Source organism: Armigeres subalbatus, unplaced genomic scaffold, assembly GCF_024139115.2.
Source record: "Armigeres subalbatus isolate Guangzhou_Male unplaced genomic scaffold, GZ_Asu_2 Contig1268, whole genome shotgun sequence".
NCBI lineage: Eukaryota > Metazoa > Arthropoda > Insecta > Diptera > Culicidae > Armigeres > Armigeres subalbatus.
In genome coordinates this window covers 33,050-105,138 of record NW_026942032.1, presented here as the reverse complement: position 1 = coordinate 105,138, position 72,089 = coordinate 33,050, and the positions used below count along the sequence as shown (strand labels likewise).

The following is a 72,089-nucleotide window of genomic DNA, read 5'->3' as shown; positions in this document are numbered from 1 at the left end:
TCGATCGTGTGACTTCAATTTATCACAAACTCTTCGAAACATGTTTTAAAAATTCAGAATAAATCAAAGAAAAATCACATGATATTTTATGTGCGTTAAACATTCAGGATGAGTGGCAAATTGAGAAAATGTAAATCGTGTAAAACAGAATCCAGTGTACATTAATCGTTGTTTCGCTGGCCAAACTACCGATAATAAGTAAATTTTTATGAATTAATTTGAATACGTCAATCAATAGCTATCATGTTGTTTTGTGATTGTATTCAATAATTCATGAAAAAATTTACTAGGTCCTGAAAGTTAAGCAGAGACTTATCGTTGATTTATACCCATCAAATGCATGTTTTCTATGAAAGGGTTTTCTGATGCTGTTCTAATTATCCCAAATACTCTTTCATGTCAAATGACCTTAGGCCAAATAGTGTTATGCTAATGGCCTGCTTCATTCAGGGTATGTCATTTTCAGGAAATGTCATATTCTGGGAAAATGTGTGGAAAGTATCATTTCGGAAATATAATTGTTGTTTCCGGAAAATGTTATTCTCGAGAATTTGCTATTTTTGAGGAGTTCGGACAATCGGTTTTCGGAGCAATGTACAATGTCAAAGAACCTCGGATGAACTAAATAATAGGGAATTTAAATTGTGTCTAAAGGATTCAAAGTCGTTTTAAATAATACCCAGCCCCAATAACGTCCGCATTCCAAAAGTCCTCCAGCCTCTATATAATAGTTTCCTTTGGATAGAATCGTCCCAACAAACAATTTAAGCTGAATGTAGTTTTTTGGCTGAAGAAGGCTATTTTCCTAAATAACGCTTTATCCACCCAATGTTGTTGGGTGTTTACAATTTGTTTGAATTGACCCATGCGATAAAAGGTATACTAAACTGTGTTACAGTTGTGACATAAAATCCTATATTGCATACCGAATAAACATTAAGCATGGGTAAATAATAAATATCGTAAAAATAATCTATGCTAAAATAAAAGATACATATACAAGTTAAAAATAATAAAAAAAAGACATGCACGTTAGATAAAATTAGAATATTTGAATGGAATCCAATAAATAATATACCGTCAAAAGAATTAAAACAAAGTTTGTATAACATGAACACTACACAAACATAGAAAAACTGCTGAGAGGACAGAAACGTCTTGTCGCGAGTTGGAATAGGACTATGAGCAAAAGGAATTTCGTAAAGAAAGGGTAAGCTGTAAGGGTATACGACGATAGCGCTCTTTCCACATAGAACGCCGATCAAGCAATACGTAGTAGAGTTAAAGTTGTATATATAAGTTTGTGCTTGAGCTATAATAGGCGTATTTGAGAGTGGAAAAATTGACCTGCGAGAAAATCCATATCAAATCAGGACCCTAACTAACCCGAAACGGACGCTGAGTCAAGGTCCAAGGAATCGAGCACTTCAACTAAGCCTTCCTAGTTGTTTACGGAACTGAAGTCCGTACAGAGGACGAATCCGGGTTACAGACAACCGTGACCCACATCGGAAGGCTTTTCGAACCCCGTGACGTCGAACCTTGAAGTCAGCTTCGCGAGTGTCTCTCGGCCAGCTGAACATACGTCCAAAGCCTCCGGACGCTAGTTACCCCGCACGTTAGACCCAGCCGCAACCCATGAGGTCTATCCCAGCTTCGCCCAAGTCGATTCGTTGTAAACGACGCAGTTTTAGCCGCCGGCTATACACATACACAAACTATTCTGTAAGTTACACCTACACTTGAATAAAACCAAATGTTTATTGTAAGTAGTGTACTTCGCCATTAATACCTTGATTAGCCCCTCGAAAGTAGCCGACTCTGGGAATTGAGAGGTCAAGCTCATATTAGCTCGTCCTAGACAGTTCATAAATGTTGTTAAGGTGGATCTCGTCAAAATGCAATTTCAAATCTACCTCAAGCGATGGTGTCTCTAAGTCGGTAGTGACAACATTGTCTTGGTTAATTAATAAGTTGGTTGATTAGTTTGAAACTGTCATTGATTAGTCATATATTGTTAAACTGATCTTTGAATGCGTTAAGCCAAGCCTCATTCAGTCGGTACCTAAATTTGTAGGTGACTCGCAAAATGGGTTGTTGTGGTCTATGCTTCTGTGGGGCGGATACATGCCAAATCGTCTCCATTCTTAAAGCATCTGGATTGGTGTAGGTAAATTATTGCATTAGAAATTTCAAGTTAAGTTGCACATTAGTTATTTTGACATTTTGCCTTTCTCGTACAACAAAGTTGTACGAGACATATTTCACTCGAAACGAACTTTTATAGAAGCCTCGTAGACCCATAGTGTTATATACAATCAGCTCAGCTCGTCGAGCTGAACAAATGTCTGTCTGTCCGTGTATGTGTGTGTGTGTACACGAAACCGAAAACATTAGCCAACTTTTCGTATAGTATTTTAACCGATTTCCTCGCAACAAGTTGCATTCGACGGGCGACAAACTCTAGTTGATCACTATTGATTTCAACGGTCGACCGTTGCGCTAACCCGTTTCGGTCTGACCTAGAAATCAAAATTGAAATAACCCGTGTGGCTCATTTTTCGTCCAATTGCCATGAAAATTTCAGGAAGAAGCGTCATCATGTCTATTTTTGGTACATGACTTTGACCATGATGCAATCCGGCCGGATTTATTAAGGGGGTCCTGGGTCAGATGCAGTCAAAACGGGTCATTTTCCATAAAACCGTTGATAATGAACGAAAGTGACAGAATGTGTGCAAACGTTCAATCATCATTGACCAGCATCAGAAGGTTTGATACATTTGAATACCAGGACATGGTTCCGGATGTTCCAACCTGGTTCCTGGGCCTGGGTGGTGGACACTTTTCAAGTGAACAAAGTTGCGACATATCAAACTTCATGATTTTGGAAGAGAATCCTAATAGATGGGTTTTGGGAGGTTTGGACACATTGGCCACATCCGGAAGTGTTCGGATCCTGGTTCCCTCAGGAAGCGGATTTCGATTAGCACCGTAACCCATTTTGGCATGTCAACTCCATGATTTTGAAAGACAAGCATAAACATGAATGAGAGATTTTTCACACTGGCCACGTTCAGGAGTGTTCCGGAGCCTGGTTCTCTCAGCGAAGCGATCAAATTTCGATTGGTTCCAAAACACATCTTACGATATATCATTACGCCACAAGATGAGTTTCGGCACTAATCTAAATTTGTTTACTCCTTGAGGAACCAGGTTACCAAGAACACTTTCGGTCGGCTAATGTGTCAAAATAAACTAAAAAAATCATGTATTCAATTTGTCTTTCAAAATCATGGAGTTTTATATGTCGGATGGGTTTCGTGTAATCGTATCAAAACCTCTCAAAAATCTGTTGTGCGTGTCTTTCAAAATCATGGAGTTAGATATGTCGCAAGATGGTTTCGTGCTAATCAAAATTTGTCCACATCTCTGGGGAACCAGGTTCCGGGACACTTCTGGACATGGCAAGTGTGTCCAAAACCTATCAAAACTCATTTATTGAGCTTGTCTTCAAGTCATGGAGTTTGACTACCGCAAGATGGGTTCCGGCGCTAATCGAAATTCGTTCGCTTCCCTGAGAACCAGGCTCCCGGAACACTTCGGACGTGGCCAATGTCCAAAATCTCAAAACCCATCTATTGAGCTTGTCTTTCAAAACCATGGAGTTTGATGTGTCGCAAGATTGGTTTCGGTGCTTATCGAAATTTGTTAGCTTCCCTGAGGGAACCAGGCTCGGGACACTTTCGAACGAGGCCAATGTGTCCAAAATCTCTCAAAAATTCATATTTTGTTGCTTTCTTTCAGAACCATGGAGTTTGACATGCCGCTAAATTTCGGTGCTAATCGAACTTTGTCCGTCCCTTAAGAAATCAGGCACCCAAGAACACTTCGGACGTGGCCAATGCTCAAAACTCTCAAAATTTTATCTATTGAGCTTGTTTTCCAAATCATGGAGTTTGATGGGTCGCAAGATGGGTTTCAGTGCTAATCAAAATTTGTCCACTTCCTGAGGAACCAGGCTCCGAGAACACTTCCGAACGTGGCCAATGTGTCCAAAGCCTCTCAAAACTCATCATTGAGCTTGATTTCAAAATCATGGAGTTTGATATGTCGCAAGATGGGTTTCGGTGCTAATCGAAATTTGTCCACTTCCTTGAGGGACCAGGATCCGGAACACTTCCGGATGTAGCAATGTGTCCAAAACCTTTCAAAACTAATTTATTGAGCTTGTCTTTCAAAATCATGGAGTTTGATGTCGCAAGATGGGTTTCGGTGCTAATAAAATTTGTCCACTTCCTGAGGGAACCAGGCTCCGGAACACTTCCGAACGTTCACTGTGTCCAAAACCTCTCAAAACTCATCTATTGAGCTTGTATTTCAAAATCATGGAGTTTGATATCGCAAGATGGGTTTCGGTGCTAATCGAGATTTGTCCACTTCCTTGAGGAACCAGGATCCCGGAGCACTTCCGGATGTGGCCAATGTCCAAAACCTCCAAAACCCATCTATTAGATTCTTCCAAAACATGAAGTTTGATATGTCGCAAGACGTGTTCACTGAAAAGTGTCCACCACCCCAGGATACCCAGGGAACCAGGTTCCCGGAACATCCGGAACCATGTCCTGGTGATTCAAATTATCAAAACTAACTTCTGATGCTGGTCAATGATGAGACCACGTTTGCATCAACATTCTGGTCACTTTCGTTCATTTATCAATGGTTTTAAAAAAGATGACCCGTTTTTGACTGCACCTGACCCAGGACCCCCTTAATAAATCCGGCCGGATTGGCACCATGGTCAAATCAAGTCATGTACCAAAAATAGACATGATGAGCTTCTTCCCTGAAATTTTATGGCAATCGGACGAAAAATGAGCCTACACGGTTATTTCAATTTTGATTTTGTCAGACCGAAACGGGTTAAAAGTTATAAAGAAAATGGTACATCGACCCATATTAGCACCATATAAGGTTGGTGTCTTGGCTAAATGCGAGAAAGGCAGTATCACTACTCGGTGAATTAAGTTGTTTTTTTATTTATTTAAATCAATTTATTTAATCAGTTTTCATTGTTTTAGATTTGTGCTACTAGCACAGTTGACTTATAAGACAAATTGATTTAGCAAAATATTAAATCTCAACTGTGAATGCTTTACCGATTTTTTGTTCCGACTCCGTAAGTAATTTATATTTTAAAATCAAAATTTTGAATATAATTGACAAAACCACTTGCTGAGCATCAGCAAATCAAATATTGCTGAGCAAATATTACGAGCCTCAGTTGAAAACGCTTCTTATTTTCTTATTCACAGCCATTGTAACCAGAACAGGCGTTGTCGCCTCGCTGCATAGTATTTAGTCAAATTATTTAGTTAAAACGTCAGGTTTTCAAACATTCAAGTTCCTGGAATTTCTAGAATATTCAGAGTATCGTTTAAACATTCATTTATGAATTCCTTCGAAAAATACTCCAGAAATTAGTTTGGAAATAAATCAAGAAATTTGTTTGATAATTCCTCGAAAGTTTTTTTAAACCTTAGAAGATTATTTAGGAATTAGGAATTTGGGTATTCCTTCGAAGATTTCTGACAATATTTTATGGTCGAAAATTCCTTAAGAATTTTCATACGATTCTTCAGAAAATCCTTTACGATTTTTCGGAAATTGCTTAAGGAATGCTTTCGATTTTGTTCCACGAATTCTTACATTCTCCTTCGGAGAATCCTTGAGAAACTCTTTGGAAGTTTCTTTAGTAATTCCTGCGAAATTTCTTGTGAATTCCTTAAAAATCCATTCATTGAGGATGTCATCGGAATTTTTTTGAGAATTTTTCGGAAATGTTTCCTTTGAAATTGTTTCGGCAATTTTTCATGAATCGCTGGAAAGAATTCTTCTAGATCAGCGGTTCTCAACCTTTTCATGTACCCCTTCCGACCATTGCATTGTGAGGTACCCTTATTTTTATATGTCCTGCTGGTATCCGAAAGGTTAAGAGGATAATAAAAATAAATAATTATATGAAAAAAAATTATCTTAAGACTCCTCGGATTTCGTAAAGAATGTGTTGAAATTTCTCAAAAATTACCAAAAAGACAGCAAGACTGCAAGACCACGGTGAAGTCGGCTGGGTTAAATTCCCGATCTGGGTAAGGGAGTTTTTAACTTTCCTATACATAAGAAATTCATTTCAACGTGTTGGCCTCAAGATATATACATTGAAACATCGCAGTAAATATCCATAAAAGTGCCTAAAAACACTGAGGTGCTATTCGAAATGACTCAATGTGAATATAATGCCATTGAAAAATAAAATTAAACGTTTTTGAGATTTCGAAATTCGATTTTATTAGTATCAGCAATATTTTGAGAATATGGGACTCTGAGTAAATCTTCTGTACAAAATTCCAAGAAATAAAAGGATATTACTAGGTGTCCATTTTTTGTACTCCAAAATGTGATAGAAGTGTTGATTTTGATGGATCTTTTAAAATTAAGTTACTTGGGCTTTAATTGAGAAACTAAGATTATAATTGCGTCGCATCTTGAACCTCCATAGGCCATAACTCAGCGGATATATGATTTGCTACAAAGCTGCTGATCATGTTGGATTCAGAGGAAACCCGGATTGGGCTATTCATTGTTCATGCCTTGAGAAGGCAAGTATGTAGGTTAGGATGGCTCAAACACTTTTCATTTTTCGATGGGCGCCCTTATTCTCTTCTATTTGATGCCTGGACTAGATTCTAAATACGTTTGGGGTGCTAAGCTCGTTGTAAGTTTATATGGAAAATGTTGCAGAAACATCGAAAACAGTGATTCGCAGTTAGACGACACAAAGTACGATGAATGATACTCATTTAGTTCGCGTAGAATTAAATACAGAATGTTATGCTGAAAATCGCGAGAAGATTAGAGTTTATAAAAGATATTAGCATTTTACTGAGTGTTGTAGGGTGAATTTATTTCTTTTCAAAGGTAAAAGAAACGAAATTTGCTCGAACCCCACTTCAGAGAAATGCTAATAACTTCGCCGGCAAACACTAATCTTTTCGCGGTTTTCCATAACATCTGTATAAATTCTCAAGATCTGAATAGTATCATAGTCTCATCGTAAATGAATCATCATCTTCATCATCTAACTGCAAATCACTGTTTTCTGATGTTCATTTTGCATACATTTTGCTATATAAACTTCCACGAATTAGCATGCAAACTGTGACCATTGAAATTGTCACATATCAGGCATCAATGGAATAGAATAAGAGGGCGGCCCATCAAATGAAAAAAGTTTTCTATTCCAATTTGAGCCACCCTAATGTAGGTATTTCATTTGTTCATATATATTTTTATTCACAAACCGATGTAGCAGAAATCTGATACTGAAGCATGAAATATTAGTTTCAAATGGTTTTAAAATGTCGGCGTTCTGGTGGTTGAGTGGTAAGTATGCCATGCTTCTCAATCTCAGTCTCTGCTGTTGATGATTTAAGAGACGAAAAACGTTAGATCATGGCTTTAGGATAAAAATGGATCACAATCATAGACTTTTACCCGGGCATCTATTGTGCGGTACACTAATTTCGTAAAGAAATTTTCGTTTTTGAAACCTCATCTGCGCTCTACTAGTTTTAGTATTAAGTGCGTAGTCACTGCATGGACATGAATCTCACTTTGTTTATGCGAAGAAGGATGCTAATGTATTTCTAACGTCGCGCATTCATTAATATGCTCAAGAAAGTATGTATGTCTGTTTTAGCAACTTAACGTCAAGTTAATGGAATAGGATGAAAAATACAGTCGTGTGTATTCGAAAAAGTTCTAACTTTAGTATTCTATGTAAAATAGCAAAGAATACTAAAGTTAGGAACTTGAACAATGTCCGCCATTACGCATGTTTGTCCAGGTACCCCAGATACCAACAAAGGTACCCCAGGGTACATGTACCTCCGGTTGAGAACCGCTGTTCTAGATATCCATAAGAATTCATTCAAAATTTGCCTAAGGATTTTTTCAAAACTTCTTCAGCAATTTCTTTAAAACATTCTCCGAATTCTTCGGAACTTCCTGCAAGAAATTCCTTTGAAAATGCCTTCATCTTTCCGTGTTTGTTGTTTATTTTGGATTTTTTTTTCGAAAATTCATAAGTAACTCATCGCAAACAACTTCATTTCAATAAATTCCAAAGGACTTCCTGGAAGATCTTTCGAACAAAAGGTGGGAAATCTAGGAGGTTTTTCGAATAATCTTTTAAAGAAGTCCCTGGAATAATATCCGATGGAATACGGGCGGTATTTTTAATTATTTAAAAATGAAATTCTGGAGGAGTTCCAAATAAATTTAGGCGATTTGAAGAAATTTGTGTTGGGTTTAGTGCAGGAATTCCAAATATATTTTGAAGGCATTCTCAAAAGAGAACCTGAATGGATTTTCGAAATAATTCCTAAAGGAACTTTAAAGAATTTTCGAAAATATTGCCTAAAGAATTCCTAAAGAAATTTCCAGAGAATCCATAAAGTATTTTATGATAGAATTCGAAGGAATTCTCCAAGGAAATTAGAAGAAATTCCAATAGAATTTCAGAGAAAATTCCTACTGGTATTTCTGATGAATCCTAGGTTCTTCAAGATTTCTTTGGAGTTTTCCAGTAATTTATTCGCAATTTCCTCCAGAGATTCCTTTGAAGATTCGTTAGAGAATTCCCTAGAAATCGCCTCAAAAAGTTCTAAAAACGAATTCAGAAAGTTCTTCGGATATTCCTTAAAATTTACCTTAGAAATTACGTCAGAATTTCCTCCACGTACATATTCCTTTGTTTAAAAAAACCTTAGAAAATTTGTTAAGGTTCGTTCTTTTGGAAATTTCATGAAATTGCTTTAGGAATTGCTTCAAAATCCTTTAGGAATTCTATCGTAATTCTCTTAGAATTTTTCCGGATATACCTTCCGAAAATCATTCGCAAATTCCTTTGAAATATCGAAGGAAAATATTTTAGAATTCCTCAAAATTTCTTCAGAAATTCATTTGCAGATTCCTTCGAAATATGTTTAGTCTTTGAAAGTTTGCTTAGGAATTTCTTCGGAAATTAATATGCAGGATTATTTTAGGATTCCTTCGGATTTTTTAGAAAAAAAGTTGGATTTTATTTAGAAATTCCTCTAGGGGTTCCTTAGAAGTTCTTTGCAACTTTTCCTTAAATTCCCATAGGAATTCTTTCAGAAGTACCTTAAGTAATTCCTTGAGAATTTATACGGGTAATCCTTTGAAAACTCTTTGGTAACTTTAAGAAGAAGTTCTTGGACATTTCTTTTAGTAATTCCGTCACAATATACTCCATTTCTTTTGATTTTTTCGGGAATCTCTTCAGAAATTCATTCAAAGAAATTTCTTCGGAAATTGCTTTTGGGAACCATTCGGAAATTCTTCTAGAATTCCTAGAACATTATTTCGAAATTTACTGAAAAGATTCTTTCTGATTTTCTGCGAATTCCTTCGGTTCCCTAATGTAAACTATTTTAAAGTCGAGTTACAGGCAAAATTATAAAATATCTATACACATAATAAGCACTCCTGTGCCCAAACCTTTGTTCCTTATGACGAATAAACTAGTCTACATTTAGCAAGCTAGTTCGTTTTGTATTTCTGTGATTTGTGGGAAGTCAGTCGGGATCAATAGTGAATTGGTCAAGTTCGGACGAAGTATTTTTACACTAAGTTCTTTCGAAAATTCCTTCAAAAATTTTGATAGGAATGTCTTTATAAACTCTTTCGCTATTCCTCCTTTCTGAACCCCTTTCAGCAGTTTTTTCCGTAATTGTTTTAAGAATTCTTTCGAAACTATTTCATTCTTAATAAATTTCAGTGAAATCCAAAAAGAATATTCTATGGTTTTACCTGTGGTTTTACTAAAGGAATTGCCCAACGAGAACCTAATGATTTAAAAAAAATGCCTATATGAGTTTCCGGCTTCTAGGGTTTTACAAAGGGATTTCTAATGAAACGTCAAAAAAATCGTAGTTTCCTCAGAAATTCCTTCAGGAACTCACAAAAATTTTTTTCTCATATTTTACCAACTTTTGAGGAAAATATTCAATTTGGTTGTCATCGTGCCCCAGACTTACTCAGAGCTCATTTTAGTTATGTTGATTATCCATTGAGATTTGTGCATACAAGAATGCAAGGTTGGGAGTAAATTGTCCATTGTGGTTGTCATTAGTGGATTCCATGAATGTCCTTACAGGATCCGAGGGTCACAGCAGGCGAACGAACTGCCAATTCTCTAAATATACTGAATAGCCGCTTAAACATTGCCCAATTGTATATGTAACTCAAAGAATAGTAGTTAGATTTTTCTGAAATTTAGATATATTGAGAATTAAATCAACTGAGTTTATCAAAATCCTGAATTTGGAAAACTTTTGAAAAAAATATTAACAAATTAGTCCTTTGACACGAAGTATAATTCTCAATACTGCTCAAGGGTTACGAAAGTGAAGCAGAATTTTTTTAAATTTTGATTCATCAAAATCAGAGAATAATTAAATAGTTTTAATTCACAAAACATTTTGAGATCAGGTACTTATTAGTTTCTGCTGTAATTTACTATGGAATAATGTGCTGTTTGATGATCGACAAACATAGAATATTACAAATTTAATCCACTGAAGTAGACTTTTATACGGGCCTTTCGTACGTGTGAATCAAATTTTCATTCACGCGGTTCGCCGCCGCCGATAAAAGCCAACGGTGCGCCGCCGCCGGGCAAAAGTGACCACTACGCCGGCGCGCGATTATATGACCGGCGCACAGGTCACTACCACATCCTCCCCTTTCCAAAAGCATCCCTACCCTCTATCGTCGTCTCCTTAAGATAAAGAATTGTGTTCGAAATTTGGTTAAAATCGGCCAAGGGGTTCAGAAGGTAAACTGGTGATCGAAACTAAACAATATCCTCCCCTTTTCAGAAAACATCCTCATCCCCTATCGTTGTCTCCTTAAGATAAAGAATGTGTTCCAAATTTGGTTGAAATGGTCAATGAGTTCAGAAGTTATGCTGGAACATGCATACAAACATACAAACATTGAGTTTATATATATAGATTATCCCTCCTCCCCACCCTGACCATTTGGAAACCAGTAGGACATAATTTTAATTAAATTTTGTAGGCGTTACCGTGTACCGCAAAACAGAAGCCCCAGGTTAAAAGTATATAATTGTGATCCACTTTTTAAACTTTAATCTCTTTTATTTCAAATTTTTCTTTTATACAGTGTTGTACAGCTCAAGTGGTTGTCCACCTTAGCCCTTCAGCTTTAGTAAATCCTAATACTATATACATTTATTATTTAAATTTATCATTTACATAATACGAACAATCGAAATGCTAACTGACTTTTCTTGGCATGAAAATAACTAGCTCAATCTCTCGAATTAAGTCACATTCAGCATGATCTGCTTTGTAGCAATTCATATACATCGCAGTAATATAATCTTAGTATCTTAATTACTAGGGCTACGAAATGGTGAGTTGACATCCGGGAAGGGACGCCTAACATAGCCTCTGGTCCTCCTAGTTCCAATACTCACGCTTCAACGGGTCTTCTGATGACATGACTGCCAGCTAAGGGTTGCGTACTTAGCTGGTAGTGTACCTGGCACTGTTGTACTTCTGACATCAGCTAGAGTGAGAGGGTGCATCCTGTGGGTCTGCCTAGGATGTGGTGGGGTTCGACAGGGCTCTGTTGAACTTCTATAAAAAGCTGCTTGTGTCCAAGCAGGCCATATCAAAGCGACCGTGTGCCGCTCAAAGCGCCTAGCCTAGATCCTGGTGTTGTGGGACTTTAAACAAATTTGACCCGACTGATCGAGCGTCTGTTTACCAAGGAGGTGCGGCTAACAGCGTCTGTTCAGCGGCTGAGTTGAATTGCTATTCCCGGAAGCTATACCTAAGATGGCAGCCCCATCCCGGTGGATAGGAACCATGGCCTACAACCAACGAAACATCAATTTGTTCGAGAATCCGATAATGGAAGAATACGGACTCATTTTACGGCGACGACTCTTAGCGCGAAACAACGGACGAATAGGAACATGGAACGTTTTAACCCCAGCAGGGTAAACGGCACAACTTGCCAGAGGACGCGGCATGAAGCTTGAGATCCTGGGACTGAGTGAAGTCCGCCAAATTTGGAGAACACAGAACGCGTCAGGACAAGTTCTGCTATACTCTGGTTTACGAGGTGAACACGCTCCCGCATCGCGGAGTTTTCCAAGCGCTAGGCACACTCTGCGCTTATGAAGGGAACTATAGGAAAGGATAACCGTTGCCAGATTGTAAACCGGGTCGAAACCACTATAATCCAATGTTATGCGCCAACCGATGCTGCCGATCTGAAGACAAAGAGAACTTCTACAGCCAACTCAATGCCGTCGTAGATAGAATTCCGAAGGTGATATCAAGATCGTTTGGGCGACTTCAATGCGAAAATCGGATCCGACAACTCGAACCAGAGGTATTATGGGACGCCATGGTCTCGGAGAAATGAGCGAAATGGAGAGCTGTTCGCAGAATTTTGTGTAATAACGACATGGTGATCGGGGATCGCTCTTCCCTCATCGACGGTTCACAAGGTCACGTGGGTCTCCGTGACGGCTTTACAAAAATCAAATCGACCACATCTGCATCAGCCGAAAATGGAAACGGAGCCTTCTTGATGTACGGAATAAACGTAGAGCCGATATCGCATCTGATCATCACCTCCTCATCGGCGAAATACGCCTGCGCATTGCGCGGATTCGTCGGCAGGAGGAAAGAGTTGACGACGATTCAACACACGCCGACCTGGAAGATGCACGGTGAAACGGTCCTTCGTTGAAGAACTGGAGACGCGTGCTGCAGATATTCCGGAAGGTGGCAGCTGGAAGACCAATGGACCGCCATCAAGAATGCCTTCATCGCCTCCAGCGAGAACAATCTGGAACGCACCCAGAGAAAACAATGGATACCGATGAGACCTGGAGGAAGATAGGGAGGAAGAGAAGCCAAAGCCGCGATAGAGCGATTCGAAAACCAGAGGAGCCAATGTCTTAGCCCGTCACGATACGCGGCTCTTGAGAAGGAAGTAAAGCTCATGTCGAGAGGAAAGCGAGCGTGGGCAGACTCTCTGGCCGACGAAGGAGAGAGAGCCGCCGCAACGGGACATTCGCCTCCTCTACGATATCTCACGACGCTTAAGCGGGGCGAAGATGAATGCAACGATGCCGTGAAAGACGCGAATGATCAGATATTGACCGACCCAACTGACCAGCTGAAACGCTGGTTCGAGCACTCGAACAACTTTTCAATGCCAGTCAGGCCATCACCACTTCGGCATGATCTGCCTAGGATCCGACGTATAACACGCGTCAATACCGAAGCTCCATCACTGCTAGAGATTCAAATAGCCATCAAAGCATGAAATCGAAGCCCCAGGGTCGATTGCATATCAGCCGAGATGCTCAAGGTGACCCCATGACATCCGCCAACTACTGCATCATTTATTTCGTAATATCTGGGACACCGCAACTTTCCGGTCGACTGGATGCAAGGTATCTTAGTGAATGTGCCCAAAAAATGTGACCTGACTGTATGCGATAACAACGAGGCATTATGTTGCTGGTACGTTCTCAAAGCTTATGCAAAATTATCCTAGCCGGATTCAGGAGAAATCGATGCGACCCTTCGGCGGCAGCAGCGGATTCCGTGCTGGAAGATCCTGTGTGGACATATTGTCGCTCCGCATCATTCTGGAGCAGGTCAACGAATTCCAAGAACTTTACTTGGTATTCATTGACACGAAAAAGTTTCGACCGTCTCAATCACGAGAATATGGGGCGCCCTTAGACGCAAGGGGTTCCTGAAAATCATCGCGCATCATCGAAGCACAGTACGAGGCCTTTTCGTGTAGAGTGCGCCAATGGTCCTGTCCGACCCTATCCGGGTCGTAGCTGTGTGAGGCAGGATGTATTCTAGCACCGTGACTGTTCCTCATCGTAATCGACGAGATTCTGGTAGATGCGATTGACCGTGAACAAACCGCGGGCTGTTATGGCAGCCTATAACCATTGAGTACCTAAACGACTTCAAATTGGCTGAAGATGCGTGCACTCGCGCAACGGCGCTCTGATATGCAAAGTAAGCTCAACGACTTGCCGAGCGCTCTACTTCGGCACGTTTAGTCATCAACGTCAACAAAACCAAATTGTTGGATGTAAACACGGTTACCTTCCAGTTTCACAGTAGCCGGGCAACCAGTGGAGAATGTTGAAAGTTCCAATATCTTGGTAGCCAAATGGCGTCAGACGGCGGTACCAAGATCGACATACGCACGGATCAAGAAAGCAAGGGCTGCCTTTGCGTATTTAAGAAATATCTGGAAAAACAGGCAGATAAGTGAACTCACTAAATCATGAATTTTCAACTCTAACGTGAAATCTGTGCTGTTATACGCTAGCGAAACATGGTGTGTATCAGTGGAGAACACTCAACGGCAGCAGGTGTTCATCAACAGATGCCTGCGGTATATAATTCAGGCCTGGTGGCCTCATAACTGGATCTCAAACAACGAGCTCCATCGCCGTTGTCCCAGAGGCCGATAGCAACAGAAATTCGTGATCGGAAGTGGGGCTGGTCACACTCTACGTAGGGAAACGAAATCTGTAAACAAGCATTAGACTGGAACCCAGCTGGACATCGCAGCAGAAGCAGACCCAGAGGCTCTGGCGGCGAAGCCTCAATAAAGAAATAAAAGAAGTCGACCGAAATCTAACCTGGCAACAGGTTAAAGCGAAGCCGAGCAACGCTCAGGATGGAGATCTTTCAAGTCCCCTTTGCACACCGGAGGTGTACAGGATCCATAAAAAGAAGTAACTAGTAAGTAGTTAGCGAGAACCAGCGATTAAAAACGATTTTACTTTAAATGTAGTGGCGACATCTCTTATAAATAGCACCTTTGACGACGTCCTATGCTATTGATATGCTACATCGATAAGTGAAAATAATATAAGCGGCTGTCCATAAACCACGTAGACTCTTGAGAGGGGGAGGGGTTTCGAAAAAGTCTACGTTAGTCAACGAAGGGGACGGGGGTATACCAAAAGTCCACTAGATTTTATTTTTTAAATTGCTTTGGATGGCAATTTGCAGCACTTTGTGGAAGTTAACTTGTTTGCTTTTTAAGGTTTTTTGCTGAACTACGGCAAAACTATCATGGATTTCAACGAAATTCTTCTATGTTGAGCAGGAAAATTCTCCGAAGTGTTCTATAAAACCAGATTAATCCACCTACGGTGATGGTGCTTTCCTAAAATAACACCAATATGTGGATTGGTCTTATTTTTCATATTTGTTTATAGGCATAAAAATTCTCGCCAAACGCAATTTGTTGCAAACAAATCGGATGAGCATAAAAGCAAAAATGGCATTTTATTTTGTAGTTTTAAAATTAGTATTTTCGCCATAACTTTTGACCCAATTGTACGATCGGACAAGTTTCTAGGAAACAATGGGACAAGCTGTGTTGAATGCAATCTGATGCAGAGACCTGAGAAGCACACATATTGCACATCAATCACACAACTTATATATGACTGAATTCAGTCACAATATGGTTAATAACCAGATTTGTTGAACTGTTGCTTGGGAAATAGATGAAGTCTAAGTGCTAAAAAATGAGCTAGAATTTTTTAACTCTTTTTCACAATAAATAGTAATTTACCATAACTTCTAAGCTCATAGTCGATCGGCCAATTTTCAATAAGAAAATATGAGATATTCTGCGTCGAATGCAATTAATGCGACAAATCGGTTGAGGAAAAGTGCCTGAAAAATGAGTGAGTTTTTTAGCGATTTTCCAAAAAACCCAGATTAATCCACCTCAGTGATAGTGCCTTTCTCGTTTCTTGGTGAGTAATTTCTTCGCACTTTTAGTATGAAAAAATATTTTGGCCATAACTTGAGCCCATAGTCCGATCCGGCCAATTTTAATAGAAAAAATGGGACATGATTCTGCGTCGAATGGTGCGAGTAAATCGCCGAGAAGTGCCTAAATATAATTTTTCTTGTAAAACTGGCCAGAACTCAGAAGCCCATAGTCCGACTGGGCGGTTTTCAATAGAAACAATGGGACAAGATTCCGCGTCAAATGCACTGTTGCTACCAAATCGTTGAGGATTAATGCCTAAGAAATTGAATGGTTAGGATAAGTGCCTGAAAAATCATGAGATTATTTTGCGCACACCTATCACACACAGACATCACTTTAATTCGTCGAGCTGAGTCGATCGGTATATAACACTATGAGTCTACGGGCCTTAAAAAGTTCGTTTTGAGCAACATATAGCCTTTAAGATACTTTGTATACAAGAAAGGCAAAAGAATGTTGCCATAACTCTAAGCCCATAGTCCAATCAGGTCAGTTTTCAATAGGAAACAATGGACAGGATCCTACATCGAATGCATCTTGTTGCGAGCAAATCAGTTGAGAATAAGTGCCCAAAAAGTGAGCTAGACTTTTCAATGTGCTTTTTATGAAAAAGTATTTTGGCCATAACTTCTAAGCCCAAATCCGATCAGTCAGTTTTCAATAGGAAACAATGGGACAGTATTCTGCGTCGAATGCAATTTGTTTGAGCAAATCAGTGTGAATAACTTCCCAAAGGTGAGCTAGACTTTTTAATGTGCTTTTTATGAAAAAAGTATTTTGGCCATAACTTCTAAGCCCATAGTCCGATCAGGTCAGTTTTCAATAGGAAACAATGGGACAGGATCCTGCATCGAATGCAACTTGTTGAGCAAATCAGTTGAGAATAAGTGCCCAAAAAGTGAGATAGACTTTTTAATGTGCTTTTATGAAAAAAGTATTTTACTGGATAACTTTGCCATAGTCCGATCGCGTCAATTTTCAATAGGAAACAATGGGACAGGATTCTCATTGAATGCAACTTGCGGTTCAGAATATTCCAAAAAGTGAAGACTTTTAATGTGCTTTTATGAAAAAAAGTATTTTGACCATAATTCTAAGCCCATAGTTCGATCAGGTCAGTTTTCAGGAAACAATGGGACAGGATTCTGCATCGAATCAACTTGTTGCGAGACATCGTTGAGAATAAGTGCCCAAAAAGTGAGCTAGACTTTTTAATGTGCTATATGAAAAAAAGTATTTTGGCCATAACTGCTCCATAGTCCGATCGGCTCAATTTTCAATAGGAAACAATGGGACAGGATTCTGCATTGAATGCAACTTGTTTGGTTCAGAATATGCCCAAAAAGTGAGCTAGACTTTTTAATGTGCTTCTATATGAAAAAATATTTTAAATCTCTAAGCCCATAGTCCGATCAGGTCAATTTTCAATAGGAAACAATGGGACAGGATTATGCGTCGAATGCAACTTGTTGCGAGCAAATCAGTTAGGATAAGTGCCCAAAAATGAGCTAGACTTTTGCGCACACACATACACATCACACACACACACACACACACACACATACACACACAGACATCACTCCCATTCGTCGAGCTGAGTCGATCGATATACACACTATGGGTCTCGGGCCTCCTATAAAAGTTCGTTTTGGAGCGAACATATAGCTTTACGTATATTTGTATACGAGAAAGGCAAAACCAGATTAATCCACCTAGCGGTGATGGTGCCTTTCTCGTTCGTTCAAAAGGTTTGCAAAAATCTCAAATAACACCAATAGTGGATTAGTCTTATTTTACATATTTGTTTATATGCATAAAAAATTGCCTAAACGCAATTTGTTGCAAACAAATCGGATGAGCATAAGAGCAAAAATGGCATTTTATTTTTATTTAGTTTTAAAATTAATATTTTCGCCATAACTTTTGACCCAATTTGATCCGGCCAAGTTTCTATAGGAAACAATGGGACAAGATTCTGCGTCAATGCAATCTGTTGCGAGCGACCTGAGAACACACATATGTACATCAATCACAGTAACTTATATATGACCGGATTCAGTCTCAATATGGTTACGCAACAGATTTGTTGAACTTGTGTTGATTGGGGAATAGATGATGTCCAAGTGTTAGAAAAGTGAGCTAGACTTTTTGAACTCTTTTCTCAAAAATAGTCATTTGACCATAAATCGCCCATAGTCCGATCTAGCTAATTTCAAATAGGAAACCATAAAAACTATGTTGTACAAGACAGGCAAAAAAATGGTATAATTTTCTATCCCATAGTCCAATATTGCCAATTTACAATAGGAACAACGGGACAGGATTCTACGTCGAATCAACTTTGTGAGCAAATCAGTTGAGGATAAGTGCCCGAAAAATGAGTGACATTTTTCGCGATTTTTCGTATGATGTATTTTGGCCATTTCGTGGGTTCCGTGGCCGTGCGGTTAGCGACGTCAATCGTCTAAACGCATGTGCTGTGGAGTGTGGGTTCGATTCCCACTCGGTAAGGAGGAAACTTTTCGTAAAGCGAAAGTTCTCCACTGTCCACTGGGTGTTGTGTAAATGTCCTTGTCCGTTGTCTAATGCTAGATGTTAAGTGTTCAGTCGTGCGACCTCTGGTCGAAGACGGTGATTCTGTCTTTTAACTCTCGATCCCATAGTCCGATCTGGCCAATTTCAAATAGGAAACAATGAGACAGGATTCTGCGTCGAATGCAATTTGTTGCAGTAAATCGGTTGAGGATAAGTGCCGAAAAATGAGTGACATTTTTACGCGATTTTTCGTATGAATGTATTTTGGCCATAACTCTCGATCCCATAGTCCGATCTGGCCAATTTCAAAGAAACAATGGGACAGGATTATGCGTCGAATGCAACTTGTTGCGAGCAAATCAGTTGAGGATAAGTGCCCGAAAAATGAGTGACATTTTTGAGTAGTTTTACACACACACACACACACACACACACACACACACACACACACACACACACAGAATCACCTCAGTGCCCGAAAAATGATTGACATTTTTACGCGATTTTTTCGTATGAATTTGTATTTTGGCCTAACTTCTGATCCCATAGTCCGATCTAGCTAATTTCAAATAGGAAACAATGGGACAGGACGTCGAATGCGATTTGTTGCGAGCAAATCGGTTGAGGATAAGTGCCGAAAAATGAGTGACATTTTTACGCAATTTTTCGTATGAATTTGAATTTTGGCCATAACTCTCGATCCCATAGTCCGATCTGGCCAATTTCAATAAGGAAACAATGAGACAGGATTCTGCGTCGAATGCAATTTTTGCGAGTAAATCGGTTGAGGATAAGTGCCGAAAATGAGTGACATTTTTGATTTTTCGTATGAATGTGTATTTTGGCCATAACTCTCGATCCCATAGTCCGATCTGGCCATTTCAAATAGGAAACAATGGGACAGGATTATGCGTCGAATGCAACTTGGAGCAAATGGTTGAGGATAAGTGCCGAAAATGAGTGACATTTTTGAGTAGTTTTGCACACACACTATACACACACACACACAGACATCACCTCAATTCGTCGAACTGAGTCGATTGGATATAACACTATGGGTCTCCGGGCCTTCTATAAAAGTTTGTTTTGAGCGATCTATAGCCTTTACCGTATACTTAGTATACGAGAAGGCAAAATGTATAATTTTCGATCCCATAGTCCGATATGGCCAATTTTCAATAGGAAACAACGACAGGGATTCTACGTCAAATGCAATTTGTTGTGAGCAAATCGTTAAGAATAGCCGAAAATGAGTGACATTTTTGCGCGATTTTTCAGTGAATTTGTATTTTGGCCATAACTTTCGAGGCCATAGTTCGATGTGGCCAATTTCAAACAGGAAACAATGGGACAGGATTCTGCGTCGAATGCAACTTTTTGAGCAAATCAGTTGAGGATAAGTGCCCGAAAATGAGTGACATTTTTACGCGATTTTTTCGTATGAATTTGTATGTTGGTCATAACTTTCGATCCCACAGTTCGATCTGGCCAATTTAAATAGGAAACAATGGGACAGGATTCTGCGTCGAATGCAACTTGTTGGAGCAAATCAGTTGAGGATAAGTGCCCGAAAAATGAGTGACATTTTTACGCGATTTTTTCGTATGCATTTATTTTGGCCATAGCTTCCGATCCATAGTTCGATCTGGCAATTTCAAATAGGAAACAATGGGGCAGGATTCTGCGTCAGATGCAACTTGTTACGACAACGGTTGAGGTTGAGTGTCCGAAAAATGAGTGACATTTTTGAGTAGTTTTGGCACACACACACATACACATACACACACACACACACACACACACACACACACACACACACACACACACACACAAAAAACCCAGTTGGCGTTTCCTTCGAAGACGACCGGCCCTAGTACCAGTTCACTGGTTTCCAGCCAGCCAAGCGGATTCTGCCTAGGGGACGTGGGAGGTTTGACAGTGGGCCTGTTGAATCTCTATAAAAAACCACAAGTCTATAAGCAGCTCTGTACGCGACCCGTGCGCGCTTCCAAAGCACTTGCCATCAACAGGAGTGCCAACACATTAGGATCGATACCAGTAAGGTCCTAATTACGATATACTGGTTACGGCTTACGACAACGGACAGAATTTGGATAGTGGATTGAAACGACGACTTGGGCTGACGGTCGCTGTTCTACCCTGAGTAAGGAAGGTGACACCGGCTGAAATGGCGATGGGCTAGCAATACGTAACTGAAACGAAGTAATATCGATGGTGGTATTATATGGAATAATACTAAACTCGTCTTAAGACAGGTCCACGTTGTTTAATTCATAACAACTGATAGGAAGACACTCCCAGTGATATGGATATATTGGCAGAAGCTGTTCTTTTCTACTTTTCAGGAATAATACGGTTACGCTTTTATCTTTACGAGTGCAAATAAATCGAGTAGCACACACTATTTGTTGCAGTGACGAAAAATGGGCAATAATTCTATAAATCTGGACCAAAATGATCCAGTCCGATTTACTCCAAATGCTCAATGCATTGCTCATTCTTGTCAAAAATCAGTTTGGAGCAAAAACAATTAGATTCCATGTTATCGAGCCGCACTGCATAGGAGTGCGACAAACCATGAAGCGAAAGATGAGCCTGTCTGGGAGAATTTAGAAGTCATTTCCATCAAACTATTTCAACCGTCTAAGACGAATTAAGTACTCTCCATTTAATTTCACTATTTAATTTTCGATATCTTTTCAGATACGTATTTCGACCTCAACTGTGTGGTCGGCTTCAGTGTCTCGTACTTGACTCGACGATTTAAATGGAGAGTACTTAATTCGTCTTAGACGGTTGAATACATTCCACTAAAAAAGCTGTATATATTTTTCTGAACTATTTCACTCACCCTGGCTAATTGAGCAATGTGTAGTCTGGTAGCTACTGTTTCATGGTTGGATAATAAATACCAAATTCAAAGAATATTTTTGGATTTGTTTCAAAATTATCAATAAGCTATGTTCTGGGTAATATAACGAAAATCGATTTTGCACCAACAAATACCCGCTAATTGATGACTAACATTACCGATTGAATCATTGTAGATTATTTGTTTGTTCGAGGGTATTTACTAACTACGACGTTGTTTGTTGGTTGAACAAGTGTCGTAGTTCGAAACGCTGCGTGATGCGCCATTCTGTCTTCTCATACTGTTCTACCGAATGCCCCGTTTGTACTAGGTCTGGTTACATTTTATATCTGATACTATTGCTGGCAGTAATTCGAACTGAACTACAGTGCATTATGAAGTGATAAACGCATTTTCATTAGCACATTTATTAGTAGGAATTGGCAAATATATTTTTCCTTGTTGTGCTTTTTCATCATGGATGAATAAATCAATGAATCTTCCCTAAGTTGATGTTCTGTAAATGCTGTATGTTTTCTGCACGATGTAAGTCTTGATAGTAAAAATTTTCTGTAGCATAATATGATTAGCGCAAAGACTTCTTTTGCTATTTCTGAGTTTTATTTTTTTGCCTACGCCTAGAACCAGTTGGCATGTGTTTAGACTAAAGACACTATATACAAAGACGCGAAATCTGATCCCTGAGCAAATAATTCGACAGGCAACCCTGAATGCGCAACACTGCTCATATTGCATAAAGTTTTCAAATTGGTGTAAGTGATTTTCCCAATTAAAAAAAAATGATTAGTAACGCTTATACCCACGCAAATCAGATAGCAAATACAATATAAACAAGTTGAGAGTCATTTTCTATCATTTGTAGGGGTTTATTAGGGTACATTGATCCAAAAATATTACAACAATAATTTAAACATGTTTATTTGCGGAAGTTAAATTAGCCCTTACCAAATGTTCTGCGTGATTTTTTGGAATGACAGGTCTTCTGCTCGATTGGAATAGCACTGACAGTAAATTTGGAATTCCAATTGGAACATTTCCCGTCTTTGTTTATAGTGTCTTTTAGTTTAGACCACTTTCTTGCTTACCACGCGGTTACCCAGATTGATAGGAATGGCGCAACACGTGCAGTGAATAAATTATTCCCCAGCACTCGGTAGACGCTTGGCGCTACTTGGCATTCACCGGTGACTTGCATCGAGGGAACGTGGGGTTAATTGAAACATCGGTGCGCGTTTCATCGTAATAATCGCGGCTGAAAAAACACCCACAACGAAGTTTACCGTTTTCTGGCAGATCAGTTAGAAGAAACGTGCAGCGAGCATTGCGTTTGCGACAACCTGTTTGAATACAACTATCATCATAGTTGTATTAGTTTGCCCGCTCGTCCGTAGACCGAACGCGGTTGACCGTCAGCATCGAGCAAAACATGACCAGAGCGCAAACCTTCGGTTCAGTAGAGTTTCAACGGTTCCAGCGGTGAGCTCGTCAGGTCCGCGTATTCTACACCTTCAGTTTGTGTTATTTTCCACCTTTGTTATTTTCTTACCTTTCCGTACATTTCCATCGGTGAATAAACGGTGTGTGGCTGCAGTGCGTTCAAGTTTTTGTGTCGATCCGATCGAGAGGTGAAAAGGGTTTGGATAAAAGAGGTGATTGAACCGCGACTTCTACGATGCTGGTCAAGATAGCTCTGCTGGTGACCCTGGCCGTGGTCTCGAGCCAAGCGCAATCAAAGGTGAGCGAGGGCGAATGTAAATCTATTGATTGTGCGGTTAAGGTGTGGCCCCATATGCATAGTTGAATGGTAGGGAGGCCGCGCTTTTTTCTCATGGTTACTGTGCGAGAAATACTGCTTTGACTAAGTTTCAAGCGCTTTAGTCAAGTCAAGCTTACGAAAACAACACAGTCGTTAAATTCTTTACTTTCTTTTTGTTCGTAAAATTAGCGCCTCCGTCATTCTAACAATGTACGATTGTGAGTCATCGTTTGCATTCATGTACCTACCTACCTGTACGGGAATTTGACTCCGCGGACTGCGCTGGAGCGACGAAAAAGAAGTTTCGTTTTTTAAAGGTGCCTGAATGGTAAATTATTGAGTAGGTAGTTGCTGCGGTAACCGTCGTAGTTGGGTGAGAACGTGTGGTCGCTCGGTGTGAGTCAAAAAGCAATAGACTTGAGAGCTGAACAATTGAGATGGGTTGAATTTCGATTCTTGCGAGGGGAGAATGCTTATGGTTCACTTACATGCAATTGTGGGGTCGGGTTTCTTTCATCATCTGCGATTCTCATCACATTCAACAGGTAGGTATTTATTGGCTGTTGTTATTTGATAGTTTATATGTATGGACCATGTTTGGCGATGATGCATGTTAAGGGTACGTGATGGAAGTTTCTTATTATACAAATTAAATCTACACATTAATTCACATTTATGGAATTTGTCGACAGCTGAGTAATCTTTTCAATAAATCTATGGATAGTTTATTTGCTTAGAATTCCAGTAAACTTTACCAAGATTTCGACAATCGTTGCATGTCATTTTAATTGACTTTTAGTGAAATTGCTTAAATCAGTACTGGTAGTTTTCGTGATCATCATGTGAAAGCGAAAACAATTGCATTTTCATTTTCAAGAGACCAAATGAAAATGTAGTGAATCCCCGGTCACCTGTCACAATACAAGCAGTCATGATGGGAATAGTTTTAAAAGATCTGTGCAAATAACGATGTCTAGTCGATAAAATGATTATATTGTTCCTGGATTTCGAGTTAGAAGTAATATTATTGAAGAAGAAACAGCTTGTTTATAATAGTTTTATGCGCTTTCATGAAATAAAAATCCGTGAAAATTTAGCGGAATTCCTTTCATTGTTTATGTTTTCAATGAAAGCGGTAAACTACTAAAAATCCACACATATTTATTGGCAAAAATCCATAGATTCAACTTATGATGTATATCAGCGCACACATAACCATTCTCCACGCGAACTACTTATAAAATATATATCCAAATAAACTTCATGTGTGGTCTCGAATTAGCAATTATTTAATTTATGTGTGGTTCTTTATCGATTATATTAGGGTGGAGCTATTGCAAAAATTTATAACGGCGACACATATATCTTATATAGATATTTTTGGCAGTGTAGAGAATAAAATGCAAATATCGCGAGACCTCTATCAATGAAAATGAAACTCTCAGTTCTGGCCTAAATAGATACACTGAAAATATTATACACGTTCACACAACGTTCTTTTTCATGTGGATCGAACGTGTTTCATCGACCGTCATTTTCACTAGCCATCCACGTTTAAGCCGCAAGATATAAATATGGATTGATACCATAGGTAAAAACTGTGCATATTGACGTGTTTTAAACATTGTTTTCCATAGCAATGATAGATGAAGAAAAAAAATATGGCGCTGAAAGAAAAAGTTTGTGAGTGAACCAACCGTCTGAATATTGCGAGCATCTTATAATGAAGGAAATTATTTATTATTAATTTTACTTGGTCAATATAGTTGAAACATAATTACTTTCTGCCTATCTCGTATTTTTAATATACAAAAAGGTAAGTTCTTGCTATATGATTGAAAATTATAAATTATTGTAAATGTGCCCTACTGTTTCAGGTTTAACCTTTGAACTTCGGAACTGGTATTTATGATGGCATTGCATTGGATTATTGAATATTACACAATAATTCAAGCAGCAACTTTAGAAACCTTCACGTCTTCGGAATCTCCTACGCAGAATTTTGCTGGTAGACAAGAAAAAATACAAAATTATCACCCTGTTTTAATGATTGACCCGAGAATATATTGTTTTGTTTAATGTTAATAAACTATATTATTCAAAATTCAAGATTGATATGTTTCATTTGCATGTTTTGCATTTGCGTGTTGGAATCATTACTTTCATTTGTAAATTAGAAAGAAAAAAAAATCCCGGATTCTGACATTTTTCACAAAAACAATCCATAAAGATTGAACGTGTTTTCCATTTTAATTATTGATGAAATTCATCTGTACCCAACGTTCCATTTTTTGACGTATGCGACTGGAATTCCACGTTATTTAAATATGGTTTACAAGTAGTGAAAATTCACGTGTGAAACCAGTAGCATGAGTGTGTAGAATAATTTCAGTGTATTATAATTAAAAAGTGAATATTCTCTATACAGCGTTACTTTAATTTTCTCGTATAGATCTTAGACTACTTCTGAGAGTTATGAATTGGAACCTCACACGGTGTCACCAGACCATTACTGGCGGTTTCCGTGACCGTCATGGGACAGCGAAATCAGAGGATTTTCATTTTCTATAGAACAAATGAAAATGTAGCGTGCTCCCGGTCACCTGTCACATTACAAGCACCATGATTAGAATGTTGCTTTGTATAGAAATCAAAATTTCTAAGTGGTTTTAATAGATCTGTGCCTACAACAATGATTAGTCCATAAAATGATATTTTTTTTCCTGATTTTCCAATTAGAAGTTATAATAATAATATTATTGAAACAGAGACAACTTGTTACATCACTTCCATGAAATAAAAATCCGTGAAAATTTGGCAAAATTCCTTTCATTGTTTATGTTTTCTATGAGAGCGAAAAGAGTTCAAAGTAAATATCGCAAGGCTTCTCCCAATAAAAATGAAAATCTTAGTACTGCCCGAACTTTCATGAACCTCCGTGGTTTTCCCCCGAAAAGGAAGCTTAGAGCTTCAGGAAAAGGAAACGGGGTGCTTTAAAATTTTCCAGCGGTGATTTTTGTTTATCTCGCCGCTAACGTCATTATCACATGTAACAAGAGCCCCAAGATATATGATTTCGCCAACAACCTCAAATCGCATCTCACCCATCTCTACTTAGGGACCAACATCGTTTGGACAATCTCGCTCTCTTCCATCCACCAGGTACTTAGTTTTGACAGAGTTTATGATCAGACCTATTCTCTCTACTGCTCTGCGGTCTACACCAATGATGTTGATGTCATCCACAAAACCAAGGAGCATGCAGATTTTTTGTTGATGGTGTCGTTTCTTTGTACACTTGCTCTTCGTATTACACCTTCCAAATCTAAATATAATAGCAGAGAGAGCGCAACCCAAGTAACAATTTCCATGCTTCTTGGATTTATCTAATTCTTATTGCGGACTTATGACAGCAATCACGAAGCTGATTGCTCAGTTTTATTGGCGCTCTTATTGCTATCAATAAACCTCCCATAAATCTGCTGAAAATGCTTCAAACGTCAAATGCCTATTGACCATATGAACAGATCTATGGTAGTGTTGAAGAGCGTAATAAATCCAGTTTTCAACGCTCGAATAAAGCTACAATTTTGGTCATAATGTGGTCAAATGAATTACCCCCATATGAATGTTTGTATTGCGAAGAGTTTATGACGGTGTTTTATAAAAGCAAAATTTTTCTGATCAAATTCAATAATGATGGCCATATTGAAAACGGAAAAGCATTTCGCAGTCAGTGAAATATATTACTGAAATGCATGATTTAACGAAATTTTCACCGCTTATCATACTTCTTCCGATAAATAATTTTATCAATTAAAAGCTTGGGCAAAAAATACTAATCGGTTTAGTGGACATCCTAGATGTTGTGGTAATCAATATTTACGATTTATTTCCCTGAACTACGTTATATGGCCGGCGCGCGGTGTTCAACCTTATTTTTCACAACATTTGACCATAAAATCGGAAGCGCACTTCTTTTCAATGCAATCGAAAAAACAACCTGAAATAAAATATTATTTTGTTGTCATCATCATAATTTTCATCAACAATCCATTTTGTTATTATTTTTTTGCAAAGATTTGTTTCTCTTTTTTTAATGCAACATTTTGACAGCTGCCGCAGCCAAATTCCCTTTTTTGCGAGTGGTTTAAAAAGGGTTTCTAAATGCTCTTATAATAGGTTTATAGTGGTTATCTGGAGAGGGCCACTTGGCAATATCTTACTCTTATAGTGGTCATCAGAAGGTTGCCGTGTATTACTCGGTTTTATTGTTAGATCTTATAAATTGATCTTGAAAACCATTCTTAGGGCGAAATAAAACTTAAAATGTTACTTGGGAACGCCCTGTTTTAATCCATCTAACGTCAGATATTCTGACTTTCGATTCGGATTCATCCAGCGTCGCAAGGACCAATTTAATAAGCTTTGCCGGGAAGCCATGTTTTAGCATCACATATATGCCACAGCTCGTTGTTGATCGTCCGCAAACGGGCGCATTCTCCAAAACAGAATTCGGTAAATATGTAGGCGGTATTGTGGAGTGTTATACTTCGTCGGTGGTAATACTTCGATAGTTAGCACAATCGATCGATTGTGCTAACTATCGAGGTATAGCACTCCACAATGCAGACTCAAGTCTGTACCCTTTCTTGTAGATAGGAAATATGAGGTCATCAAGCCAGCTTGAAGGTCTTTCTTTTCCCTCCCAAATAATTACTATCATTCGGTGGATTTTTCGTTTAGCCGGCCTCTGCCAACTTTTAGAGGCTCGGCCATTTTTTAGCTCTCATATAGCCTTCATCGCTTCGTCTAGCGTTGTTGGCTCCACTGTTTGTTCATCCTCCTCAATCCAAATTCTGTGTGTGCCCTTTCTGTCCGTTTGTGTATTCAACAATAACTAAAAGTGCTCCTTCAACTAACAGCTCGGTAAGTCAACAGATTCCCGGAGCTGTCATTGATCATGAATTGCGCCGGTGCGCTTTACTTGCGCATTTTTTTGATCGCTTTGTAGAGCTTCCGCGCTACGATTCTGACAAATAAGCTGCCTCCGAAAATTCTTTTTCGTCGTATCATCCTAGGTCGTACCAGTTTCTAATGCTAGTGGAGTTTTTTTTCTCAAATCTCAGTAGCCCTTGGTTTTTTACATCGTTCTCTATACTCCATTGCACGGTGACGTCATCACATCTCCTATCTCTTTCAAACCTGAAGAAAATTAGAAAACAATAGGACCAGTACCATACAGTTATCCTGTCTTTTCTGTTGTTTTCTTATTTTTACCAAGTGGGAAAGAGATAGAGAGAATCTGTGCAGAACACTATTCTGGAATTTTGGCCTGGCTTTTTTCATCTGTCGCTCTTCGAAACTCCACATCAAAACCCAGAATAATCCACCTAGCGGTGATGGTGCCTTTCGCGTGTATTATAAAACAAGAAAACACATAAGAGTAACAAAAAAGCACATAAGAGAGGTCAAAATTGGATTTTAGGGAGATAGATTCAGTTATTTCCATCAATTCACATTTATTTGCGTTCATTTGAATGCATTGCAGCAGATTTTGAAAAAAAATTTTTTTTTCGATTTTGCAAATTTTTTTTCCAAGAAGGGACCCTTGGAACACACACACACATACACACACACACACATACATACATACATACACACATACAAGAAGAGGAGCGTGTTGAACGACGGGTGGCGTTCGTGGCTGCTAGAGCGGCTCTGAAGACTGAGATTAGATCAAGCAAAAAAGCCTGGTTGAGGGCCTGTGTCAAAGTGCCAACGCGAATCCATGGGGTGACCCCTATAGGGTCGTAATGGCCAAGACACGTGGGGCGATGGCCCTACAGAGCAGTCTCCACAGATGCTGGAGAGGATCATCAGGCTCTTCCCACGTCACGACCCAAGTCCCTGGCCTCCCTTTGTGGAGCTGCCAGGAGCCAGGGTGGCCGACGAGGGAAGAGTAACTGTGGCGGAACTTGCGGGGATTGCACAGTCCCTTAGTGTAGGTAAGGTGCCAGGACCGGTTGGTATTCCGAACCTGGCCATCAAAGCGGCCATTGCTGAGGCTCCCGAGATGCTCAGATCTGTCATGCAGAGATGTCTGGACGAGGGAGTCTTCCCTGAAGCATGGAAAAGGCAGAGCTTGGTCCTATTGCCAAAGGCGGGAAAGCCACCGGGGGATCCGTCGGCATATAGACCAATATCCCTGCTTGATACGGCGGGGAAGGTGCTCGAGAAGATCATCCTCAACAGGTTGTTGATACGCACGGAGGGTGCGGATGGTCTATCGAGTAACCAGTTTGGCTTCCGAAAGGGTAAGTCGACCGTAGACGCTATCGTGTCGGTTACCAAATCCGCGGAGATAGCTATCCAGCGTAAGAGCAGGGGAGTTCGCTATTGTGCAGTAGTGACTCTCGACGTGAGGAATGCTTTCAATAGTGCCAGTTGGGCACCTATTGAAGATGCGCTCCTGCGTCTTGGAATTCCCGAGTACCTGTACAAGATTCTCGGAAGCTACTTCCAGAATCGAGTACTGGTATACGACACGGAGGCGGGTCGGAAGTGCGTTGACATAACCTCAGGGGTTCCGCAAGGTTCCATACTGGGTCCGGTGTTATGGAACGTCATGCACGACGGTGTCTTGAGGTTGAAGTTCCCGGTGGGCGTGGTAATCGTCGGCTTCGCTGACGATATTACGCTGGAGGTCTACGGCGAATCGATCGAAGAGGTGGAGTTGACTGCAGCCCACTCGATCGTAATTGTGAGGAGGTGGATGAGTTCCAGGAAGTTAGAACTGGTTTACCACAAGACTGAGGTGGTTGTTGTTAACAACCGAAAGTCGGAGCAATAAGCGGTGATAAGGGCAGGCAACTGCACGGTCACCTCTGAATGCTCCATCAAACTCCGGGGTAATGATCGACGATAAGCTCACCTTTGGTAGCCACGTCAATAACGCCTGCAAGCGTGCCTCCACAGCTATAGTGGCATTGTCCCGGATGATGTCCAATAGCTCTGCGGTTTATGCCTGCAAGCCCAAGCTTCTGGCTAGCGTTGCTCTGTCCATACTGAGGTATGGGGGCCAGCTTGGGGCACGGCCCTGCGTATTAACTGCTACAGAACGAAATTAGAAAGAACGTATAGGCTCATGTGCCTAAGAGTTGCGATCGCGTACCGTACCGTGTCGCACGATGCACTTTGCGTCATCACCGGTATGATGCCTATTGACATCGTTATCGGTGAAGACATAGAGTGCTTCGAAATGCGCGGCACGAGAGGCATTCGTAGGACTGTCAGGTTGGCCTCAATGATCGAATGGCAGCGTGCGTGGGACAGTTAAACTAAGGGTAGATGGACACATAGGTTGATACCGGAGATAGGTACGTGGGTCAAGAGGCGCCATGGGGAAATCACTTTCCACCTGACCCAGGTCCTTACAGGCCATGGTTGCTTCAGACAGTACCTACACCGGTTCGGACGCTCGGCCTCGCCCGAGTGTCCGGTGTGCGGTTTAGAGGAAACGGCGGAACACGTGTTGTTCGTGTGCCCGCGTTTTCGCACAATGCGTGATCACATGCTTGCCACATGTGGTCTGGACACTACCCCGGACAACCTAGTCCGGAGGATGTGTAAAGATGAAGTTGGCTGGAACGCCGTTTTCCAAGGGTTTGGAGTCGGCTTCATGGGTCATACCGGTGCCCTGTGGTCGAACTCGATCCTTTTATCGAACAAGTGGCCGCGTGAAGAACAACATGGTATCGTCGCTTTCGCGGCGTCGGTTAACCGGGCGGGTTCCGAGCCCGAGGACGGAAAGGGGTCCTCGTCAAGGCTGGGGCAGGCGTAGGCACCGCGTCGGCAAGTCCCTCTGTGTGCTGGCGAATAGGCAATTTGGGGTGCACGGGGCATCATCATTCTTGATACCAGTCGTGCAGAGGGATGCAGGCGCGAAGTCGACCCTTCCCACCTCCCGAGGACATAGGGCGTGGTAAGGCCAGCTGGAAAGCCGGTAATGAGCTGGCACGATACCATGGTGTTCTTCTAAAAAAGCGAGTCACGATGTTCGATACTGCAAGGACACGCAGCTAACCTCGAGGGTGCGTTATGCACTGGCCCCCCTTTGAAGCATTACTTTCTGGTTGTACCGAAGGGACGATGGGCTTGGCGGCAATGGAAACGGTTTAGCGGGTCGGGGATGCAGTCCTGCCTCCCTCGTTTGCTGTTGGATGTGGCCCCTAACCCCGCACTTCCTGGACAACCCAGGATGTCTGTTGAGCAGATTTCCTCTCCATTGCTTAGGAAGAAAAAGAAAAAAAAATACACACAGACATCACCTCAATTCGTCGAGCTGAGTCGATTGGTATATAACACTATGGGTCTCCGAGCCTTCTTTCAAAAAATTCGATTTTGGAGTGATCCTATAGCCTTTACGTAAACTTAGTATACGCGAAAGGCAAAACAGCCTTTTTGTTGGTTTTCTTGTGTGGTACCAAATACCTCTGTGGCTGTTGTGGACTTGTTGCCTCGCCCGACAATCGCTTTATGTTCAGCCGCATGAGGACACGCCTAGAGCCGGTAGTGATGGACAGCCTTGCACGAATCTTCCATTCCACCAGATAGTGGTAAGAGTCGCTATTTAGACTTCGGTATTTCCTCACAGGGCCAGGGCTCTCCTTAGCCGTGCGGTAAGACGCGCGGCTACAAAGCAAGACCATGCTGAGGGTGGCTGGGTTCAATTCCCAGTGCCGGTCTAGGCAATTTTCGGATTGGAAATTGTCTCTTCCCTGGACATAAAAGTATCATCGCGTTAGCCTTATGATATACGAATGCAAAAATGGTAACCTGGCTTAGAAACCTGAAAGAAATGCTGACTTCTCATTAAAACCTGATCGATTTGAAAACACATATCGCCATTTGGGTGTCTCCAGGTGTGCCTTCGAGGTGTGCTGAGAGTGGCTAGAATATGCTTATTGGGTTTATCGGCCAGTCAATCTTCAGTTTCCCTAGAGCCTGAACCGTTTGGCGTCCACGGCCGATAACTTGAACAAAACGACTAAATTCAAAACGCACTATTACAAGGTCATGTATCACTCCACAGATCTGCGTTATAAATATGTGAACGACAGGCTCTACTCTTCGTAACAACGAAAAAATCCAAGAATCCCAACTTAACCCAAAAGGTTTTTGAGACTTCGTTGATTCACAACGGAAAGAATCCGGTCTCCCAACAAAGGGTCACTGTGCCCACGTAGATCCGGCCCTGAGTAGTGTCTACCGATGTACATATTGTGCCATCTCCATCAAAGCTCGCAGCGCGGTGCTGTGCTAAATGGTAACATCACGTTAGCGGTTAGCGACATGAGTCGTTTGTTTTTCACATCTTTTGTAACCCTCCTTCGGACAATCTACGTTCAATTAGCACTATTCAATCATCAGAGCTTTCTGTTTAATTTGTTGAGGAATGCTGTGTGGGGCTAGGTTTGTCAAATTTTCCATTTATTGTAATGCGTAAATCGTTTATGACATGCTAATAGAAACTAAGTTGAAAAGCAGGTCAGGTTCTAGTTGGAATTTAGAGCCATTGAAGAAGAAGCACGTTAAATGGAACTCAAATGATAGAACTTTGTATCATAAGAGTATTGTAAAAACAAATGACAAATTGGCAATTTTGCGCAAACCAGTTTCACTGAGTCCTTGATTTCGGTGGCGACTTCGACAACATAACTTAGGCTATAAGCACTGCTCTGTAAAATTAGACTCAGCAGTAATGGTAAATTTCCAGAACAGTCTCAGAAAGCCTTAACTTACTTAATTATATAAATTCACTAGCTTTATGTACTCGGCCTTGCTCGGAATTGCCAGTTTGGTTTGCAGTTTTCTTTTACAATTGGAAAATGATAAAACCAATTGGTCAACAGGGTAATTGTGTTTACTTATTCATACTTTATCATTTGATAAAAGAAGGCCTTTGGAAACATTGACTGATTTTGAAGAAAAGATTGTGGGTTTGAAAGGGCTTATTCCGGGCAAACGTCTATTTCTAACGAAGGAAAAACATTCATCGATGCCATTTTCCGGGCAACGCATATTTTTAAAGAAGGGATCACACCCACCATTGCCTTATTCCGGGCAAATGCCTACTTTTAAAGAAGCAATCACATCCACCATTCAGAAGGAAACACATTAATCATTGCTTTTCACTGGGCGGTCCATTATTCCGATGAACAACAATACCCAATCCCAATACACCCCCTCCCATTCCAAAAATCCCTTCCAGCCTCACTATAATAGTTTCCTTTGGATAGGGATTACGTGTTTACGTATGTGGTTTGAATTGACCTATGCGATAAAAAGGTATACTAAACTGTTAGTTTAATGAATATATGTACCCTCTCTCTCTCATTTAGCTATGGCACTCCTACCAAGTCTGATATAGTCTTCCTTAGACAGATAATATGGGTTCCAAATTTAATGGACATCGATAAATGGGTTCAGAAGTCATGCTGAATTGATCGATAACTAAACAATACCCCTCTCCCACACCCCCCCTTTTAAAATTAAAACCACATCCACTAAAATCGCTTCCTCAGGACAGACAATATTTGATACAAATTTGGTTCAAATCGGTCATGAGGCTCAGGATTTACATTGAGTTGATCGATTGCTAAACAATACCTCTCCCCCTCTACCCTCCCTGTTTTGTAAAGAGCATCCTTAATCTACTATCGTCGTCTCCTCATGACAAAGAATTTGTGTTCCAAATTTGGTCGAAATCGGCCAAGGGGTTCAGAATTTACACTGCGTTGATCGATAATTAAGCAATACCCCTCCCCCTTTTCCAAAGAGCATGCTCAACCCCCCTATCGTCCCCTCCTTAAGATAAAGAATTTGTGTTCCAAATTTGGTTGAAATCGGCCAAGGGGTTCAGAATTTACACTGAGTTGATCGATAACTAAGCAATACTCCTCCCCCCACACCCTCCCCCTTTTTCAAAGAGCATTCCTAACCCCTTATCGTCGTCTCTTTAAGATAAAGAATGTGTGTTCCAAATTTGGTTAAAAACGGTAAATGGGTTCAGAAGTTATGCTGGAACATACATACAAACATCCCGAGTAGACGAAGATAGCAAAATGAGATATGGACATGATTGATATAAGAGATAAAAGATCAAACGACAATATCAATATTTTGCACTAAAAGATCATGAGAAGATCAAGTTATGCTATTTGTAAGAAGTGATCAATATCATGTGCCATTAGTTTGTTCTTATCCATAGCAAATCTTGTTATTCAAATGATATTTCGGAGCAAATTTTTGATATTGTTGCCTGTTCTTTTATCTCTTATATCAATCAAACCCATATCATGTTTTGTTATTCTGTTCATGGCTTCTGCCCGGGATACATACAAACATACAAACATTGAGTTTTATATATATAGATAGATAGATAGATAGATAGATAGATAGATAGATAGATAGATAGATAGATAGATAGATAGATAATCATGAAACAGCATTTTCATAAAATAACAATTTCAATCGACTGATTAGATAATTTTTATAGGAATGGTGCCTACACGCACATTGTTAAAAGATAGTTTTTCTCTTTTCTTTCCTTTCTATCGTTATCACATCATCTGACGTGAGAATTTCTATCGAAATCCATCCGTGTGACAAATTGTGCCTTACCGAAAATGACAAAACCAAATACCGTAGAGTTCCCACATTAGCTACATCATCGCATCACTGAATTTTACTTTACCCATCTGCAGTTTCGAGATGCAATGTTGAAGCCATGCTGCATTGAATTCAGTTACCGCCGGCATACATATGCATGCCGTCGTTGCATCAGTGAAGCTGCGCGCCGTGAACTAACTAAGCCACAGGCGACCGTGTGGTCGTCGTCGCTGTCGCGCGTAATTCCTCCGCACCTTAATTAGAAAATGAAATAACGCGCTGACAGCCGACGACGACGGCGCGGAACCGCTCTTTTGAAGCTCCCTTCATTGAAATGCGCGACCCACTTTCTATGTGCCTGGGGATTGATCTTTTAATTTTGGGAATCTTTGCATCATTGCATTGCAGCTAGTTACTTTTTGATTTTAAAAGCTCGGTAAATTGGGTGTGGAGCAATGTTATCATGGAAACAGCATAGTGATGTTTCGGTTTGTAGAAAGTTCGGACAGTGCAAGCAAACTTCGACAGACAAGTTCCGCCCAACCTCCGGAGCGAATATAGAAGTCATCGATTTAACTATGTAGGAAGATGAACAATACCGCTTAGTCATGTGCCTTTCGTTAATAAGAGGGCGTTAGCTCTGTGATGAAATTTAACTGCTACGACCGTAGCATCGTCATTAAACAAGATTTTGCCGGTTAAGCCATCAATACTTGTCTAACGGTAGATGTATACATAATATCATATACATAATACGGCGTTCACATGCCTTGTAATGCGAGTGAGAGGAATGACTTATCGAAATTTAAGCACATGGATGCCCTTGCTAATCAAGTACATTACGCTGCTGCATGATAACTAGGAAGAATTATGGTGATATTATATCATATACAGTGAACTACTTCAGAATTTTCTTTTAAATCCCCTCATAAGATTCTCCAATCAACGCATCAGTAGTTCTTCCAACGCTCAATTTATTTCACAGATAAGTTTTTCATGATTTTATTCAGAAATGGAGAATGCCATTTGGTTGAAGGCCACTAGGCCGAAATTTATTTGGCCGAATAGGTCATTTGGTCGAACAAACTATTCGGCTGAAAGTCATTTGGCCGAACAGGTCATACATAATGGCCGAATAGCTCATTTTGCCTGAAGTGTCATTTGGGATGAAGATTATTTGTATATTCGTCAACGACTGCTTCATGCGGCACGATGTTCTTTCCAAGATTTTGCAAGACGAAGAAGTGTCGACATTCTGTGTAGAAGTTGGCAAGCCATCGGCAGTGTCATTGTTGTCTATGTATGTATTCTCATTTTATAAGAAAATCAAAACAGTTATACTGTAGTTTGGTCATGCATCGGAACAATAGTTATATCCTTGTCTTGGTTTTAGAATATCACCAGTAAATCATCAAACCCGGTATTAAGGTTTAACTACAAACCCAGTTCAATCTAGATAATTTGTTGAGGAACAACAATTACCGTGTATTTCTCGAACTACCATTGCCTTCCAGTTCATTAAAAGGGAGTACGTGCTTAACACTGAAAACACCAACCCCCGCAGAAAGCGTGGAACGGCAACATTGCCCCGATATTATCAGGTGTTTTTAGTCCAATTGTCATGCTTCTTTCCAGTTACAATCTGTAGAATATCAGGATTTCGTTAGCGACAACAGATTGTAAATCCATGCATTGGCCGCCGAGAAGCAGCCGGAATATTCCGTTCCACGTTTTTAGCAGCACTTACAAGTCGCAGTATGTTGCTTGCAAATCGTACCTACGCACTGCTTGTATGAAAGCCGTTCGAATTGAAACAATCCAACATTTTATGGGGAATGACAATAATTTTCTTATACCGAGAAAACGGGATTGGGAATTGGATGATTTGTGCAGTAGATAAGATTACGGTCCCTGGGGGAAACGAAGTTGGATCGCGGCGCAAGTGCGCTGGCCAGGCTGAAAACTGCATATCACATTTTAGGTTTTTGGATTCAGGAATTTATTTAGGGATTTAGATTGATTTTTCGTCTTTATCGGTCAGTCCTACTCAACCCTAGCAGCACAATCCAGACCAATTTGGATGCAGCAGCTCAAATGTGACTGAATTTGATTGCTTATGAGGTATAGACAATTTTGGGTAACATGTGTAGCTCGAAAAAGTATAAGGGAGTAGATAATACAAAGTCATTATTTGAAAATCAACAGATTGAAAGCCGTACGGTAGGGTGCGAACAAGTATGAAGCGACAAAACGTGAAAGGAATAGACTCTGATCACATCAGTGAATTCTCCCAGAAGTTCACCTTTAATTATTCCAGGAAATCATTCTAAATTCCTCCAGGAGTTTATATATGAGTTCCGCCAGGAATTCCTCCTGGAGTTACTTCAAGAATTCTTTGTTGCAGTTTACCCAAAAAAATCTTCTTGAAGTTCCACTAGAAATTCCTCCTGGAGTTCCTCCATGATTTCATCCTGGAGTTCTTCAAGCAATTCCTCCAGGATTTCATCCTGAAGTGCTTCAAGGAATTCCTCTTAGAGTTCTATCATGAATTCCTTTTTGAGTTCAAACAGGAATTGCTTCTGGAGTTTCTTCAAGAAATCCTCCTGGAGTTCCTTCAGGAATTTCTCCAGGAATTCCTCCTGGTGTCTTTTCGACAATTTTTCTAAGAGTTCTTTCAAGAATTAATCCTGGAGTTCATCATGGAATTTGTTCCTGGAGTTCCTCCAGGAATTCCACCTGTGGTTAATCCTTGATATCTTCCAGGAGCTTCTCCAAAAAAAAATTCTTGGAGTTCCTCCAGAAATTACTTCTGAAGTTTCTCAGGATTTCCTCCTGGAGCTCTTCCAGAAATTAGTCTTTAGGCTCCTATAGGGAAACTTCCTGGAGTTTCCTCTGGAATTCCTCCTGCAGTTTTTTTTCAGGAATTTGTCCAGGGATTCCTCGTAGCGTCTCTTCTGAAAGATTTCTTCGATTTCCATCGGTTATTCAACCTGAAGTTGCTCAAGGAATTCTTTCTTGAGTTCATTCAGGAGTCCTTCCTGGAGTCTCTACAAAAATTCTTCTTGGAGCTCTTCCAGAAATAACTCCTGAAGTTTGTCCAGAAATTACTGCTGGAGTTTTTCCAAGAATTTCTCTCGAAATTTCTTTCTCTGGGGGAATTCGGAATAAATGCCTGGGGGAATTCGGAATGAATTCCTGGGGAAATTCGGAATGAATTCCTGGGAGAATTCGGAATGAATTCCTGGAGGAATTCGGAAAGATTTCCGGGGGAATTCGGAAAGAATTCCGGGGGAATTCGGAAAGAATTCCGGGGGAATTCGGAAAGAATTCCGGGGGAATTCGGAATGAATTCCGGGGGAATTCGGAATGAATTCCGGGGGAATTCGGAATGAATTCCGGGGGAATTCGGAATGAATTCCGGGGGAATTCGGAATGAATTCCTGAGGGAATTCAGAATGAATTCATGGGGGAATTCAGAATGAATTCCTGGGGCAATTCAGAATGAAGTCCTGGGGCAATTCAGAATGAAGTCCTGGGAAAATTTAAAATTAATTCCTGAGGAAGTTCAGAATGAATTCCTGAGGGAATTCAGAATGAGTTTCTGGAGGAATCCAGAATGAATTCCAGGAGGAATTCAAAATGAATGAATTCAGAATGATTTTGTATTCGGCAAAATTGTTCAGGAATACAATATAATGATAATGAGCACTTCTTCCAAGAGGCGGCGCTAGTGAGCAGTGTTTTTGGCAAACATGAATGTTGTGGAATATTGGGCTGTAAAATGGTGGGTTCACATCAAGGAAGGAGCGCCCAACATAGCTCTGGTCCCCACGTGTTTCTATCTCACCCTTTCACGGGTCGTCCGATGACAAGAAACCGCCAACTAAGGGTTGTGTAATTAGCTGGTAGTGCAGCCTGGGCACTGTTGTCCTTCTGACATCAGCTAGAGTGAGAAGGTACGAGCTTCTCGAGCGTCTGTTCACCAGGAGGTGCGGCTCAAACAGCGTCTGTCTGGTACCCAGCGGCTGATTAACGAAATGCTGCATCGCGTCGGTTATACCTAAAGTGGCAGCCCCACCAGCGCGAAGTTGGTAGCGCGACCCCGGTAAGGTAGCTTACTGAAGCCTAGTCTAGAAGAAAAAGAGAGAGTGAGCCTTCTGGCTCGTGAACTGCAGAAAGTTGGAGTGAACGTGGCCGCTTTTCAAGAAGTCCGATGGCCTAGATCCGGAGAACGTGAAATCCAAGCCGTGGACCCCACGGCCAACATTGTATTTAAATATAACATCTATCACAGCGGCGGTGGAAAGCAGAGCATGGAGTTGGTTTCGTAGTGATTGGCAAGCAATTCTTCAATTACAGCCTAATCAACGTTTACGCACCGACAAACGATAAATCCGACGACGTGTAGGACACGTTTTATGAATGTCTTGATAAAGCCTATGGAGAGTGCCCAAAACCTGACGTGAAAATTGTTATCGGAGACGCTAACGCTCAGGTCGGTAAAGAGGACTTTTTCCGTCCCATAATTGGTAGGGAGAGCCTTCACTCTGCTACCATTGACAACGTCCTACGGCTAGTAAATTTCGCTGTTGCCAAAGGGATGGCCATCAGTAGCACCTATTTTCCACGATAGAATATCCGAAAGCACACCTGGAGACACCCAAATGGTGAAACTTGCAACCAGATTGACCATGTTCTGATATTCAGAGGTCCGAACACTCAGTGATGAACTCTATAGATATTAAGAAAAATCACTTAAATAAAGATAAAAAAAGGTTCGAACATTGACTCTGATCACTACCTCGTTGTCAGCAAAATTCGATCACGGTTGTCAACTGTATCTTACGAAAGATCACAGCGAACGATGCGTTACAATATCCAGCGATTGTCGGCGGAAGTAGTATCGGCTGAGTACCGCCAGAAGCTCGACGAACGGATAAGCGCAATCAACGTTAGCGACAACATCAACGATCTATGGGAGTTGATCCATGGAGCGGTGAGCACAACAGCTCGAGAAGTGGTACGCACTGCACAGAGGTGATCCAGGACGGGTTGGTTCGAGGTGGAATGTTAGAGAGTGACAGACGAGAAGAATGTTGCCAGAAGCCGGGTGTTGGTGTCGGGTACCCGATCGAATAGAGATTTGTACAAGGAAGCAAGAGCAATCAAAAAATGAATCCACCGTTGGAAGAAAAAGAGTATGAAGAACAAGTGATTAGCGAGGCGCAGGAAAAAATGGAGCAGAATGATATGCGGAGGTTTTATGGGACTGTCAATGGCGTGCGGAAAAAGACAGCGCCATCTCCCGTGATGAAAAAACTCGATTTTTCGGAGGAAAAAGCGCCAGCAGAAAGCCACGTGCCACACCCCGATATGTGTAAGGACATAAACGGGAACCTTCTTACAAACGAGCGTGAGGTGATCCAAAGGTGGCGGCACCACTACGAAGAGCACCTGAATGTGGCAGACAACGGTGGCGGTATGGAAATGAACCTAGGAGCACGGGCATAGGACATGCGACTTCCGGCTCCGAATCTCCAGGAAATCCAGGAGGAGATCGACTGGCTGAAAAACAACAAAGCCGTGATGTGCGTAGTTCGAGTTTCAGGAGCATTCTCGGTCCCTTCGAAACGCGCAGAGAGTTACGGCAAGGTGATGGTCTTTCGTGTCTGCTATTCAACATCGCTTTGGAGGGAGTAATACGAAGGGCAGGGATTGACACGAGTGGTACGATTTTCACGAAGTCCGTCCAGTTATTTGGTTTCGCCGACGACATTGATATCATGGCACGTAACTTTGAGAGGATGGAGGAAGCCTACATCAGACTGAAAAGCGAAGCTAAACGGATTGGACTAGTCATCAACACGTCGAAGACGAAGTACATGATAGGAAGAGGCTCAAGAGAGGACAACGTAAGCCGCCCAACTCGAGTTTGTATTGGTGGTGACGAAATCGAGGTGGTTAAAGATTTTTTTCGTTCTTGGGCTCACTAGTGACCTCCGATAACGATACCAGCAGACAAATTCGGAGACGCATCATGGCAGGAAATCGAACGTACTTTGGACTTCGCTAAACGCTCCGATCGAATAGAATTCGCCGCCGTACCAAACTAACTATCTACAAATCGCTTATTAGAACGGTAGTTCTGCACGGACACGATACCTGGACGATGCTCGTGGAGGACCAACGCGCACTGGGAGTTTTCGAAAGGAAAGTGTTGCGTACCATCTATGGTGGGGTGCAGATGGCGGACGGTACGTGGAAGAGGCGAATGAACCACGAGTTGCATCAGCTGTTGGGAGAACCATCCATCGTTCACACCGCGAAAATCGGTAACAGTAATCCGGTGAAAATGGTTCTCGACAACGATCCGACGGGAACAAGAAGGCGAGGTGCAGAGCGAGCAAGGTGGATCGATCAGGTGGAGAACGATTTGCGGACCCTCCGCAGACTGCGTGGCTGGTGACGTGCACCCATGGGCCGAGCTGAATGGAGAGGAATTTCATGTGCAGCACAGGCCACTCCGGTCTCCCGTCATGTGCAACGACCAAGAAGGGAATTTGCTGACAGATAAAACCGTAGTGGCTGCCAGGTGGAAGCAACACTTCGAGACTTTTCAAACATGGCAGAGAGCAGCTCTATGGAGTTCTGCACCATATTATGTCGAAAATATGGGAAGAGGAGGAATTGCCTGCTAGCTGGTTGGACGGCCTAATTTGCCCTCTCTTTAAGAAAGGGCACAGACTAGAGTGCGCCAATTACCGAGGAATAACCCTCCTTAATTCGGCGTACAAAATTATGTCCCGTATTCTGGTCAACATATATATCCTTTGTCGGCAAATACCAAGCAGGTTTTCGCGATGGCCGATTAACGACGGATCAAATGTTTACCCTGAGACAAATCGTTGATAAATTCCGGGAGTACAACTTGCACGTACGATTCAGTGAAACGGAATGAATTACACCCGATTTTTTTTACACAGGGGGATGCGTTCCATGTAAAAAAAGTTTTCAGTTCAAAATTTGAAAATCCGTGTAAAAAACAGTTTTATGATTTCTCGACGAGTCATGCTAAATGGAGCAACTTTGCAAAAATTTGGTATGAGATTTTTTTTAAACGGCCGTGTAAAAAAATCCGTGTAAAAACAGAATCGGGTTGTTTTATTATTTATTATTTATTAACAAATTATGCTTGAACATGGGTTTCCGGCGAAACTGATACGGCTGATTCGTATAACGTTGGACGGATCGAAATCAAGTGTAAGGGTTGCGGATGAAACATCGACATCATTTGTTACCTTAGATGGATTGAAGCAGGGTGATGCACTCTCGAATCTACTGTTTAATATAGCGCTCGAGGGAGCGATTAGGGAGCTGCTGTGCAAAGAAGCGGTACCATTATCAGGGATTGATCGCCGTGCCGTGCAATACGCTTTTGTGATTTTTAAGACAGGGAGACAGCGAGGATTGGACTCACGATCAATACCAGCAAAACGAAGTACATGGTCGCTGGCAATCAACGTGGGTTCATTATTGGTTGAGGTAGTGAAATGGTGCTGGATGGTGAAAAATTTGAAGTGGTAGAAGAATTTGTGTATCTTGGAACATTACTGACGTGTGATAATGATGTTACCCGTGAGGTGCAAAGGCGTATTGCAGCTGCAAATAGGGCTTATTACGGACTTCGTAACCAGCTTAAGTCCCGTAGTCTGCAAACGAAGACAAATATCGCGCTGTATACTACTCTGATTCTTCCGGTGGCTTTATACGGCCATAAAACATGGACGTTAAAGGAGGCTGATCGGAGAGCTATCGGAGTGTTTGAGCGTAAGGTGCTGCGGACAATACTCGGCGGTAAACAGGAGAACGGTATGTGGCGGCGCCGGATGAACCACGAATTGTACCAAGTATAAAGGGCTGGATATTATTAAGCTTGTACAACACGGCAGACTACGGTGGGCTGGACACGTTCTTCGTATGCCGGAAGAACGTCAAGCGAAGATAATATTTTGTAGCGAACGCGGACGAAGCAGCAGGCTTCGTGGAAGGCCGCGTACACGATGGCTTTTTGGAGTTGAAGAGGACCTGAGGGCGCTCAACGTTCAGGGCGACTGGAAGCGATTGGCCCAGGATCGAGTCCCAGTGGAAAAGGATATTCCATTCGGCGTAGGTTCATCGAAGAGCTGTAGCCCATCAACAACAACAATTCTATGTGTTGTAACCATTGTTTTAACTGGTGACCTGGAAATAAGTTCTAACTAACTAACTCCGTTTGGACGAACTCTACTGTTGTTGGTCGACGGTACAGCATCGGTGCCTTTCTCTGCTTTGTTCTCTCCGAGGCAGCTCAGTAAGTTGCGACGAGACGGATGCATGGAGAAAACAGAACTGCGCAATAAAAATCCTATTCGACTAGATGCTGATGTCATATTAGAAATTTAGAGACAGTACTCGTCGATAGAAAACCCTTCCGCACGCGATGGCATATGAGAGAATCAAACCACCTTCCTTTTTCCCGAAGATATATCAGCTCCCACACTGATATTCTTCCCTCCCCCTTTATACGGGAGTTTGGCAGAAGGAAGGTCGTGCGGATATATACCATCACAAATATCCCTCCGCTCGCTTTCAAATCGACTTCTATAAAAAACATTCTTCATGCCTACCGTATCCTAACGGGAACTATCAATTGTATACTTTCGCCTCTAATTCTATCATGAACATGTACGTCTAAGTGTGGAAGATGATATTAGCATTTTCATATCATTGTAACTACGATTTTTTTTTGCAGATTCCATCAATTTCTCTTTTTTCTCTTAAATCCCACGAATCTTCTATCTTCTTCTTCTTCTTCTATATACATAAAAATGAATTTCTGTCTGTCTGAACCTTATAGACTTGGAAACTACTGACCGATTGGCGTGAGAATTTGTATATCGATTTCAGGCGAAACGAAGTTCGTCGGGTCTGCTAGTTTTTAAATAAAACCTGATTTCAATTTGCTTTTTTTCGCGGGTCGAACTGAATGTTTTCTAAATCCAAATGACAACCAATTCCAAACCAAAAAAATGACTTCACTGCATAAATATGTTGTTAATAATGCAACAATGGGTGTCATTTTTATAGTGATTTCTCAGGACGATATGATAGTTCTTCCGTTCTAAACGTACTTAGTTTGCGTCTTGCATTTTATGAAAGGCTGTAAAGCGCACTCCTTTTGAAATTAGAAAAGTGTAGCATAGGAGGCATTCAGGGCAATAGGCCGGAATTGCTTTCTTGGCGTACAAGTGAGACGATCAATACACGTCCAACTCAATGCCATAGGTTATGCACTTTTTCCGATAGAATGTTTCCCCCTCAATGTCCATAATTACTTTAATAACATGCGCGGAATCGTTTTTTTTGCGATCACGAATGACCTTCGCATATATCGCCGAGGAACTATTTCGCTCAAATGGCTTTTTTTTAAATGTTTTCGCTTGACAAGTTGTTGCTGGAAACGTAATTTATTGCATATACAAATGTGACCCACTTTGTTATCACATGATGGGGGGAGGCGTGCTGTTAGTTGAATATTTGCTTGCCGCAACGGTCCAGTGAATGTTAGGTACGACATGCCACAAGTGACATGAATAGTGTTTTCGCTCAACAACAAAGGGGGTCAATACGGAACTTGCAGTGATATGGACTTTCGGTTTCAAATGAACCCTACCGTTTTGTCTACGGTTCTGTATACTGGTAACACCATTGCATTGTTTAAGCTTTTGATATTGGCAGCGTTGGGTGAAACTCAAATTCTCAAACATTTGTTACGCACGGTACAAACCAAAACACGCTGGGTTCGAATCGGCAAAACACGGCTCGAATCAAAACACGCTGGGCTAAGGAATTATGTACGATTTAAATTGAATTATTAAATTCTTTGTATGAAACAACAGATAATCTCTCATTTATAAATATATAAAATAATTCCATTTAGGGGTCGTTCAAAAATGACGTGACAGGTTTTAGGGGGGGGGGTGGTGTCTAAGATTGTGTGACAGTGCATATACTGAGTATACAAAAAACAGAGGATGGGGTGTTTCAAAATCTCACAAAGTAGTGTACCTCATAACAAAAGATATTTTAGTTACTAGATAAAGATTGTCGCTTCGGTTCCCTTTGTTCTGCTGTCCGGAACATGTTGGGTATCAAGCTGTCAAATCGTATGGATTTTCCTTCTTTGACATTTAGCTCCCCTATCCTCACCAGCAAAAGATGTTCCGGACAGCGACGACAGCGACAATCTTTATCTAGTAACTAAAATATCTTTTCTCATTATTGAACCGCCCCGTATCGATTGGTTTTTGATGCATAAGAAAGGCTTGAGGTTGTTTTCAGTATTTGTTTTTCTAAAATTTCAAAGAAGACAGACAAATTGTAATTCCCAAATTTGTAACTGATAAGTATGAATTTTACAAACTTTTATTGACACTTTATGACCAGCCGAAATGCTCGACTTGTCTCGATTTTTCTTATTTGCATGTCAAGTAAAGGAAAATTGATCAGTAATTACGGGCTTGCTAATCCGGTTGCAAGTCATGTTTAAAAATGTTTACACAACACGTATTATGCAATTTTTAATTCTAAGCAGTCGATCGTACATGGTTACAGCACGTGATCGTTCTCGGTAGCGTCTTCAACCATGGAAGTGGATTCACCTTCATTCGAATAATCATTCAGAACGCTGCCGATTTGTAAGTCAATAGCTGTCGCGCTTACACAGTAATGAGTATCCAAGTTTGACTTGGCTATGATTACCCAAGATGTATCTGCTGTGAGCACTCCGATGGACACATGATCACCATCATGTGATTCGCTTTGAAGTGCAACAATTAGTATGCCACAGCGTTCGACCACAATGAATGCGGCATTACCTGGTACCGTCATCGACATGTTTAACAATTCAACACGATCATCATTATCATCCTCTCACCTATCGTCGGCGGTGAATGATGAATCATCCCACAAGTTTCCATCAGAACAATAACATTCTCGAATCAAGAACGTGATTTCATCGCTGGTTCTGCCTATCTTCAGAACGATGCGCAGAAAGAAAAGATGCATCAATGGAGCGATTAGAACTAAGGTGATCCACTGGTCACGTAGCATCCGATAAAGACCCCCGAACGTTTCCATATGTCTTTTAATCGCTTTATTGTGACGAATATTTAGGTTTTATGAGTCTACTGCCTTCGAACAATACCAAATTTGAAATCATTCTAACGAAAATGTTTCCTCAATTTACAGGTTCCGGTGTACGTGTACTACGAATCGCTGTGCCCCGACAGCGCGAAGTTCATCAACGAGCAGCTGTACCCGACGGTCAAGCAATTCCCCAACAACATCGATCTCAGACTGGTTCCATTCGGCAAGTCCAGTTACAGGACGCAGGGTTCGGAAACCTTGTTCGAATGTCACCATGGACCGAACGAGTGCTACGGCAACAAGGTCCACGCTTGTGCCCTGGCCAACATTGAGGGAAGCTCATATCAACCGAACAACACCAAGGAAGCGCTGACCCTGGAGTACGTCAACTGCCTGATGGAGCGTGCGCAGTTCAAGAGCGGCGAGTTCCCCGGAAAGGTATGTGCAGATCAGTTCGAGATTAACTGGGAAACGATCGAACAGTGCGCCAACAGCACTCAGGGAAGCAACCTGCTCAAGAACTACGCCGAAGAGACATACAAGCTGCAGAAACCGTTGGCAAGCGTTCCGACTGTTGCTTTCCGACAGGTAGGATCCGATTTTTAAATTACTTTATGCAAAATTATTATGATCTAAATTATTTTTTCTTGTAGACTTTTGACAGCGACGTTCAGAAGTTGGCCGTGGACAACTTCCGTGCTGCGCTGTGTAAGAACCTGAACCCCGCTCCGGTTCAGTGCCGTGTTGGACCAGGTGGTGGAGCTTCGACCGTTACTTCGATGGGTTTGGTGACCATCGTGTCGCTGCTGGCTACGCGACTGTTCTAAGCGACTTCTCGCCGAACTGATTCTCATCATCCGTCCTTTTCGAATTTGGTGCATTTAGATTCGTGATTGTTTGCATTACGCAAACATGGTAGAAATGATTCCGTCCAGGAACTTTGTAAAAGTTGTTGTTTTAAATCTAGATGTAGTGCAATTATCAATGTTCAAAGTTTTTTCTTCGAAGATTTAAGACGTGGATAAAAATCTCATAAATAAAACTATTTTACTTAAACCGAAGAGTGGATTCAATTCATAGGACCTAGCGTCCGAGCCTAGTCCATATGTCACAACATTCCAGAATGTTAGTTCCGTAACTTGTTCTTGAGTTGTCTGGAAACTTCATCAGTCTGATTAAATCTTGCATATACTCTCGTTTAATTCATTCCTGTACTACCACCCAAATGAGAAAATATGGAACTCCAAAGGATATTATCTTGGTTCAGTTTGAACTTTACAAAATAATTCAATAACCTCTCACTTTACAAAGTGATAAATAGCCCAATCTGAATAGGCTATAAGGAACAAAAACAGAACCTTCTGAAACGCTTTGCGAACCAGACGCGCTCATTAGGGATGTGACTGAAAGCGAGAAGGCCAAGAATGGTTCACAAACATTCTTCTCCCTTGGAGGCAAGACGGCGGCATAGGAGGTAATCAGTTTCGCCTCGAGTGTCAGTAAAGGCTAGGCTGCGGGGCGCTCTAAAGGCGTCAGGCTGCAGTCTGTCGGTCTTGTTTGACGTACAAAATTAAGCAGTATAACATGGTTCTAATAGCATTGCAAATGCTGTGTAACGCGTACCAGATGGAATAAAATAGACACCATTTCGTAGTCCTTAGCCTCATACCCGGCAACTCCTATCCCTATCTCCCTGTGGTGCTGGCCGGGGTACGAGCAACCTTAGGAAAGATCGTGTAACCAACCCCGGTGAAAACTTTGGTCGTACGCTGACAGGGAAAAGGCTTTGCTACTCTCCGGAGGTGCAAATCTTACCAAACGTTTGTTTTCCATGTTATGAGCGATTCACAGCAGCGTCTATGCTCCATGTTAGGGGCGACTGGCCATCGTCCAGGTCCCAGCGAGGGACTTTAGGTAAAACTGGTCATCAGCCAAATTTACATGTTTATATACCCAAAATAATCGTCAGCTCATAAATTTTTGATTGATGATTGGCTACACCTACATTCTGTAATCGGATATGGACCGTCTTACTGAACATATATCCATCTAATTGCTAAACAAAGAAATACGGCAGCAAATTCGTCGCTTCCAGGAGTCCAGTCCAGGAACAGTTCCCCTATTTTGTATTAGGGGCTGTCCACAAACCACGTAGACCGAATTTTCACATTTTCAAACCCCCCCCGTCCCCCCTAGTAGACTTTCGTAGACTTTTCCGAAACCCCTCCCCCCCTCTTTGAAGTCTACGCAGACTTTTCTAAATTTTACAAAATATCATATGCGATTTTAAAAATATGGAGGTCAACCACGTTTTAAGCAATTCAGTTCTTAAAATCAATAAAATTCGAATTTCATACGTAGCAAAATTAAACAGAACAAAATCCAACAAAACAAAAATCAATTTAAAAGGTAATTAAATTTAATCCTTTGTCCGTGAAAATTTCGATGCTTTTCTAATAAATTCCATGCAACATCTTGTTGAATAATCATCCGTTGAAATACCAAGAATTTCCTTCTTAAATACAAAAGTTTTTCCGATATTAGTAAGTTTTAGTGAAAATTTAAATTTATTTCCTGAGGTAATTTGAAGTTTAAACGAACATTTCGAAATATTTCCCGTGGAATTTTAGAATTAGTTTCCTACGATATTTTTCAATTTCTGTTTCAAATTTGGAGCAATTTCCACATTCCAAAGAATTTTCCGAATAATTTTCGAAGAAAATTATGAAAAAATTCACGTAAAAATTTCGAATAAATGTTTGTGAAAATTATAAAGGCTTTCTTACAAAATTTGCAAATATTTTATTCGTGGAAACCCATAGAGTTTTGGAGCGAAATTCAAATTATTTCTCATTGAAATTTTCAACAATTTCTATATCAATTCCGAAGATTTTCCATCAATAATTCCAAAGAATTTGCATTTTCTAATAATTATAATAATTTCCCATGGACATTCCTAAGAGTTTCGCTTATATCTGTTCCTAGAAAATCTCCAGTGGAAATTCTGAAGGGTTTCTCGCGGAAATTTTGGAGGCTTCCCCTTACAAGTTCTGAAGAATGCCTTTTGGAAATTCAAATGGCTTTTTCTTTGATATTCTAGAATGCTTCCTTTGTAAATTTCAAAGAATTTTCCGTTGAAGTACGTCTTAATTTCCCGTGAATATTATAAAGAATCACTTGTTGTTTCCATTCCTGTCGAAAATCAAAAGATATACTAGTAGAATCTGCAATAAAATTCGAGTGGAAATTAAAAAAAAACAAAGTTTTGCCTTTCTCGTATACTAACTATACGGTAAAGGCTATATGATCTGTGTGTGTGTGTGTGTGTGTGTGTGTGTGTGTGTGTGTGTGTGTGTGTGTGTGTGTGTTTTTTTTTTTTTACAAGGGTTAAAGGCCATCAAAATCTGCAGGCGACAGACACCTCGAGCATCCACACTATGCTCGAAGGCGAACAGGGATGGGTTCCTCCTGACCTGCTAAAATGTGCCTCCTGGATTAACCGGGTCCCTTATCCTCCTTGCCTCGATCCCCAGGGACCACGGGATGCTGCGACTACTTCGGGGGGGGGCTGTGCTCATGCACTTCTTCTAAAATTCCGGCCCCTAGCTTAGGCTAGTTCGCCGACTGGCTGACTAATCCACTGCTCCACTGCATTCGGCCATGCACCGAACTTCCTGACTCGAATCCTCCTGACTCCCCCCGGCGTCGAGGGTGGTCCACCAGTTCCGGTGAAGGAAACTTTCGCACTGGTGGTGCCCCGACTACCGGCGGCTATCGCAGGGGACACTTTCACGCATTGCCTCGACATCGTCCTCGGGTGCCCTACGTACCCAAATCGCTTTCTTCTTCTTTCTTCTGCAGGTTGACTGTTCGAGTGCCGAGGTCGGTCCGACGATTCCGGTTGGCAGAAAACTTCCGGTTCACCGGCGCCGCGACGACCCGAAGCCAAACACTGCTCACCGCGCTGAATACTCCCCAGAATTGGCACTTATTCGCTGATCTCGCCTCCATCTACGCTGCAGCTCCGACAGTATTTGCGTCACGACTCTGCTTACCGAATTCCACGTGTCTTCCTCGTGACATTCGCTCTGCGATATTATCCGCGCTTGGGACAGGCATTTCTCTACGAATTTCCGCAAACCGCGGACAGTAGAACACCACATGCTCCGGCGTCTCTTCAACATGCTCACATTCTGGACATAGCGGGGAATTGGTGTGTCCGAACCGATGTAAATACTTCCGAAAGCATCCGTGACCCGGACAGGAACTGCGTCAGGTAGAAGTTTACTTCGCCATGCTTTCTGTTCATCCACGTCGACAGATTTGGAATGAGCCGGTGGGTCCACCTTCCTTTATCAGTACTGTCCCACTTCTGCTGCCACATCGCCATCGAACGAATTTTCGCCACCTTTCTCATGTTTCCGGTTTCTCTCCACTGGTAGCACTCGATGTCTTCCGCCAGGGTGATGCAAATGGGTACCATCCCGGCGATAACGCATACTGCCTCCGACGATATCGTTCTATACGCACTAGCAACTCGTATGGCCATCAGCCGGAACACACTTTTCAGCTTTTCCCGGTTCCGCTTGGTTTGCAGTGCTTTGCCCCAGGCAGGAACCCCATACCGCAGTATCGATGACGAGACACTAACTAGCAGACGCCTCGTGCTGCTTCGTGGGCCACCAACGTTTGGCATGATCCTCGCTATTGCGTTCATTGCCTTCGCCGACTTTTCACAGGCGTAGTCAACGTGGCTGTTGAAATTTAGCCGGTCGTCGATCATCACACCCAGGTGCTTCAGTGATCGCTTCGAAGCAATCGCATGTCCTCCGACGACGATTTCCATCCGCTGGATAGCCTTGCAGTTGCTGACTAATAGCACCTCCGTTTTGTGGTGAGCTATTTGTAGCTTAACTCCGTTCATCCAGCTCTCGATCGTGGCTATTGCCTCTGTCACAGACGCCTCCACTTCTTCGAGTGTCTCGCCCATTACTGTTAATGACACGTCGTCCGCAAAACCCACGATTTTCACTTTCCTGGGCAGCCAGGAATCGGAATCCAAACTTTGCGGAATCCAAACTGCATGTTTGACAGTCCACGCTCACCCTCCATACACTTCGTCAGTCTGTTTAGGATGATCCTCTCCAGAAGTTTCCCAACTGTGTCTATCAGGCAAATAGGCCTGTACGAGGCCGTATGTCCCGGCGGCTTTCCTGGTTTTGGCAGCAATACCAGCTTCTGGGTCTTCCACATTTCTGGAAAGTTACCCTCGTCTAGGCACTTCTGGAGTACCGTTCTGAACATATCCGGATATGCCAAAATTGCAGCTTTCAGGCCACGTTTGGTATTCCATCTGGACCGGTGCTTTCTTCATTTTCAGGCGCTTCGCAGCATCTGCCAGCTCATCATTGGACACTTGCCGACCCTCGGAAATTGCTTCTTCTTCTCCGTACGGTATCGGTGGCTACGTAGTCGGATTGTGTTTCGGGAAGAGACCTCCACGATTTCCTTCAGCATGTATGGGCACGTTTCAGCTGGCGTCGACGGGCCTTTAATCTTCGCCATTACAACGCGGTACGCGTCGCCCCAGGGATTGGCGTCTGCTTCTCGGCATAGCTCTTTGTAGCAATCTGACTTGCTAATCTTGATTGCCCGTTTCAATGCGGTTCTAGCTTCCCGGAACGCCGCCTTGCGCTCCTCTCTCTCTGGTTCCGTCCTCGCTCTCTGTGCCCGCCTCCTGGATCTAAGACAAGCAGCGCGTAGTGCACTGAGCCTCTCGTTCCACCAGTAGGCTGGACGCCGATTGCTCCTAGGCTCCAGTTTTTTCTCGGCGTTGCGGCATCACAATCCTTCTTATCAGTTCGGCCGCATCGTCGTTCTCGAAACTGTTGTCCGGTCGAAGTTCCTCAACAAAAGAGGTCCTTATCGAAGGCTTTCGTCTTCCACTTTTGCTCAGCGGTCACTCTTCTCTGTGTTGTCGCATGGTTTCGTCGCCCAATACAATAGCGAATCGCCTGGTGATCGCTATGGGTGTACTCTTCGCTAACTCTCCAGTTCATGTTCGCCATCAACGAAGGACTGCAGAACGTGACATCGATAATAGACTCCCTCCCGTCTCTCCGAAATGTGCTTACGGAGCCTTCATTGCACAGTCGTACATCTAGCTTCGCCAGAGCTTCCAGGAGAATATACCCTCTCGTATTGGTGACTCTGCTGCCCCACTCCACAGCCCAGGCATTGAAATCACCCCCATAATTACCGGCCTTCGTCCGATCAGGTTGTCGGTTAACCGCTCTAGCATCTGGCTAAACTGCTCCACTGTCCATCTTGGAGGCGCATAGCAACTGCATACGTAAACGCCGCTGATTTTGACGATCACGAATCCCTCACATGAACTCTCTACCACTTCTTGGATAGGAAATCTGCCCATAACTTGTATTGCAGCCATTCCCGTTCTATCAGCCACCCAGTTTCCGTTATCAGGAGGAACTCGATACGGCTCTGCAATTATCGCTACGTCACACCTCGTTTCTGTTATTGACTGCCATAACAGTTGCTGTGCGGTATCGCAGTGATTCAGATTAATCTGAATTATGTCCACTACTGATGACCTGCGATCGCCTTCTGATATACAGGGCATTTGTAGCCACCCGTCTGATGGTCATTTCCGTCCTCTGGTGTGCAAAGCATGCACCGATGTACTCCCCCACTCCAGCCAGTTTCTCTTTCCGTTGCTTTTTGGAGTACAACGGGACTGTGCCGATATGGCCCTGTTCTGGCGGAGCTAAGACAGCAGGAGCCTTAGTCAGCGCTAATGCGCACTCCGCTTCGTCGGCCTCAGCGCTGCTGCATCGAATTCAATCGCTGCCGATACTAGCGCCTTCCGGATCTTGTGAACCATGTCCTTAATCTCCTTATGGACGTTGTTCCTCCCATCCACGAAAGTGTGGAGCTCTTCTACCAATTCCTTCGCTGCCACTATTTTCGGCTTTTGTGAGGGCTTGTTTAACTCACTTTGCCTAGGCCGCTGCTGCTGTTGTTGCTGTAGCACTACTGTCGCTGGTGGCGGTGATCTCACCAACCACTACTGGCGAACGGGTTCGCTGCTCCTGCATCTGCTTCTGTGTTGTTTGTCGAATTACTCATTCTATAGGGTCCCCTTCAAACCGTTATCTCCACCAGTCGTACGTAGTCGCTTAAGATCCATGGATTGTCTTTGCAAACAGTGAGGTCCAAGCTAAGGTTGACACGGGCGCACTTATATGGCTGTGTTCAGAGCCGATCGCGGAATTGATAGAATCTCAACCGAGCCTAGTACTCACGAATAAGATTGGTGGACGAGTATTCAACGTAATCGGAGGACTGCTAGTTTTTTTTTTTACCGGGACGGAGGCGGCCGTACTGTTAGCCCACTCGCCATTTCAAGCCGGTGTCACCCTTCCTTACTCAGGGAGTAGAACAGCACGACCGTCAGCCCAATGTCGTCGTTTCCAATCCACTATCCAAATTCTGTCCGTTGTCGTAAGCCGTAACCAGTATATCGTAATTAGGACCTTACTGGTATCGATCCTAATGTGCCGGTTGGCACTCCTGTTGATGGGCTGAAGTGCTTTGGAAGCGGCACGGGTCGCTTGTACAGAGCTGCTTATAGACTTGTGGTTTTTTGTAGAGATTCAACAGAGCCCACTGTCAAACCTCCGCCACGTCCCCTAGGCAGAATCCGCTTGGGCTGGCTGGAAACCAGTGAACTGGTACCAGGGCCCGGTCGTCTTCCGAAGGAAACGCCAACTGGTGGTTTTTCATTGTGTGTGTGTGTGTGTGTGTGTGTGTGTGTGTGTGTGTGTGTGTGTGTGTGTGTGTGTGTGTGTGTATGTGTGTGTGTGCGCAAAACTACTCAAAAAATGTCACTCATTTTTCGGACACTCAACCTCAACCGATTTGCTCGTAACAAGTTGCATTCGACGCAGAATCCTGCCCCATTGTTTCCTATTTGAAATTGGCCAGATCGAACTATGGGATCGGAAGCTATGGCCAAAATACAAATGCATACGAAAAAATCGCGTAAAAAATGTCACTCATTTTTCGGGCACTTATCCTCAACCGATTTGCTCGCAACAAGTTGCATTCGACGCAGAATCCTGTCCCATTGTTTCCTATTTTAAATTGGCCAGATCGAACTGTGGGATCGAAAGTTATGGCCAACATACAAATTCATACGAAAAAATCGCGTAAAAAATGTCACTCATTTCTCGGGCACTTATCCTCAACCGATTTGCTCGCAACAAGTTGCATTCGACGCAGAATCCTGTCCCATTGTTTCCTGTTTGAAATTGGCCAGATCGAACTATGGCCTCGAAAGTTATGGCCAAAATACAAATTCATACGAAAAAATCGCGCAAAAAATGTCACTCATTTTTCGGGCACATATACTTAACCGATTTGCTCACAACAAATTGCATTTGACGTAGAATCCTGTCCCGTTGTTTCCTATTGAAAATTGGCCATATCGGACTATGGGATCGAAAATTATACCATTTTTGCCTTTCTCGTATACTAAGTATACGGTAAAGGCTATATGATCGCTCCAAAAACAAACTTTTTATAGAAGGTCCGGAGACCCATAGTGTTATATACCAATCGACTCAGTTCGACGAATTGAGGTGATGTCTCTGTGTGTGTGTGTGTGTGTGTGCGCAAAACGACTCAAAAATGTCACACATTTTTCGGGCACTTATCCTCAATTTGCTCGTAACAAGTTGCATTCGACGCAAAATCCTGTCCCATTGTTTCCTATTTGAAATTGGCCAGGTCGGACTATGGGATCGAGAGTTATGGCCAAAATACAAATTCATACGAAAAAATCGCGTAAAAAATGTCACTCATTTTTCGGGCACTTATCCTCAACCGATTTACTCGCAACAAATTGCATTCGACGCAGAATCCTGTCTCATTGTTTCCTATTTGAAATTGGCCAGATCGGACTATGGGATCGAGAGTTATGGCCAAAATACAAATTCATACGAAAAAATTGCGTAAAAAATGTCACTCATTTTTCGGGCACTTATCCTCAACCGATTTGCTCGCAACAAATTGCATTCGACGCAGAATCCTGTCCCATTGTTTCCTATTTGAAATTAGCTAGATCGGACTATGGGATCAGAAGTTATGGCCAAAATACAAATTCATACGAAAAAATCGCGTAAAAAATGTCACTCATTTTTCGGGCACTGTGTGTGTGTGTGTGTGTGTGTGTGTGTGTGTGCGCAAAACTACTCAAAAAATGTCACTCATTTTTCGGGCACTTATCCTCAACCGATTTGCTCGCAACAAGTTGCATTCGACGCATAATCCTGTCCCATTGTTTCCTATTTGAAATTGGCCAGATCGGACTATGGGATCGAGAGTTATGGCCAAAATACAAATTCATACGAAAAAATCGCGTAAAAAATGTCACTCATTTTTCGGGCACTTATCCTCAACCGATTTACTCGCAACAAATTGCATTCGACGCAGAATCCTGTCTCATTGTTTCCTATTTGAAATTGGCCAGATCGGACTATGGGATCGAGAGTTAAAAAAGACAGAATCACCGTCTTCGACCAGAGGTCGCACAGACTGAACACTTAACATCTAGCATTAGACAACGGACAAGGACATGTACACAACATCGAATGGACCCAGTAGAGGACTTTTCACTTTACGAAAAAGTTTCTTACCGGAGTGGGAATCGAACCCACACTCTACATCACATGCGTCTAGACGATTGACGTTGCTAACCGCACGGCCACGGAGCCCACGAAATGGCCAAAATACAAATTCATACGAAAAAATCGCGTAAAAAATGTCACTCATTTTTCGGGCACTTATCCTCAACCGATTTGTTCGCAACAAGTTGCATTCGACGCAGAATCCTGTTACGTTGTTTACTATTGTAAATTGGCAATATTGGACTATGGGATAGAAAATTATACCATTTTTTTGCCTGTCTTGTACAACATAGTTTTTTATGGTTTCCTATTTGAAATTAGCTAGATCGGACTATGGGCTTAGATGTTATGGTCAAATGACTATTTATTGAGAAAAAGAGTTCAAAAAAGTCTAGCTCACTTTTCTAGCACTTGGACATCATCTATTCTCCAATCAACACAAGTTCAACAAATCTGGTTGCAGTAACCATATTGAGACTGAATCCGGTCATATATAAGTTACTGTGATTGATGTGCAATATGTGTGTTTCTCAGGTCGCTCGCAACAGATTGCATTCGACGCAGAATCTTGTCCCATTGTTTCCTATAGAAACTTGGCCGGATCGTACAATTGGGTCAAAAGTTATGGCGAAAATATTAATTTTAAAACTAAATAAAAATAAAATGCCATTTTTTGCTCTTATGCTCATCCGATTTGTTTGCAACAAATTGCGTTTGGCGAGAATTTTTTTTATGCATATAAACAAATATGTAAAATAAGACTAATCCACATATTGGTGTTATTTGAGATTTTTGCAAACCTTTTGAACGAACGAGAAAGGCACCATCACCGCTAGGTGGATTAATCTGGGTTTTGCCTTTCTCGTATACAAAGTATACGTAAAGGCTATATGTTCGCTCCAAAAATGAACTTTTTATAGGAGGCCCGGAAACCCATAGTGTTATATACCGATCGACTCAGCTCGACGAATTGGAGTGATGTCTGTGTGTGTGTGTGTGTGTATGTGTGTGTGTGTATGTGTGTGTGTATGTGTGTGTGCGCAAAAAGTCTAGCTCACTTTTTGGGCACTTATCCTCAACCGATTTGCTCGCAACAAGTTGCATTCGACGCATAATCCTGTCCCATTGTTTCCTATTGAAAATTGACCCGATCGGACTATGGGCTTAGAAGTTATGGCCAAAATACTTTTTTTCATAAAAAAGCACATTAAAAAGTCTAGCTCACTTTTTGGGCACATATTCTCAACCGCAACAAGTTGCATTCGATGCAGAATCCTGTCCCATTGTTTCCTATTGAAAATTGACGCGATCGGACTATGGGCTTAGAAGTTATGGCCAAAATACTTTTTTTCATATAAAAGCACATTAAAAAGTCTAGCTCACTTTTTGGGCACTTATTCTCAACCGATGTGCTCGCAACAAGTTGCATTCGATGCAGAATCCTGTCCCATTGTTTCCTATTGAAAACTGACCCGATCGGACTATGGGCTTAGAAGTTATGGCCAAAATACTTTTTTTCATAAAAAAGCACATTAAAAAGTCTAGCTCATTTTTAGGCACGTACCCTCAACTCGCAACAAGTTGCCTTCGACGCAAAATCCTGTTCCATTGTTTCCTATTGGAAATTGGCGCGATCGGGCAAGGGGCTTAGAAGTTATGGCCAAATACTTTTTTCTCATATAAAAACACATTAAAAAGTCTAGCTCACTTTTTGGGCACTTATTCTCAACCGATGTGCTCGCAACAAGTTGCATTTGATGCAGAATCCTGTCCCATTGTTTCCTATTGAAAACTGACCTGATCGGACTATGGGCTTAGAAGTTATGGTCAAAATACTTTTTTTTCATAAAAAGCACATTAAAAAGTCTAGCTCACCTTTTGGGAACTTATTCACAACCGATTTGCTCGCAACAAATTGCATTCGACGCAGAATACTGTCCCATTGTTTCCTATTGAAAACTGACCCGATCGGACTATGGGCTTAGAAGTTATGGCCAAAATACTTTTTTTTCATAAAAAATCACATTAAAAAGTCTATCTCACTTTTTGGGCACTTATTCTCAACCGATTTGCTCGCAACAAGTTGCATTCGATGCAGGATCCTGTCCCATTGTTTCCTATTGAAAACTGACCTGATGGGACTATGGGCTTAGAAGTTATGGCCAACATTCTTTTTGCATTTCTTGTATACAAAGTATACCTAAAGGCTATATGTTTGCTCCAAAAACGAACTTTTTATAGGAGGCCCGTAGACTCATAGTGTTATATACCGATCGACTCAGCTCGACGAATTAAAGTGATGTCTGTGTGTGTATAGGTGTGCGCAAAATAATCTCACTGATTTTTCAGGCACTTATCCTTAACCATTCAATTTCTTAGGCATTTATCCTCAACCGATTTGCTAGCAACAAGTTGCATTTGACGCGGAATCTTGTCCCATTGTTTCGTATCGAAAACCGGCCCAGTCGGACTATGGGCTTCGGAGTTCTGGCCAGTTTTTACAAGAAAAATTATATTTAGGCACTTACTCTCGGCCGATTTACTCGCAACATTCGACGCAGAATCATGTCCCATTTTTTCTATTAAAAATTGGCCGGATCGGACTATGGGCTCAGAAGTTATGGCCAAAATACTTTTTTTCATACTAAAAGTGCGAAGAAATTACTCACTCGCAAGAAACGAGAAAGGCACTATCACCGCTAGGTGGATTAATCTGGGTTTTTTTTATGGAAAAATAGCTAAAAAAACTCACTCATTTTTCAGGCACTTTTCCTCAACCGATTTGCTCGCATTAAATTGCATTCGACGCAGAATGTCTCATATTTTCTTATTGAAAATTGGCCAGATCGGACTATGGGCTTAGAAGTTATGGTAAAATTACTATTTATTGTGAAAAAGAGTTAAAAAAATTCTAGCTCACTTTTTTAGCACTTAGACTTCATCTATTTTCCAAGCAACACAAGTTCAACAAATCTGGTTGCAGTAACCATATTGTGACTGAATTCGGTCATATATAAGTTGCTGTGATTGATGTGCAATATGTGTGCTTCTCAGGTCTCTCGCATCAGATTGCATTCAACACAGCTTGTCCCATTGTTTCCTATAGAAACTTGTCCGGATCGTACAATTGGGTCAAAAGTTATGGCGAAAATACTAATTTTAAAACTACAAAATAAAATGCCATTTTTGCTTTTATGCTCATCCGATTTGTTTGCAAATAAATTGCGTTTGGCGAGAATTTTTTTATGCCTATAAACAAATATGAAAAATAAGACCAATCCACATATTGGTGTTATTTTAGGGAAAGGCACCATCACCGCTAGGTGGATTAATCTGGGTTTTTATAGAACACTTCGGAGAATTTTCCTGCTAAATATGGAAGAGTTTCCAGGTGAAATCCATGATAGCTTCAAACCGTAGTTCAGCAGAAAAAACCTTAAAAATCAAACAAGTGAACTTCCCACAAAGTTGCTGCATAAATTGCCATCCAAAGCAATTTAAAAAAAATAAAAAGTCTACGTGGACTTTTGGTATACCCCCCCGTCCCCCTTCGTTGACTAACGTAGACTTTTTCGAAACCCCTCCCCCCCCTCTCAAGAGTCTACGTGGTTTATGGACAGCCGCTTATATTATTTTCACTTATCGATGTAGCATATCAATAGCATAGGACGTCGTCAAAGGTGCTATTTATAAGAGATGTCGCCACTACATTTAAAGTAAAATCGTTTTTAATCGCTGGTTCTCGCTAACTACTTACTAGTTACTTAACTTTTATGGATCCTGTACACCTCCGGTGGTGCAAAGGGCCGACTTGAAAGATCTCCATCCTGAGCGTTGCTCGGCTATCGCTTTAACCTGTTGCCAGGTTAGATTTCGGTCGACTTCTTTTATTTCTTTATTGAGGCTTCGCCGCCATGAGCCTCTGGGTCTGCTTCTGCTGCGATGTCCCGCTGGGTTCCAGTCTAATGCTTGTTTACAAATTCGTTACCGCTCCTACGTAGAGTGTGGCAGACCCAGTCTCACTTCCGATCCCGAATTTCTGTTGTTATTAGCTTCTGGTGACAACGGCGATGGAGCTCGTTGTTTGAGATCCAGTTGTGAGGCGACCAGGGCCGAATAATATACCGCAGGCATCTGTTGATGAACACCTGCTGCCGTTGAGTGTTCTCCACTGATACTCACCATGTTTCGCTAGCGTATAAAAGCACTGATTTCACGTTCACGTACGGAAAATTCGTATTTCGGTGGGTTCACTTATCTGCCTGTTTTCCCAGATATTTCTTAAACTCGCAAAGGCAGCCCTTGCTTTCTTGATCCGTGCGCCTATGTCGATCTTGTTACCGTCGTCTGACGCCATTTGGCTACCAGGATATTGGAAGTTTTCAACATTCTCCACTGGTTGTCCGGCTACTGTGAAACTGGAAGGGGTCACCGTGTTTACATCTAACGATTTGGTTTTGTTGACGTTGATGACTAAACCTAAACCAAAGAGGAGCGCACGGCAAGGTCGTTAAGCTTACTCTGCATATCAGGGCGCTGTTGCTCGATGAGTGCAACGTCATCAGCCAATTTGAAGTCGTTTAGGTACTCAATGGTTATAGGCTGCCATAACAGCCCGCGGTTTGGTTCACGGTCAATCGCATCTACCAGAATCTCGTCGATTACGATGAGGAACAGTAACGGTGATAGAATACATCCTAGCCTCACACCAGCTACGACCCGGATAGGGTCGGACAGGTCCCCATTGTGCAGCACTCTACACGAAAAGGCCTCGTACTGGCCGATGAGGCCGATGATTTTCTCAGGAACCCCCTTGTGTCTAAGGGCGCCCCACATATTCTCGTGATTGAGACGGTCGAAAGCTTTTTCGTAGTCAATGAATACCAAGTTAAAGGATTCTTGGAATTCGTTGACCTGCTCCAGAATGATGCGGAGCGTGACAATATGGTCCACACAGGATCTTCCAGCACGGAATCCGGCCTGCTGCCGCCGGAGGGTCGCATCGATGTTCTCCTGAATCCGGCTAGGATAATTTTGCATATAGCTTTGAGAACGTACACAGCAACATAATGCCTCGTTAGTTATCGCATACAGTCAGGTCACCCTTTTTGGGCACCTTCAATAAGATACCTTGCATCCAGTCGACCGGGAAAGTTGCGGTGTCACAAATATTACGAAATAAACGATGCAGTAGTTTAGCGGATGTCATGGGGTCAGCTTTGAGCATCTCGGCTGATATGCGATCGACCCCTGGGGCTTCGATTTCATGCTTTGGATGGCTATTTGAATCTCTAGCAGTGATGGAGCTTCGGTATTGACGCGTGTTATACGTCGGATCCTAGGCAGATCATGCCGAAGTGGTGATGGCCTGACTGGCAATTGAAAAAGTTGTTCGAAGTGCTCGAACCAGCGTTTCAGCTGGTCAGTTGGGTCGGTCAATAACTGATCATTCGCGTCTTTCACAGGCATCGTTGCATTCATCTTCGCCCCGCTTAAGCGTCGTGAGATATCGTAGAGGAGGCGAATGTCCCCGGTTGCGGCGGCTCTCTCTCCTTCGTCGGCCAGAGAGTCTGCCCACGCTCGCTTGTCCCGTCGACATGAGCTTTTTACTTCCTTCTCAAGAGCCGCGTATCGTTGACGGGCTAAGACATTGGCTCCTCTGGTTTTCGATCGCTCTATCGCGGCTTTGGCTTCTCTTCGCTCCTCTATCTTCCTCCAGGTCTCATCGGTGATCCATTGTTTTCTCTGGGTGCGCAGTTCGCCCAGATTGTTCTCGCTGGAGGCGATGAAGGCATTCTTGATGGCGGTCCATTGGTCTTCCACGCTGCCACCTTCCGGAATATCTGCAGCACGCGTCTCCAGTTCTTCAACGAAGGACCGTTTCACCGTGGCATCTTCCAGTCGGCGTGTGTTGAATCGTCGTCCAACTCTTTCCTCCTGCCGACGAATCCGCGCAATGCGCAGGCGTATTTCGCCGATGAGGAGGTGATGATCAGATGCGATATCGGCTCTACGTTTATTCCGTACATCAAGAAGGCTCCGTTTCCATTTTCGGCTGATGCAGATGTGGTCGATTTGATTTTTTGTAAAGCCGTCACGGGAGACCCACGTGACCTTGTGAACCGGTCGATGAGGGAAGAGCGATCCCCCGATCACCATGTCGTTATTACCACAAAATTCTGCGAACAGCTCTCCATTTTCGCTCATTTCTCCGAGACCATGGCGTCCCATAATACACTCATGGTTCGAGTTGTCGGATCCGATTTTCGCATTGAAGTCGCCCATACAGATCTTGATATCACCCTTCGGAATTCTATCTACGACGGCATTGAGTTGGCTGTAGAAGTTCTCTTTGTCTTGCAGATCGGCAGCATCGGTTGGCGCATAACACTGGATTAGAGTAAGGTTTCGGACCCGCGTTCTAAATCTGGCACCGATTATCCTTTCATTTATAGGTTCCCACTTCATAAGCGCAGAGTGTGCCTGAGCGCTTAGTAGGAAGCCAACTCCGCGATGCCGGGGAGCGTGTTCACCTCGTAAACCAGAGTATAGCAGAACTTGTCCCGACGGCGTTCTGTGTTCTCCAAAGTTTGGCCAAAGGACTTCACTCAGTCCCAGGATCTCAAGCTTCATGCCGCGTGCCTCATTGGCAAGTTGTGCCAGTTTACCCTGCTGGGGTTAAAACGTTCCATGTTCCTATTCGTGTCCGATGTTTCGCGCTAAGAGTCGTCGCCGTAAAATGAGTCCGTATTCTTCCATTATCGGATTCTCGAACAAATTGATGTTTCGTTGGTTGTAGGCCCATGTTTCCTATCCACCGGGATGGGGCTGCCATCTTAGGTATAGCTTCCGGGGAATAGCAATTCATACTCAGCCGCTGAACAGACGCTGTTGGAGCCGCACCTCCTTGGTAAACAGACGCTCGATCAGTCGGGTCAAATTTGTTTAAAGTCCCACCCAACACCAGGACTAGGCTAGTGCGCTTTGAGCGGCACACGGTCGCTTTGATATGGCCTGCTTCGGGACACAAGCAGCTTTTTATAGAAGTTCAACAGAGCCCACTGTCGAACCCCACCACATCCTAGGCAGACCCCACAGGACGCACCCTCTCACTCTAGCTGATGTCAGAAGTACAACAGTGCCCAGGCTACACTACCAGCTAAGTACGCAACCCTTAGCTGGCGGTCAATTGTCAGGACTCGTGGAAGCGTGAGTATTGGAACTTGTGAGGACCAGAGCTATGTTAGGCGTCCCTTCCCGGATGTCAACTCACCATTTCGTAGCCCTTAGTAATTAAGATACTAAGATTATATTACTGCGATGTATATGAATTGCTACAAAGCAGATCATGCTGAATGTGACTTAATTCGAGAGGATTGAGCTAGTTATTTTTCATGCCAAGAAAAGTCAAGTTAGCATTTCGATTGTTCGTATTATGTAAATGATAAATTTAAATAATAAATGTATATAGTATTAGGATTTACTAAAGCTGAAGGGCTAAGGTGGATAACCACTTGAGCTGTACAACACTGTATAAAAGAAAAATTTGAAATAAAAGAGATTAAAGTTTAAAACAAGTGGATCACAATTATATACTTTTAACCCCGGGGCTTCTGTTTTGCGGTACACGGTAACGGCCTACAAAAATTCAATTAAAATTATGTCCTACTGGTTTCCAAATGGTCAGGGTGGGGAGGAGGGGATAATCTATATATATAAAACTCAATGTTTGTATGTTTGTATGCATGTTCCAGCATAACTTCTGAACTCATTGACCGATTTCAACCAAATTTGGAACACACATTCTTTATCTTAAGGAGACAACGATAGGGGATAGGGATGTTTTCTGGAAAAGGGGGAGGGATATTGTTTAGTTATCGATCAACCCAGTTTACCTTCTGAACCCCTTGGCCGATTTTAACCAAATTTCGAACACACATTCTTTATCTTAAGGAGACGACGATAGAGGGGCTAGGGATGCTTTTTGGAAAAGGGGGAGGATGTGGGTAGTAGAACTGTGCGCCGGTCATATAATCGGCGGCGCCGGCGTAGTGGTCACTTTTTCCCCGGCGGCGGCGCGCCGTTGGCTTTTATCGGCGGCGGCGGCGTGAACCGGCGTGAATGAAAATTTGATTCACACGGTACGAAAGGCCCGTATAAAAGTCTACTTCAGTGGATTAAATTTGAAATATTCTATGTTTGTCGATCATCAAACAGCACATTATTCCATAGTAAATTACCAGCGAAACTAATAAGTACCTGATCTCAAAATGTTTTTTGAATTAAAACTATTTAATTATTCTCTGATTTTGATGAATCAAAATTTAAAAAAGAATTCTGCTTCACTTTTCGTAACCCTTGAGCAGTATTGAGAATTATACTTCGGTGTCAAAGGACTAATTTGTTAATATTTTTTTCCAAAAGTTTTCCAAATTCAGGATTTTGATAAACTCCAGTTGATTTACTTCTCAATATATCTAAATTTCAGAAAAAATCTAACTACTATTCTTTGAGTTACATATACAATTGGGCAATGTTTAAGCGGCTGCATATCTAGTATATTTAGAGAATTGGCAGTTCGTTCACCTGCTGTGGCCCTCGGATCCTGTAAGGACATTCACGATGGAATCCACTAATGACAACCACAATGGACAATTTACTCCCAACCTTGCGTTCTTGTATGCACAAATCTCAATGGATGATCAACATAACTAAAATGAGCTCTCACTGAGTAAGTCTGGGGCACGATGACCAACCAAATTGAATATTTTCCTCAAAAGTTGGTAAAATATGAGAAAAAAAATTTTTGGTGGAGTTCCTGAAGGAATTTCTGGAGGAAACTACGATTTTTTTTTGACGTTTCATTAGAAATTCCTTTGTAAAACCCTATGGAAACTGCGGAAACTCATATAGGCATTTTTTTTTAAAAATCATCAAGGTTCTCGTTGGGCAATTCCTTTAGTAAAATCACAGGTAAAACCATAGAATATTCTTTTGGGATTTCACTCAGAAATTTATTAATGAATGAAATAGTTTCCGAAAGAGTTCTTAAAACAATTACGGAAAAAAACTGCTGAAAGGGGTTCAGAAAGGAGGGCATAGCGAAAAGAGTTTATAAAGACATTCCTATCAAAATTTTTGAAGGAATTTTCGAAAGAACTTAGTGTAAAAATACTTCGTCCGAACTTGACCAACTTCACTATTGATCCCACGACTGACTTCCCACAAATCACACCAAGGAAATACAAAACCGAACTAGCTTGCTAAATGTAGACTAGCTTATTCGTCAGAAGGAACAAAGGTTTGGGCACACAGGCCGTGCTTATTATGTGTATAGATATTTTATAATTTTGCCCGGTAACACCGACTTTAAAAATAGTTTACATTAGGGAACCGAAGGAATTCCCGCAGAAAAATCAGAAAGAATCTTTTCAGTAAATTTCGAAAAAATGTTCTAGGGAATTCCTAGAAGAATTTCCGAATGGTTCCCAAAAGCAATTTCCGGAGAAATTTCTTTGAATGAATTTCTGAAGAGATTCCCGAACAAATCAAAAGAAAATATTGTGACGGAATTACTAAGGAAAATGTTCAAGAACTTCTTCTTTAAGTTACCAAAGAATTTTCCAAGGATTACCCGTATAAATTCCCAAGGAATTACTTAAGGTACTTCTGAAAGAATTCCTATGGGAATTTAAGGAAAAGTTGCCAAAGAACTTGCTAAGGAACCCCTAGAGGAATTTCTAAAATAAAATCCAACTTTTTTTTTCTAAAAAAAAATCCGAAGGAATCCCTAAAATAATCCTGCATATTAATTTCCGAAGAAATTCCTAAGCAAACTTTCAAAGACTAAACATATTTCCGAAGGAATCTGCAAATGAATTTCTGAAGAAATTTTTAGAGGAATTCTAAAATATTTTCCTTCGATATTTCAAAAGGAATTTGCGAATGATTTTCGGAAGGTATATCCGGAAAAATTTCTAAGAGAATTACGATAGAATTCCTAAAGGATTTTAAGAAGCAATTCCTAAAGCAATTTCATACGAAATTTCCAAAAGAACTTAACGAATTTTCTAAGGTTTTTTTTAAACAAAGGAATATGTACGTGAAAGTAATTCTGACGTAATTTCTAAGGTAAATTTTAAGGAATATCCGAAGAACTTTCTGGAATTCGTTTTTGTAGAACTTTTTGAGGCGATTTCCTAGGGAATTCCTTAACGAATCTTCAAAGAAATCTCTGGAGGAAATTGCGAATAAATTACTGGGAAAAATTCCAAAGGAAATCTTGAAGAAACCTAGGAATTACATCAGAAATACCAGTAGGCATTTTCTCTGAAATTCTATTAGGAATTTCTTCGTAATTTCTTTTGAGAATTCCTTCGGAGATTCCATCATAAAATACTTCAAAAATACCTTTATGGATTTCTCTGGAAATTCCTTTAGGAATGTTTAGCGAAGTATTTTACCTTCAAAAACTTTTTTAGAAGTTCCTTTTGGAATTATTTTAGAAAATCCATTCAGGTTCTCTTTCGGGAATGCCTTCAAAAATTTATTTGGGAATTCCTGCACTATGCCCAACACAAATTTCTTCAAAAACGCCTCCAGAAATTTATTTTGAAATTCCTCCAAAATTTTATTTCTTAAATAATCAAAAAAATACCGCCCGGTATTCCATCGGATATTATTCCAGGGACTTCTTTAAAAGATTATTCGAAAAACCTCCTAGATTTCCCCACCTTTTTGTTCGAAAGATCTTCCAGGAAGTCCTTTGGAATTTATTGACAATGAAGTTGTTTGCGATGTAGTTACTTATTGAATTTTCGAAAAAAAAAATCCAAAAATAAACAACAAACACGGAAAGATGAAGGCATTTTCAAAGGAATTTCTTGCAGGAAGTTCCGGAAGAATTCCCGGAGAATGTTTTAAAGAAATTGCTGGAAGAAGTTTTGAAAAAAATCTTTAGGCAAATTTTGAATGAATTCCTTATGGATATCTAGAACAGCGGTTCTCAACCTGGGGTACATGTACCCCTGGGGGTACCTTTGTTGGTATCTGGGGGTACCTGAGACAAACATGCGTAATGGCGGACATTGTTCCTGAAAAGTTCCTAACTTTAGTATTCTTTGCTATTTTACAAAGAATACTAAAGTTAGGAACTTTTTTCGAATACGCTTAGCGACTGTATTTTTTCATCCTATTCCATTAACTTGACGTTAAGTTGCTAAATATAACAGCATAAATACTTTCTGTTGAGCATATTTATGAATGCGCGACGTTAGAAATACATTAAGCATCCTTCTTCGCATAAACAAAGTGAGATTCATGTCCATGCAGTGAGCTACTGCACTTAATACTAAAACTAGTAGAGCGCAGATGAGGTTGCAAAAAAACGAAAATTTCTTTACGAAATTAGTGTACCGCACAATAGATGCCCGGGGTAAAAAGTCTATGATTGTGATCCATTTCTATCCTAAAGAAGCCATGATCTAACGTTTTTCGTCTCCTAAATCATCAACAGCAGAGACTGAGATTGAGAAGCATGGCATACTTACCACTCAACCACCAGAACGCCGACATTTTCAAACCATTTGAAACTAATATTTCATAGCTTCAGTATCAGATTTCTGCTACATCGGTTTGTGAATAAAAAATATAATATGAACAAATGAAATACCTACATTAGGGTGGCTCAAATTGGAATAGAAAAAACTTTTTTCAATTTTTTTGATGGGCCGCCCTCTTATTCTGTTCTATTTGATGCCCTGATACTGTGGACAAAATTTCAGCCAAATCGGTCAACGTTTGGGCGGTGCTAATCTCGTTGGAAGTTTATATGCAAAAATGTATGCAAAAATGAACATCGGAAAACAGTGATTTGCAGTTAGATGATGAAGATGATGATTGCATTTACGATGAAGAACTATGATACTCATTCAGATCTTGAAGAATTTAATACAGAATGTTATGCTGAAAACCGCGAAAAGATTAGTGTTTGCCCGGCGAAGTTATTAGCATTTCTCTGAAGTGGGGTTCGAGCAAATTTCGTTTCTTTTACCTTTGAAAAGAAATAAATTCACCCATACAACACTCCAGTAAAATGCTAATATCTTTGCCTTATAAACTCTAATCTTCTCGCGATTTTCAGCATAACATTCTGCATTTAATTCTACGAGAACTGAATGAGTATCATAGCTCTTCATCGTAAATTGTGCCGTCTAACTGCAAATCACTGTTTTTCGATGTTTCTGCATACATTTTTCCATATAAACTTACAACGAGCTTAGCACCGCCCAAACGTTGACCGATTTGGCTGAAATTTTGCCCAGAGCATCAGGGCATCAAATAGAAGAGAATAAGGGGCGGCCCATCGAAAAAATTGAAAAAGTGTTTTTTGAGCCACCCTAACCTACATACTTGCCTTCTCAAGGCATGAACAATGAATAGCCCAATCCGGGTTTCCTCTTGAATCCAACATGATCAGCAGCTTTGTAGCAAATCATATATCCGCTGAGTTATGGCCTATGGGAGGTTCAAGATGCACGACGCAGTATTATAATCTTAGTTTCTCAATTAAAAGCCCAAGTAACTTAATTTTTAAAAGATCCATCAAAAATCAACACTTCTATCACATTTTGGAGTACAAAAAATGTCAGGAATGGACACCTTGTAATATCCTTTTATTTCTTGGAATTTTGTACAGAAGATTTACTCAGAGTCCCATATTCTCAAAATATTGCCGATACTAATAAAAATCGAATTTCGGAAATCTCAAAAACGTTTAATTTTATTTTTCAATGGCATTATATTCACATTGAGGCATTTCCGAATAGCACCTCAGTGTTTATTAGGCACTTTTATGGTTATTTACTGCGATGTTTCAATGTATATATCTTGAGGCCAACACGTTGAAATGAAATTCTTATGTATAGGAAAGTTAAAAAACTTCCTTACCCAGATCGGGAATTTAACCCAGCCGACTTCACCGTGGTCTTGCAGTCTTGCTGTAGTTACGTATTGCTGTGAGAAGTGAGAAACGAGAAGTGATAAGTGAAAGCCGAGAAGGATAAGTGAAAGCCGAGAAGTGAATGGAGAGAATTTAGAGAAGTGAGATATGAGAAAAGAGTGAGAAAAGCGATGTGAGAAGCAAATAGTTGAGAAGTGAGAGGCGAGAAGAAATAGTGGAAGTGATAGTAAAAAGTGAAAAAATAGATAAAGATGGAGAAGTGTACCAGCAATTTGACGTCACACGTCTCATTGCTTGGATTGCAATCATGCTCGTTTGACTACACTAATTGAGAGTTTGTTTGGCTACACTGTCTCTTCGCTTCAGCTCGTCTATAGAACTTACAGTGTCTATAATCTAGACGGTAGGCAGAAACAAATCAACTACACTGGGGTCACTTTTTACGCGTACGCGGTCGCTTTACGCGACTTTTGAGAGTGATGCGACGAGCGACAAGTGAGAAGTGATAAGTGCAGAATGAGAAGTAATTGAGAAGTAGAAGAAGGGAGAAGTGAAGAGTGTGAAGTGAGAAGCGACAAGTGAGAAAAGAAGGAGAAATAAGAAGTGACAAGCGAGAACCGAGAAGTGACTAGTGAGATATGAGAAGGAGAAGTGAAAATGAAAAGTCAGAAGTCAGAAGTGACAGATGAAAAATTAGATACGATAAGTGAGATTTAAGAAAAATAAGAAGTAGGAAGAACGAAGTGAAAAGTGAGAGAAGCGAAGAAAGTAGTGTAAAGTGAGAAGTGAAGAGTAAGAAGTGAATAGTGAGAAGTAAGATCTGAGAAGTAAGAATCGAGTGGTGTGAAACGAGTAGCGAAAATGAGAAGCGAGAAGGAAGAAGTAAAAGTTGGATGAGAAGTAGGATGTGCGAAGTGGGAAGTGAAAAGTGAGAAGTGAGAAATAAGAAGGGAGAAATTAGAAGTAAGAAAACGGTAGCAAGAATAGAAATGTTAGATTTGGGAAGTAAGTAAAGAATGAATGCTAGTAGTGAGAAGAAAAAGTGAGCAGTGGAAGTGATTTTGACGTCACACGTTCCATTGCTTGGATTGCAATCATGACGTCATGCTCGTTTGGCTACACTAAATGAGAGTTCGTTCGGCTACACTCGTCTTCGCCTCAGCTCGTCCATAGAACTTACAGTGTTTCGGGTATAGAACTTCTATAGAACTTTCCGATTGGATAACATTTAGACCACTACCGGGATGCGGTGGTCGTCGAGCAACCTGATAACATTATCGAGTTCGCAAGCGGAAGGCAGAACATTAGGAACTGAAACACAACCTGCTTGTGCACCGCCATGCTGTTCGAGTCATAAGACAAGAACATGAGCTTTATCAGCCAACTAGGAAAGCGAGAAGGCTGTCAAAGGTGCATAACTGAGGCTTCTCCTTCGTTGGAAGATCGAATATGGCGAAGAGGCGATTGATTTCCAACGAGGAAAAGACTGGCTAACAAAAACGGCTCAGGCAGCAAACCGGTAAAGGTGCTCAGAGCAAAGCCAAACAGTAGGCAACAGTAGGCCAAACGTTGTCTTGACGAAGTAGTTAGTAGCTCAAAGCGGAAGTCGAGCGCATCTCGATTCGCAAAGAAAATCAAGGACAGAGTAGAGGCCTTGTTGGTGAAAACTGCAAAAGTACGCCGACGTCAATGCAGGCCACCGAAAAGCTTTCAGCGCTGGAACAGGACGCACCAGGACTGGTGAAATGATCTTGGTGCTGAAACGTGGAGCACAAGCTAGCGGGACAACTGGCCCAACCCTAGCAGCACACAAGCTTCACATAGGTTGCTCCAGACTCCAGATTCCAGACCAGACCAGACAACTGTGACCAGATTTAGACACAATCAAGTTACTGCAACCATTTTTGTCTGACTTGTGCTGCTCGGAAAGAGATCTTGGGTGACGGCGCCGAGGTTAGGTCGATGGGGATGGAAGTGACCCTTCAGTGCAAGCAACTGGACGAGGTCAAGAACGCGGACGACGTCGTCTCTGCCGTCAGAGAGCAATGCGGTACAAGGTCGTCCATTTGGCACACAGCTAGCCTACTCTAGGTGCCCTAGATCATGGAGCGAGGGATGTTGAAATCGGCTGGTCAGTAAGCCCAATAAGTAAACTTCAGCCACCACCAATGGACGGGTACCTAGGTGCTTAGACTCGACATAAGTCCCTAGCAGGCCCAGACCGTAGCAACCTGTGTCGTCATTGGGAAGGCACAAGGCGCAGGAATGCGATAAGTCACCAAAGTGTCCAGCTGCGCCAGCAAAAAGCAAGCATGTAATCACTTTATGGGTGGACCTCCGTGTCCCATCGGAGAGGAAACAAGAAGAAGCCATGCAAGCAACACAGTTGAATCTTAACCACTGTGCATCTGTCCAGCAGCTGTTGTGGCAGTCGATCTCGGAGACGAGGACCGATGTCGCTCTCTGTCCAACCGTAGAATTCCCTGATTCGGGTCGTTATTTACGTGAAATTTTCATGCGCATCTCGGAATTTCTTCCATGTGCCACTAGGAGCATGCAATATATTTGAAACATGACGACAGACCTTTGCTTACGCGTGTAGATTGAAAGGCCTTTCTGCAGGAATTGAAACAGGTCGACAGACCTTTGGTTACGCGTGTAGATCTAAAAGCTTTACTCAAGGATTTTTTTTGAATGGCCATGAAGTTATGTTGTGTACACATTCTATTTTATCTACAATAAGTTTTTTACGCGGTTTTCGGAATTTGGGCGGTTTTTAACGCGAATTTTTCAAAAGTATTTTGACGGTTTTAAAAAGGTTAGGAAGCACGTTAATACCACGAAAAATCGATTTTTAGTGAAGTCGGCTTTTTTAGCGGTTTTGATTTACGCGGAACGTATCCCCGCGTAAAAACCGACTCCAGTGTATACCTAAAATTGCATATTGGGAGTTCAACTCATTTTTTTTTCAACGAAAATTGAATCAAAGAGTCAACTTCTTGAGAAAATAAACAAAACGACAACGTCATTAGCGATAACGTTGGCAGGACTGAGACGACGGCAACCGAACCGGCGGCGGCGCCAAGAAAACCGAAATCGTTTTGCATAAAAATAAACTTATTCGCATTCATGATCGCAAAGCTCACTCAATCTCCAATCCGGACCGAGGGCTCAGGGCTGAGCACTGTGGGAAAATAAGAAAAACGAAGCAAGCAAAACCCTAGATCGAAATCCGGGAGGGGTTCAAGTGGAGGATAATCGTCGGCACTCTGGCACGCTGCTACGCTGCTTTCATCGCTTCTTTCGCCGGTGAAAGAAACAAGATTAATGACCACTGGGGTTGAGAGTGAAAGCGAGATCGACACGGTCGAAGGTGGCGGATGGCGGTGAACGAGAAATACTTATACCCTCATT

General features: G+C 41.6%; 1 protein-coding gene and 1 pseudogene across 1 annotated transcript; both read left to right on the top strand.

Moving 5' to 3' along the window:
• Positions 1 to 22,839: 22,839 nt before the first annotated feature.
• On the top strand, positions 22,840 to 47,068 carry LOC134202553 (GILT-like protein 1). The gene is made up of 3 exons (XM_062677561.1): positions 22,840 to 23,126; positions 46,110 to 46,595; positions 46,661 to 47,068. Exons 1-3 carry the CDS (start codon positions 23,064 to 23,066, stop codon positions 46,832 to 46,834), a joined length of 723 nt encoding a protein of 240 aa, XP_062533545.1. The 5' UTR covers positions 22,840 to 23,063; the 3' UTR covers positions 46,835 to 47,068.
• A 22,596-nt stretch (positions 47,069 to 69,664) lies between these two features.
• The window catches only part of LOC134202554 (uncharacterized), a 17,157-nt pseudogene continuing 14,732 nt past the window's right edge, over positions 69,665 to 72,089 (top strand).

Bases quoted from the DNA above. Each gene is read 5' to 3' on its own strand.
- LOC134202553 (XM_062677561.1), top strand. From the start codon at position 23,064: ATGCTGGTCAAGATAGCTCTGCTGGTGACCCTGGCCGTGGTCTCGAGC. The intron at 23,127-46,109 runs GTGAGCGAGGGC...CTCAATTTACAG, and splicing joins CGAGCCAAGCGCAATCAAAG to GTTCCGGTGTACGTGTACTA. The intron at 46,596-46,660 runs GTAGGATCCGAT...TTTTTCTTGTAG, and splicing joins CGACTGTTGCTTTCCGACAG to ACTTTTGACAGCGACGTTCA.